The 69890-nt window shown below is 41.8% G+C and overlaps 5 protein-coding genes across 21 annotated transcripts in view; 2 read left to right on the forward strand and 3 right to left on the reverse strand.

Annotated features, from left to right (window-relative positions):
• Positions 1–220: 220 nt before the first annotated feature.
• cnbpa (CCHC-type zinc finger, nucleic acid binding protein a) lies at positions 221–4614 on the reverse strand. Of its 4 annotated transcripts, none has more exons than XM_030421959.1 (5): positions 4474–4614; positions 2306–2423; positions 1753–1818; positions 1392–1590; positions 221–1217 (listed from the first exon to the last, which is right to left on the reverse strand). In XM_030421959.1, the coding sequence occupies exons 2-5, from the start codon at positions 2418–2420 to the stop codon at positions 1100–1102; spliced, it is 498 nt and encodes a 165-aa protein (XP_030277819.1). In that variant the 5' UTR covers positions 2421–2423; positions 4474–4614; the 3' UTR covers positions 221–1099. The 4 variants fall into 4 exon arrangements, with proteins under 4 accessions (XP_030277819.1, XP_030277817.1, XP_030277818.1 ...); XM_030421957.1 differs by having other exon boundaries at positions 1744–1818; XM_030421958.1 differs by having other exon boundaries at positions 2300–2423.
• raf1a (Raf-1 proto-oncogene, serine/threonine kinase a) lies at positions 4037–20562 on the forward strand. Of its 6 annotated transcripts, none has more exons than XM_030421951.1 (19): positions 4037–4382; positions 6760–6853; positions 10096–10322; positions 10419–10531; positions 10650–10752; positions 10859–11016; positions 11494–11583; positions 13766–13919; positions 14378–14497; positions 14665–14689; positions 15312–15421; positions 15836–15953; positions 16176–16260; positions 16427–16603; positions 16697–16743; positions 16850–16968; positions 17081–17212; positions 19149–19283; positions 19373–20562. In XM_030421951.1, the coding sequence occupies exons 3-19, from the start codon at positions 10122–10124 to the stop codon at positions 19511–19513; spliced, it is 2028 nt and encodes a 675-aa protein (XP_030277811.1). In that variant the 5' UTR covers positions 4037–4382; positions 6760–6853; positions 10096–10121; the 3' UTR covers positions 19514–20562. The 6 variants fall into 6 exon arrangements, with proteins under 6 accessions (XP_030277811.1, XP_030277812.1, XP_030277810.1 ...); XM_030421952.1 differs by lacking the exon at positions 4037–4382 and adding an exon at positions 6633–6651; XM_030421950.1 differs by lacking the exons at positions 4037–4382; positions 6760–6853 and adding an exon at positions 7550–8067.
• Positions 20563–25841: 5279 nt separating this feature from the next.
• Positions 25842–37392, reverse strand: syn2a (synapsin IIa). Its single transcript, XM_030422355.1, has 11 exons — positions 37052–37392; positions 30991–31048; positions 30790–30881; positions 30430–30586; positions 30235–30324; positions 29756–29818; positions 29362–29504; positions 29196–29270; positions 28919–29021; positions 28594–28740; positions 25842–28124 (listed from the first exon to the last, which is right to left on the reverse strand). Exons 1-11 carry the CDS (start codon positions 37390–37392, stop codon positions 27990–27992), a joined length of 1404 nt encoding a protein of 467 aa, XP_030278215.1. The 3' UTR covers positions 25842–27989.
• Positions 37393–39995: 2603 nt separating this feature from the next.
• Positions 39996–46196, forward strand: LOC115584731 (transcription cofactor vestigial-like protein 4). Of its 3 annotated transcripts, none has more exons than XM_030422356.1 (6): positions 39996–40122; positions 40709–40862; positions 41476–41641; positions 42727–42952; positions 43431–43545; positions 43849–46196. In XM_030422356.1, exons 2-6 carry the CDS (start codon positions 40781–40783, stop codon positions 44046–44048), a joined length of 789 nt encoding a protein of 262 aa, XP_030278216.1. In that variant the 5' UTR covers positions 39996–40122; positions 40709–40780; the 3' UTR covers positions 44049–46196. The 3 variants fall into 3 exon arrangements, with proteins under 3 accessions (XP_030278216.1, XP_030278217.1, XP_030278218.1); XM_030422357.1 differs by having other exon boundaries at positions 40101–40203; XM_030422358.1 differs by lacking the exon at positions 39996–40122 and having other exon boundaries at positions 40609–40862.
• Positions 46197–61692: 15496 nt separating this feature from the next.
• LOC115585747 (sodium- and chloride-dependent GABA transporter 1-like) overlaps positions 61693–69890 on the reverse strand; it is a 19129-nt gene continuing 10931 nt past the window's right edge. For 6 of the 7 annotated variants that reach the window (XM_030424364.1, XM_030424363.1, XM_030424359.1 and 3 more), the window contains 14 exons: positions 69323–69714; positions 68863–68994; positions 68582–68682; positions 68318–68427; positions 67956–68088; positions 67112–67246; positions 66905–67008; positions 66159–66283; positions 65886–65998; positions 65060–65191; positions 64771–64873; positions 64346–64446; positions 64014–64181; positions 63457–63918 (listed from right to left, as the gene is read on the reverse strand). In XM_030424364.1, the coding sequence (XP_030280224.1) occupies positions 63457–63918; positions 64014–64181; positions 64346–64446; positions 64771–64873; positions 65060–65191; positions 65886–65998; positions 66159–66283; positions 66905–67008; positions 67112–67246; positions 67956–68088; positions 68318–68427; positions 68582–68682; positions 68863–68994; positions 69323–69554 (2151 nt within the window). In that variant the 5' untranslated portion in view covers positions 69555–69714. Of the gene's footprint in view, positions 63919–64013; positions 64182–64345; positions 64447–64770; positions 64874–65059; positions 65192–65885; positions 65999–66158; positions 66284–66904; positions 67009–67111; positions 67247–67955; positions 68089–68317; positions 68428–68581; positions 68683–68862; positions 68995–69322; positions 69715–69890 lie in introns of those variants that run through there. The other variant, XM_030424366.1, reaches the window with a different exon arrangement.

Raw genomic sequence — 69890 nt, forward strand, 5'->3', positions numbered from 1 at the left:
AAAATGCAGTAATACCAAAAATAAATGAAGCATAACAGTCTGAGGATCAAGATTTGCAGGCCGGTGCGTCTCTGCAGCACTACATTATAAACTAGTTTGCCACATTTTACTTTGCATCTTGGACTTACGTTTACATTTCGATTAAGTGTGCATACCTGCTGTAAAAGGAAAAAGGCATATCAAAAAGAACAAGCATTCAAACACAATGAGACAAAAGAAGTCCTCCCCGTGCTCCTCCAGCTTTATTGATAGTTTAAAATTACATTTCTATTTTCTAGGACTTCAGTTGCACTTTCCTTCCGACTTAAAAACTGAGTACAAGCAAATGGTATTTATACAGTAGTCTACTAAGTGATATTGTACAAAAATAACATTTTGATTTCTGTGAAAACATTTTTTCATTCCCAAATAACTCCTAATTCTGCTGTTCTGACAACTGTTCATGATGTTAAATTTTTGCCAAGGTAAGAAAAAAAAAATTCCAAAGCCATTTTAAAGGAAAAGTCTACCTTGGACTACCAAGTGATATTTAAATTGTAAACAGATTTCTATAAAAGAACGTGTTTCTTTTATACCTCCAAAATTTTTTATATCTTAGCAATATAACATGTAGTTTGTTACTGCCCGCTTAGCTGCTTGCAGGGCTGAAATGCATCATGTTATGACCTGTTTCCATGTCTCACTCTCTTGGACAACTCATATCCCACTAAAACAAACCAAAATAACCATACATGGAAGTTCGGTTTCCATTTACTCCCTTCTTCTATCTCATTTTACTGAGGCTCTCTTCCACAAGCTCAGAGGTCCTATAGATTCCCGTATGTTTCGTCCCATTTATTCATCTCTGATCACCAGTGGCTTGGAAAGGGGGGCTCTTTAACAAAGCATTATACATAAACACCGCTACCAAACTAAAACTTTTTGTATTGAATGCAGAAAGATATTTTTTTTCACCCCTTTCATTGTATAACATGTCAAGAGGCTCACTGGCCTGGGACTAGCCTCTGTTAGCCAAACGCTGGCCAGTGAAGAGGATTCAGAGAAAATAATACAACCAACCATCAATCTGAAAAAAGGAGGGGCAACAGAGGTTCACTGATTATGCGCTGGCTTCAATGGTGCATTCTTTTGCCAGGTGGCCTGGCTTTCCACAGTTGTAGCAGTTAGTCTCGTTGTTTTTACTGCATTGCACAGCAACGTGACCGATCTCGCCACACCTAGGGGGACAAAGATGTTGTCAGTTTCTTAAGTGACAGACAGGTTAACTTACTTGCACAATAAGCCAACTTTTAAAGAGAGGACAGGGATTTAAAAGAACAGCCACAGCGGCCTTTGAGCTCAATACAATGAGGGTCATCGTTTACAAACTGGACCAATCCGTCAAGACTCACCTGTAACATTTCACCTTATCGCAGAGTTTCTGGATGTGGCCAAACCCACCGCACGAGTAGCACTTCTGCTCGTTGGCGTGATCACAGTCGCGGGCCATGTGGCCGGCTTTGCCACAAGTGTAGCACAGATGCTCCCTCTCCTTTTTGGGCTCCTTGCAGTCCCGGGAAATGTGACCACTCCTGTGGCAGTTGTAGCACGCTGAACAGGACAAACAAAATAGACTGTTAAATGAAAGACTTAAAACAGGTTTTGGATAAATATTGAGCCACAGATGCTGTGACGTAATTATGTTCTTAGTGAATATCACTTCACAAAAAACTAACTAGAATTGAAATAAAAGGGTAAAATTGCCTTGCGCACCATCCTCAGTTTGGTCACAGTCCCTGGCCATGTGCCCTTGGTCTCCACACCGATAACAGAACAGCTCTGTAATGACACGGACAGATCAGTATTATAACAAGACGGAAAAGTAAAAAGAAAGCTGCAATGTTTAAATGAAAGGCCCTCCCCACGTGCTTCTCCTCAAATCAATGTGTTCCATGTGGAAATCTGTGCAGACACTAAGGTGCAGACAACTAATGATTAGTCTATAAAATGTATCACAAGAAAAAAATAAATATCGTTTCAAATTCCCACAACCCAAAGGGATTACTTCATACTGCTCCTCAGACTACCATAAATACATCCTTAGATTTAGGAAATGTTTGACATTTTTGCTTAAGAAAAAATGAACAAAACGATCAATCAATAGTCAATCAAAACAGTTGCCAATTAATTTTCTCCCCCAAACTATATTTCAAAGTGAATTATTTATGTAAAGTGTCATGAAAAAAAAATGTAAAAAATGTAACCCAGGTTATTGTGAGAACTATCTGATACTGGGTGTGGCCTGAAGAATATATAGTACCCTTGCCTCTTCCTCGGCCCCTGTTGCCACGTCCACGTGAACCACTGGCACTGGGGCAGTTCTTGATCCAGTGCCCCGAGCGGCCACATCCAAAGCACTCGCTGTTGCCGCCACACTCCATTATCTAAATAAAAGCATCACAGACAAACACATTAGTAAACAAGTAATTTCAGAATAAAAATCTCTTAATACACTTATGAAGACACACCCATCGACTACAACGGTTGCATTTAGCTTTATTTTTTGTATTTTGGGGATTTCATCTTACTGGGCTTTCATACCAAGCACACAAAAGGAAGATCATTATTTTCCAACGGTGGATTGGGGATATTATGTGTCATCTTGAGTTTGGTGGCAAAAACATCTAATTTTGTGGAACCTAATTAGGCACCCCAACAGAATAATCATACATATCACAGGTAAATATTGAGAAGATATGGATGACTTAAGGTTTTCATTTTCTAAATTCTGGCACATATTAGGCGCAGAAGGCTTCGTAGTATGACGTTAAGACAAAAGCATCAACATGGCACATTAATCTTGTAATCTGAGTCTGTTTGGACTTGGAAATGTTTTCATACTCTGTATGAAAGCCCAGTGATCAATAAATCTGACATTTTCATTGATTTAGCACCTTTACACTGGTGCACGACAGTATATGAACAGCTGTGGCTGATTTGATTGTGGTGCAGTCAGTGTACACAAGGTGTCTTGAGTCCCATGTTATTAAATCGTTGCCCAATCACTGACATTAATCAAAAACAAAAAAAAGGTATAAAAATATCTAATGTGTACTATTTTAGGTAATCATGGTTCAGTTTACATGTTTTTTTTTTAACATTTGTCAGAGTCAATTACCACAAATCTCACACACACCAGTACTGCAGGAGTAAGTCAGCATGACTAGTGAGGGGGGGATCTAATCTACGATCAAAGTAGGGGGGGTAGACTTTTTTTCTTTAGCTGTAGTCCATCATAATTGGCCACCACACTACAGCTACCTACTAAGCTAACTTACACGATTTCGTCAATGGGAACATGTTGTGAGGCCAAACTTCTGATTGCTGACGGCGCTAAAGACATCAAGTCAAGAAGAATGTGAGTTAATGAGTAATCAAGCTCCTCCTGATTGATACCTAAAAGACGACGCAGCAAGCCCGCAAAAAAGCAGGTAGTTTTATAAATAAAATTAAAAAAATTAAAAAAAAAAGACCTATGTAAAGATTTTAAAAGGCTAACGTGTTGCTCCTTGTTCTTATAACGGTAAAGAAAAATGCCACCTGGCCTCAAATTATAGCTTGGGTTACATAAGTGTTACACGAGCCAAATGCTTATTAAATATAACGGTCTATCCAGTAACGTTAGCTAGGTTTATTTCCATCAGAGAACAGGCAGCTGAGTTTAGGTTATTTTTTGGTAACTTGTGCTAGTTTACTGCTACACGCCACTCGCTACTACAGAAACGGCCATGAAAGCATGCTGTTGGCTGTATGCTAGCTGAAGCTAACTGCAGAGGGCAGTCTCATCCCATCGTGTTATTGTGATCTGCTAATATATCAAATCCGATGTCAAGCGAATACTAGGATGACTCGACTGTTTTCATAAGCACCTAAATGCCGCATATTTTCAAGAAACGGGCCCGCGCGACGTGTTTCGGCGAGGTTTCTGCGCCTGCAAAAACAGAATCAAATGCCAAAGGTTGAAGCTACGATAACGTCGGCCTAGTCACGTTGAAATCACTGCGCACTCGCGAGACACTGGTGCTGCTGGCTAGCACATGCTAGCAAGACCGCCTCACGATCACGACCAAGAAGCACGGTTCAGTCGACGACCACTCTCCTTTCTCCAGTAAGAGAGTATCGAGCCAACACTTATAGCGATAAAGGGTTACCGTAGATGGTTTCTGACGCGTATTCAAGCGAATATATGATAAAAACAGAATTTCCCGCGCAGGGCGCACACGGCAAAGTCGTTGTGACGAGCTCGATAACGGTAGCAGGCCGGACTGTGAACCCGTTAGTACGAGCAGGCCGGACCAGTGCGTTTTTTACAAAAGGAAACAAAGCAAACATCAAATTTTCCGGTAAAATCACTCTTAAAATGTCACATTTTAAAGTTCACAGATACATAAAATCTACTGATTACATGGATTGTGGTGCTGTTTTGTTGCTTACCTTGCTGGCTACCTAGCTATGTCAGTGTTTACGCCTCCTTCTTTGCGCTACATGCGGTGTGAGCAGGAGTTCCTGAATTGTCATTCACAGGATCCAGTGAAAATCTGCACGCTCATTGGCTACATAGTCTGCAAGCAGCCAATCAAACACGAGAAGGTCTGGACACCGCCTCTATTAATCAGCCAATCGTGAAAACGGAATGGTCCCTTTTCCATAAATCGACTGGCCCCATTTTAACTACTTCATTTTTAACATTAAAACGTCTTAAAATCACAAATAAAACATAGAATACAGGTCCTAGCGATAAACGTAGGCTTAAACTACAAATGGTACTACTTCTGCTTCTAAAGCCCAAATCATAATAATATGAAATATATAAATAATAATGATAGCTACTAATAACAATAGTCAATTTGCTTGACACAATTTTACAGGATTAGTTCAAGTATACAACAAAGGTTGTTGGCACTGTTTGTAAACTGCTATTTCCTGTAATCTGTTTATGAATTTAATAGCTCTCTCATAGTTTCTGTTTAATCTATTCTCATTTTGATGATTGCCTTTCTGATGTTTGCTTTTTCCCCCCTATTTCTATTTATGGTTTCTGTTCATACAGCACATGCACAACTGCTTTGTTTCTTTTCTGATATTTATACATCAATTTGCATTTGATTTAGATCATCAACAGTATTGGTTTATTCTTGCACTATTTCTTTTTAACCTAACTAATCACATTAATCGACAGTACATGCACTGTTAAACCCCTTGTACAGTTTAACTACCTCAGTTTGCACATACTGTGGCATGACAGTAAGTAGTTGAGGTGACGAGACTACTTGCTGTCACTGATCACTTCATTGCTGTTTTTTTTTTCTAATCTACTGTTCATACTCTTAAATTCATATCTATCTATCTATCTATCTATCTATCTATCTATCTATCTATCTATCTATCTATCTATCTATCTATCTTTTATTGTATTCCATATATTTATAACAATTCATGTTTTAGGTTTCTTTACTTGACTTACTTAATTTTTGGTGCTGTAAAATCAATCTCCGTGGGATCAATAAGGCATAGATTATCTTATCTAACCTCTTCTTTAACCCCTTTCAGCTTCAACTCCACCTTCCCTGACACATCTACACTTTTGATTAAATCAGTGGCTGTACCCACAGTGCCTACATGACTCACAAGCTTTGTTTACAATAGTCAGTGCAATAGACTGTGTAGAGATGTCTGGTTCTCAGGAAACGCTATCACTGCTGGTTAAAAACTAACCGGGCAGATGAAAATGTTTGTGTAAATATGTAGATGCGTAGAGTCAAAATGCAATTTAAAGCCTGTGAGAAACTGTGGCACTTCCATACATCTGGATTTTCTTTGACTATGAGAAATCAAGCGCCTTAAAAATGTTTTCAATAGAAGTCAAAATCACTAAAAAATGATGAATCGATGTTTGCACTTGAAAAATTACACATGAAATGACACTTTCTAGGCTACACTGTTTGTTTGTGAGTCCTCAAAGTCAAATTAATAACCCAAACCTTAAAGCACGGTCTCTGGAGTTAGAATAGGCTTCAACAATCTATGATCAAAATGAATTTGGATTTGTTGAAGACTGATCATGTCACAAACACATTATGACTGAAGCACTACCTCCATGTTTAACGAGTCCGGACTGCACCATATTGTGAATACAGGAGAACTGACAGAGACAACAATCCAAGCATCTCAGCTAACTGGCCTGAGTGCTCAGTCAGATCAATAAGTGGGAAAGATGCATTCATCTCAGTTTTAAGGTGGCTTTGCTCGGAGAGCTCTCGGATGGCAATTCTTATCTGCTTTACTCTTTATTCTGCAGAGCACAACCTTTAATGCAAAACAGAGGAAAATATCTCAACCTATGGTGGGTCATTTTAAAATGATTAAAATATGTATCAGCATATTATCGTACGTTGACTGAATTACAGTGGTACAGTTGCGTGTGGGGTGGAGTACCTTAAAACCCTCCACAATGACAAAGCCCTGCCCTCATCTTCCCAGGAACCGTATTTGGCATTTCTGTTCTGTTGTCATTTGTGAGCTGGGATATCTGTTAGAAAAAAAATATATACCAAATTGTAAAGTTAGATGGTGGAATGAAAGCAAAACTGCTAAAACTGGAAAATGAGATGGGTTTGTGATTTGGGTTTTCTAGCTCAAACTGTCTGCTGCTGCTGCTTTATTGAAGCAATGTCTGCTGAACAAGACGCGCTGATGTTGACGAGGCTGTTTTATTCTCAGATGGTGTCAACTTCAGCTCGCTGAAAGGACCTAACTGTGATTAGGGTGCCTCAGGGGACCCAGACTGGGATGCCACAGAGATGTTGAACACATGGTGAGTGTGGAGGGTAGAGGTCTCACAGTTGTACTGTTTCAGGGAGAAGAAATAAGATGTGTTCTTGGCCTAACTAAAGCTTACGTTTAAAGCCTGGTTTGAAATCATTTCAAATGCTTTGTACATTAAAACAATATTCACCTTTGAGTAGGTGCAACAGTTTTTGCACCTGCAGTCAAATGTAGCCTACATGCCATAGAAGTTGTGTTGTTTATTGTCTGTCTGTGCAAAATGTTAATTATGAATATCAGGAAGGCTTCAAAATAAATTTCCAAGGGCTGTGTTGCACTGTCTTCAAATCTCCAGATGATGGCGCACTGGGAGTTAGTAATGGATTACTCCTTTACTCCAAACAGTTAATTGGGGCGATTTTTTTTTTATTTTGATTTTATTTATCTTATTTGCTTTTCAAAAGATACGAACTTAACTTATATTTAAAGGAATGTGCATTTAAACTATTAACTATTAGTGTTTCATACGCATGAGTCTATGAGAATTTAAATGTCACTCTGCCAGGTTGAGCTGCAGAATAAGAGTTTAAAAATAGCATACGTGTAGATTATGCTCTTTATATAAAGAACACAATATTCAAAATGAATAAATAAACAAGTACTTGATGTTTTCTAAACAAAAACAACGGTTTCACTTAAGTGGGAGGGCTTAAATTTGTGCGGTAGCTGCGCAGTGTGAGTGATGCCTGCAACTCTTGTTATGACTGCAAGGTCCTGTTTCAATCACTGGCGTCAGACGGACGCACGACTCCCAACTCCAAACCTTTTTCACCTTTCTTCTCCCTCAACGACGTAAATATTGACTCGGAAGGCGACGCAAGAAGCGACGTGTGGAGTTTTAATTTGAAAGTGCTTCACGGGACTTTTTTTTTTTTTTTTAAAGAGTATCCCTCGTCGTGTCACTTTGTGGTTCCGACGGATTTTTCGCTTCTCACCGCGACCGGGAGATAAAAGTTTCCCTCTGTTTGTATCAAGCGGCTCGTAAAACAAACCCGCCTGTGACCTTCACGTTTTACAGTACTGCCACATTCACCGGATACAAGTTTTTGTTTGATACAATTTCAGCTTCTTTGCCAACTTCGACTTCTTTTTTTTTCTTTTTTTTCCTCCCCTTTTCTTTGAATGCGTTGCAAATATGATGATGTCACCGACGCCACTTTTTCCTGAAGTTATGGCGGAGCACAACTTTTCTAACTTCTCTTGGTAAGCACACACACACTCACATCAAGGCTACTGCCTCTCTTTAGCATCGCTGGCCTCTTTTTTACATTATTATTATGTTTTCGGAAACAAAATGCTAACTACAAGTGTTAAACTGCTTCTCCTCGAGGCACATGACCGAGGCATGCATTCGGACTGGTGAGATTTGAATGGAGGGGCGATCACGGAGCTGCGGAGAGAAGTTTGGCGATATAGTTCGCCTGTGAAGGGGCCTACGGGCAAAATTCACAGCAATAACTGGATCTGCCAGGCCTTTATGAAAACACACGTAGCTACTAATAGCTACTGTAGTTGTGCAAAACCGTGCACGCGTTTGGGTTGTAGGCGTATTTTAGTTTTTAGTTTTTTACTACTACGTTGGATTGAATTCGGCATTCAAAGCCAGTTTAAGAGTCCAACTTCTCCCCCAAAAATATGCCAACCTGCTGACATTGCTCTCACCTACAGCTGAAGACTTAAGTCGAGCCACAGAAACTTCGTATATGTGGCTGCAACTCTCGCCGTGTGTCCGTTTTTTAAAGCTGACTCTGTGTTATGCAGACTGACCTGTTGTGTAGAGAAACACATGCAAGCAGACGAGAGTAAAGTCCAATTATTCTGGTTACTCGTATTCCTCTTGTTGATATCCCCCCCTTTTTTTCCCATCTGGATGGATCACAGCACTTTGTTTTGAACACACTATCATGCAGCATGGTTGTGGAAGAAGGGTTTTGAAAAAGACCCACAATCATCCCAAATCCCTGCTTTTATTTTTATTTTTTTTCTCCCCCCCTCTCTCTGTCCCCTGCTATTGACATACTGGTATGTCTGCTGTGACAGCTAAACCACTAACTGCACTGAATCATCTCTGAAGCGTTGACAGGTCTTTGTGAAAGACAGACCAGAGATAATTGGGTGTTTTTTATTTGCAGGGTGAAAGTATACACACTGGAGATGAAGGCCAGGAATCAGTGAAACTCCTGTGTTTGTGTTTTGTTGCAGGCTCTAACTTTTTTTCCTCCCCCACATGATTTTATTTAGTTCACTAGAATTGTCCGCTTTATTCCGTCAGAATTCAGAATCTGAATTCTTTTACTTGTCCTTCCTGTGAATATTGTGATACTCCACGTACTTTCAGAAGCTACTGTGTTTGTGTGTGTTGCCCGACCGTGCAGAAGAATGAGTGACTTGAAAGCATATACTGTAAATAACACGGCTGACCTCTGTGGTGGCCTGAGATTCTCCTGGTCTGAGTGGATTAGTTTGTCTACATTGCTCTGGTGCTCCCTCTTAAACGTAAAAGGAGAGGACGATCGTCTCCAAAAATGCATGCGGTATTAAAACTACTACTGTAGTTTTGATACAATGCAGGGTTGAGCTCAGAGTTTATAATAAGCATGCAGGACCACTAAAAGAGGTCAGACGGCACATGCCCTCTTTACTTTTCCTGTCACACTTGTGAAAGGCTTGCCACTAAAACACCGACATGACACTTAAATGGCCCCGATCGTGCCAAGAGGGCTGGTGGTTGCGCTGGGTGAGATTATGTTTAGAGATTACACCATCTGAGTGTTTGACGGCTCAACCCAAACCTATTGTTATTTGGCTACGTTTTTCTTGACTGTGACTTGCTAAAATCAGTTTTGAGTGACGTGCATTCAAGCAAACCACAGCTGCTTTTTGTGTGTGTTTATAAAAGTGCCCACAGAAACTAGATTTTGGGTGGAGACGATCGGATTAATCTTTTCAAAACTTTTTTCACAATCTCAGAACCCATCGGCCAACATCCAACAACAGTTTAAATAAAGTTATCTAATAAAAGAGATCTGAGAAACATTTTACATTCTATTTCATTTTACAGAGTGTTTTAAACTTTGACTCTGTGCATTGCCAACATCCTTCAAGAGGAAGATCTTTACTTACAGAGAGAACTAATGTAATATTGATTAAGTAGTCAGTGTTTGATGTCAGCTTTTAAGCATTCGGACTTCTAATACTGTTTGTGTGTGCGTGTGTTTTCCCTTTTTCCAGACCACTGCAAGCACTTGGCGATACTAATGGAGCACCTCCAGGGAGCATGGAAGACCCTGAGCAACGGCTTTGGAATGAAGGACTCTTCTTACGAAGGCCCGTGCCTTTCCCCAACCATGGTCCAGAGTTTTACCTGCCAGCGTCGCTCCTCAGACGACAGCAAGATGCCCGACTCCAAGACGAGCAGCACTATCCGTGTCTACCTCCCAAACCAGCAGCGCACTGTGGTGAGTTGAATTGTTTGTGCAGGTAACTGAAGGCAAATGATGCTGCTTACGTCCTGGCTGACAAAAAAGGAACTAACACATTTCTTTGTCCCTTAGGTAAACGTGCGACCAGGTATGACTCTGTACAGTTGCCTGATTAAAGCGTTAAAGGTGAGAGGGCTGCAGCCTCAGTGCTGCGCTGTCTTCAGGCTGCATCCAGGACCGAGGAGGTGAGTTCAGGTCTCAAAAGATCAGAGATTGTACAAATCACGCTCTTATCTGCCGCAGTTTATATTTACTCGCTTTTAGATCCCTTCATGTAGAACCTGTTGTCCATTTTTGTAACAGTAAGAAGTTAAGGATGGACTGGAACACCGACTCCACCTCTCTTATTGGGGAAGAGCTGCTGGTGGAGGTTTTAGATCATGTTCCCTTGACAACGCATAATTTTGTGAGTAGCTGAAGCATTTACGATATCGGTGAATGCATACACAAAATGGCACCGCTTAAAAAAATTATAATGATAATTATATGTACTTTCTCTCTGTCATTTTCAGGTACGGAAAACATACCTGAAACTAGCGTTCTGTGATATTTGCCAGAAATTTCTTTTGAATGGTTTCCGCTGCCAAACGTGCGGCTACAAATTCCACGAGCATTGTAGCACCAAAGTGCCCACGATGTGTGTGGACTGGAGCAATATCAGACAACTCCTGTAAGTGTATGCACCTCCAAAAAATGAAAGCACATGTCAGCAATGCATCAGCACGTTCTCGAACAGTACATCAAGAATAATTTACTGCAGCTACACAACGGACAGACATGCTTGCAGTCTTAAACCAGTTCTCTGTATTAAAGTTTTAATCTAATCCAGTATGAGCATCCGTACTTCAAGCAGACAAGAGACACAAGTTCTGCTGATACAACAGGTCCTCTGATTAGGTCTAGGCACACATATTGTATATGGCTTTGCATACTCGAACTGAGAATAGAGGCTTATTAGCGTACATTTGCATGCAGGCTGTAGGACTGATGCTAATCATTAAAAGATCCATATCACCGTCAGCGAAGAGATGATTCCTTTTCACTTGCAGCCATTGTTGTCTTTAGCGGCCCGCTGTTATTTGATCAAGCACTCAGACCTTCACTGTACACTATGAGAGGTTCACTCTTAAACTCACTCTACCTTCAGATTGTGTCCAACACCGGGTGATAGTGGCGCCCCGTCCCTGCCCTCGCTGACGTCCCGGCGAATGAGGGAATCCTTAACAAGATTTCCAAGGTGATGTTTAGGTTTTCATGTTTGATATAATCCTCAATCCATCCTCGTTGTCTTTTTATCAGTGTAAGATGGATAATATATCTTCAGTGGCTGGGTGTTGACAAATACTTTTGCTACGTCGAGTTCTCCCTCACTACAACCAGATAAAAGAAGAATGAAATCTGCTAAAACATACTTGGATCACTTCCACTCTTACAGTTTAACCGTTGTGCCATCAGCCATGGTGACGGATTTAGGATTTTGGAATGACTGAACAGATGTGTGCTCCACCCTTGTAGCAATCTATATAAAGATTGTACGTCTGTAATTCTTGCTGGAGTGTCACCAAACTACCTGTAAATCAGTGTAATAATGTGAAATCATTGACAGGAAGGTGTACTACTTCACCCATGTGCAGGTCCATGTGCATCCTCACTAGAGGCTGCAGGATTAAGGGAAAAAAACAAGATATTAGCGATGTTGTGCTAATTTTTCCTGCCAAAAATAATTGCAATATTAAAATCACAGGAATTCTCACCAGCTACCTTGAAGAGCTCAGTAGAGGCCATGCACGTGATGTCACAGTCATAGGAGGTCACCATGGTTACAACCACTTAGTGGCATGAAGACAACAAACTTAGCTCCAGCATTCAGCTTGAATTCTGCATAAGCTCCCAAAACAAAGCTACACATCTAATATGTAGATATACTTTACTGTATGTTGCGCATCCTGAGATGTCACTATCCTGATTACTTGTCCTCACCTGTGTGCACAAGAATAAGAAAACAGAGACCCACTCGTAAATGAAAGACTCCATGGTGCAAGTCACGGTTTAAAATGCCATATGTAGAGTCTTTGATGGCAGCGCTGATGAATGCACATGTTGTGTCATTCAAAGCTGATTTTGTCCAGTGTTTCCTATGAACTGCTCAATGAGGTCACCCACTGAAGTATCTCTACACGGATCATTTGGTTTAGTTTATGTTTGGGTATTGTAAGGAGAGCTCATAACTCATCAGGGTGCTACGTGACTACTGGAAAAGCAGGCAAAACACATTTTTTTGGTTGTGTGTGTTTTTTTTTTTTTTTTTTTTTTTTTTTTTTTAGTCTTCATCACTGAAGAATCACATTTAAGTTTTCTGATCATTATATTGTAAATGGCGATGGAGCTACATTGGCAGGCTTTTGTAGCTGCAAATGTTGTCATTTTCCTTTTTTTTTTTGTCACATTTGACTGTAACACACTTGTGTAGCCATGTCCTCTTTTGTAAAGAACATTTAATCTGAATTGAAGTAAATCCTATTTTTTAATGAAGCCCTCAGCTTTATGGGGGCTTACCAGTCCAGGAGCTGATGTAACGAGAGGCGTGAAAAGAGCCTGTTGTTTCGGGGCTGCTTAAAATGGTTAAAAGCACTCTGAGCTGCCAAATTAGCACTCTCAAAGTATTAAGTTGTTCCATGCAGAGCAATCTCAAAATACTGTTTTGAAATGAAGTTTGTGTTGGCAAAAGGGGGTTTATTTTCAAGGGGGGTTTTCCACGGTCGTAAGAGTGATTTCATATGATCTCTGTTTATATACGTTACACAGCTGGAGTTCAACTGTCCCCATTTTAACCAGTGACGGGAGGTATACCAAGAACTTTGACTCCATTCAAAGCTTAAAGTTTTTGTTCATAAACATATAAACCATGTCGTGTTTTGGATATTTTAACATAACGTACTTTCTAAAGCAAACATCTCAAGTCAGACCAAAATTTGGATTGTTTGCAGATTATCATATTTGGCTGGTGAGCTTTGTACTCTCCATCTGAGCCAGAACTGATCTTGGCAAACACCAAGGGCAAAATACCTCTACAGTGTCAAGCATGCCAAAAAAGGGATAAGAGGAAGCCCATAACAACATTAACCAATAACTACTTCCTCACGGTGCCATTTTTCAGTTGTACTTTCTTGCTTCTCATTGATTTTGGATGCGTAGCAGCAGTTTGTTGAAGACACAGCATGATTAAACCACGCTTGAATGAGAAAGTGAGAGAAAATGACAGAAATGAAACCAGAAGGAGCCTGCACCGACCACCACCACACCCACGACGGTTAATTTTTAAAGAAGTCACTGAATTCTCTGTCAAATGTCAGCCGTGTTGTCAAACAGTAGCTGTTCCACCTCACTTTAATATTTGATCCTTTTTCGCACCTTCTCAGCTCGGCCCATCGATATTCCACCCCTCACGCCTTCAACTACACCACGCCCTACACACCCACAGGGGGCGGTCTCTCCCAGAGGCAGCGCTCCACTTCCACGCCCAACGTCCACATGGTTAGCACCACCCTGCCTGTAGACAGCAGCATGATTGAGGTAACTACACACCATATGTAGGCCCCTTGGGTGCTCTTGTAGGTTGAAGCCACTCCTAAAATATCTCCTGCCTGAGAGTGATCTTACCCTCCTACGTACATCTCAGGCATCCAAACTATCCTCGCCTTGCTTTTTATCTACCTCCTAATCTACCTCTGTCTCAAATAATCCACCTGGACAGGGTTGAGCCTGTTTGTTTCTCTTTTTTTAGTGTTTTTTAAAATGTGAGACACTTGACTTCCTCCTGTTCAGTTCCTGCTTTTCACTGCCACTATTCTTGCATAATCAGCCCACTAGTTTTGCATGCTTTGTAGAGTATTTTCATTTCACTGTGTCCAGGTAGAAACCTGCACATCACTCTTATCATCCATCCTTCCTCACTTTTCTTTACTGTGTCCCTTCCCCCCCCCCCCCCTTTTCCTCACTGGCTTGTTGTATTGTAACCTGCTGGGGAGTAGCTAGACTGCCTGAATACCTTCCCCAGCTCCTGGTGCCATAGATTCTGGCTGAAGAGGAAAGTAGGTATTGTGCACTTCTCCCAGTCTTATGTTGAGGCCTCATCAGAGAGTCCAGAGAAGGTCAGAAAGCAGAGTGTCTTGTGTGCGGTCTGAATGTCATGCATTGCAAACAGGCTATCTGCATTCACATCTTGGTGTTGAAGTCAAAACATGTGTGAAAGCACAGCATGTGGTTTACTGTTTGAAACACGCTGACAGAAATGTTCTGTGTGTTCTTGTCTCTCCAGGATGCAATGCGTGACAATGACTCGGGTGAGTCCTCAATCTGCTCTCAGTCAGTGACATGTCACCACACCTCCTCCAGCAACTATCGCCACAAATCTGCCTCTTTTGATTGTGCATTCATTTTAAAACAAATGAACAGCTCATTTCCAAACTGGAAATTGCTCATCACATCAGTTGATATTGCGTTCTACTCCAAGATATGAAATATACAAGCTAAGCAGTAGAGTGTGATATTACAAGACTTACATTCATGTGAAGGGCCAATGTCATCAAGCTTAAGACATTTTTTCGATTACATCGACAACTTCTGTTCATTTGCACATCATCCGATGTGACGTTTCCTGTTTATTTTAAAATTGTCTATCATAACTCTAATTTTAGAAGGTGAAGCTTACGCAAGGGGAAGCATGAGGGAGGAGATTTGGGATAAACTCGCTATTGCTCAATACTCATCACTTAGTGTAGTCCAAGTTTGCCTTACTTTAGTGTTGGCTTAATGTCAAGTCAGGCATTTCATATGCCATTTAGTGACATCCTAGAAATTTAAGTTTTCCCATCTGACACACAATATAGTCCACTGTTGTGATTTGATTTTGGACACAGCCAAAGTCTTTCATCCTGACATGTTTGCTTCTCTGTATTCCTGAAGCGGGGAGTTCCCCCAGCCAGAGTCCTACAGGCTGGTCCCAGTCCAAAGCCCCTGCACCTGCCCAGCGAGAGAGGGCCACGTCCTTCAACACTCAGGAGAAAAACAAAATTGTAAGTTGTACTTCTTGTCTTGTATGTATGGGTGGGAGTAACGCATAACTTTCACTGTTGTTTCTATAAAAAGCTGCGTTTCAAAATCAGTAATTTTGCTTTTGGCACAAAAGAAAAGGACTAAGTCAGCAGCTGCAGCAGAGCAGAAGCTTTTTTTTAATAACTAGATGACAATAACTTTTTTATTGTGGAGAATTTGTATTAGCAGAAGATTGTTAGCGGATATTTGTCGATAATACTTTTTACCTTTTATCTGATTATATTTTTACACAAATGGACTAAGTTTTGCCTGATTGAAATACTCTAGTCCCCGTTCCATTCCTGATTGTAATAGAGTAATGCTGGTTTATGATAACCGTTTGTTTAGTTTGTGTCTCACACTAGTTGAACCCTTTCTGATTTCTGTACACACAGAGGCCGAGGGACAAGCGAGACTCTAGTTACTACTGGGAGATCGAGGCCAGTGAGGTCTATCTGAACTCCCGCATCGGTTCTGGCTCCTTTGGAACTGTATACAAAGGGAAATGGCATGGTAGGAATGCATTATTACGGACAGGGCACGGCACATTTCAGGTGTAACCACTAGCACCTTTTCACATATTTTCACACTGCAGTTTGAAAAGAGTCACTTGACGTACATCAGAGATGGAAAAAAATCAGATCAGTGTGCATGTGGGACTCCTTTTTTTTTTTTTTTTGCATCTGAACTTGCAGTGAGTTTAGTGGGTAACTAAGCAGCGTTTATTTGTTGTAGGTGATGTAGCAGTGAAGATTTTAAAGGTGACCGATCCCACACCAGAGCAGTTCCAGGCATTCAGAAATGAAGTGGCAGTACTGAGGTAAGAAATTACGCAGATACAGTGTTATTTGAGCTTTTTATCAGCTCAGGTTTTCAGCTGTTTTGACAGTCGCAATGAAGATGATTTGCAAAGAATTCAACAATTTGCAACGTTTATCTTATCTTTGTTTGGGTGATTTCCTCTTCCCCTTTGCCTCTGGTCGCAGGAAAACACGACATGTCAACATCCTGTTGTTCATGGGCTATATGACGAAGGACAACCTGGCCATTGTGACCCAGTGGTGTGAGGGCAGCAGCCTCTACAAACATATTCACGTCCTGGAGACAAACTTCAAGATAATCCAGCTCATAGACATTGCCAGGCAGACAGCTCAGGGCATGGAGTAAGTCCAGAAGAACTGCATTTTTCTGACAAACCAAATTAATAATGACCAAGACGTCATCTAAATTTTTTTTTTCTTCTTCTTCTTTCTTAGCTATCTCCATGCGAAGAACATCATCCATCGGGACATGAAGTCCAACAGTATCCTTTTCTACCTGCAATTCCAGTGTGTGCATTTTGTGTGAAAGATAACGGCACTATAATCCTCACACTGCTCAGGATCTGTGTTTCCTTGACCGCAGCATAGACATCTTTTTGCATGAAGGTCTAACGGTCAAGATAGGGGACTTCGGGCTCGCTACAGTGAAGGCCAGATGGAGCGGCTCGCATCAGGTGGAGCAGCCCTCTGGATCCATTCTCTGGATGGTCAGTAGCACAGCTTTGATTTCACCAAAGCAATAAGACAACTAAAGTGAAATTAAAGAAAATTGAATCCATTTGTTTTTTTGTTTTTTTTTCCGTGTCTGGATGTCCACAGGCTCCTGAGGTTATCCGGATGCAGGATAACAACCCCTACAGCTTCCAGTCTGATGTCTATTCCTATGGAATTGTTCTCTTTGAACTCATGACGGGAGAGCTCCCATACTCCCAGACAGCAAACAGAGATCAGGTAAACACTTCATCTACACATATTTAATGTTATGTGTTACAGTGGTGCAATTTCGTGACAATGACCCCCACATCTGTATCGCATTCAGGCTGCGACGTAGCCACCAGAACTGATAGCAACCGTTCTAGACGATGCTCGTGGTTTTATCAGGTGCACCACAGCATGTTTCAGAAAGAAGCAGCATCAAGTTGCACAGGGAAGATCGAGTCTGGCAGGAAGGCAGACACGTGAACAAAATGGAACATTCAGTTAATTGTCAAAGTAAAACACCCTGTGCAGACTCTAGATCTACAGTATAACAATTAGACAATAATAACAAACACATAAAGAAACTATAAAACTACAAATATCAAGGAAAAAATGACAAAATAAACACAAACTAAGCATGTCAACAATGGCCTGCAGGCATAATGCTTCGCCTCTGAAACACTCTGGGTTGGGTATGAAGCCGCGTGGAAGGCGGAACAAATATGCGAAGATCATAGAGATGTGCTTGTGGGAACCGAGGCATTGGATGCACAAAGTTTCTGTGCTGTGTCGTGTGTCCTGAAAGATTTCACTGTACTGAACAAATGGACGAAATTCTGGTAAAATGTTTGTGTGTGTTGATTGAGCTTGAAAACTTTTCTAAAGCACTGGAATTTCACCAGACATGAGTGGAGGGACTGAAATATTTTACACTTCAACCTTAAATACTAGATAACACAAATCCCTGGTGATGCTTTAATCAGTTGTCCTCCAAACACTCTATTTGTTTTTGTTTAGAAAAATACATTTGCAAACCTTCAGGGTTGCTACCTTGTTTTGCTACATTGTTGGATTTGGTGTGTCTAAGCTCCTCGCCTAAGTGCCGGTGTCAGGCTGCGAGCCCAGGCCAGAAGGTGGTGGAAAGACACTGGGTCGCTGTCTGAAGGGGGTTGTGGTGCTGGCCTAAGGCCCACCGTGGATGAGACGCAGGCACCCTGGAGCCACTGGCCTAATTTTAGACCCTGTAACACAACCCTGTTCATGTGTGAGAAAAGGGGTGCCTTGGTGTGCATATGTGTGGTTTTTTTCTTTTCGTCATCCCGCAGGCCACAAGACCTGGTCTGGATCGAGTCTGGCTCCTTGTTCAGTGTAGTGTGGCTGTACTCAAATGTGGCTAAAGTTGCTGTACAAAACATACCCCTAGAATAAGACTGTATGACCAAAACCTCATGCTGATATAGCTGACTTTATATGTATATATGTTATTTGCATATAGTAAGGCATATTTCTCACTCTTGCAGCATCTGAATGTGGGGTTTGTTTTGAGCACTAGATTGTACTTTTGTGGCTCATATTCATAGACTCTCACTGTACTCTTGGACAAGATACTTGTATAAAAGGCCTAAAGGAGATCAGTGGTGGCTGAGTCTGTTGTGCGGCATCATTTGCAAAGTATGGTTTTCTGGTTTGTGTCAGACTTTTTTTTATTTTTTATTTTTTTATTTTTTATTTTTTTAAGGTAAGAGCTCCACATTTTGTTTCCTGTGTGGAATTACCCCGTTCTGTGTCACGTTTTAACCTCCTCCATGTTTGTTGGTGTTGTCATCATGCAACAAAGAATGTACAGTGAAACGAACGATAAAGCATCACATGAAATGATAGCTGGTTTTTGCATTGTCATATCCCATAGCGCTACTGTAGGATGACTTTGCACTCAGCTGAGCTGGCGAGTACATGGAGTGCTGCTATCATCTTTGCTATCTTCTGCTATCGCTGCAGCATCATGCACTCAGGTCTGCCTTCACTGTTGCTCCGGCGATCTGCTTTAGATGCCTTTCAACCCACTGGCCGTATGAGGATTGACAGGGCGTCTCTTACGGTCGCACTGCCTTTGATCGATAGTTGAACTCGATGTTCTACACACTGCCTCAGTCTCATCTGCTGTCTGTCTGTGACTCCCCCCTTTCAGATTATCTTCATGGTGGGAAGAGGCTATTTGTCCCCGGACCTCAGCAAGCTCTACAAGAACTGCCCCAAAGCCATGAAAAGGTTGGTGGCCGACTGCATCAAGAAATCCAAGGATGAGAGGCCGCTCTTCCCGCAGGTGAGCCACTCTCTCTGCAATTGCAGACTTCAAACTGTACTTCAATCTTGCTTAAGTATTCTGAACCTTTTTTTTTTTCTTTTTGTCAGATCCTGTCCTCCATTGAGCTTCTCCAGCATGCCCTCCCTAAGATAAACCGCAGTGCCTCAGAACCGTCCCTGCACAGAGCCTCGCACACTGAGGATATCAATGCCTGTACTCTGACCTCCACCAGACTGCCTGTTTTCTAGACACTCAGACAGCACTGCCCCTCCTCCTCCTCTTTCTCTTTGAAATATCCGAAATAGTCCAAATGCTCAGTACGTCCAAATTCTCTCTGCGTACAATATAAACCTAAAAAAAAATATACATGCAATCAATACATGAACCTTTTGCTAATCAATACGTGTGAGGAAAAGAGGAGAGAGGGAAGTGCGGAGAGAAGTGTGATTTACTATGGAAGGGAGTGAGTGATGATGGATTGCAGTGGGATGCACACATGAAGAGGTGGTGCCTTGCTTATCGCTGCACGTATTAAGAAGTATGCAGAGGCTCCACGGTGGTAAACATTTTTAAATACATGCACGCACACCTACCTAAGATGATGATAAATGGACACTGAAGGAAGCTCAAGAGGAAGACGGATGCGTCTCTCTTGATTCGGGTTTGGTGACGTGAAGCACAGCCCTTCTATCTGCTCACCGTGATGAAGAGGACCTTAAAAGCTTACCTGCCTTAACAGGAAAACGAAGCCTGGACAGAGATCCTGCACAATTCACCTCTTGTTATCACAAACAAAAGCCGTTGGATGTAGTCCATTTAGTTGCACAGTAGTAGTTGATTTTTCATTGTCTTAAATGATGTTGGAGTAGATATGGGAAATTGTTGTCTTCTTTTTTTTTTTTTTGATGTTGTTGTCTTTGACTTCTTTTAACTGTCTTTTATTTTTTTGGGTCATTTTGGAGGAATTGATGCCGGTCAGACAGCGAGTGTGAGGGTGACGATGGAAGAATTGAATTTGCACATTTTAGCAAAAGCAATGGTTATGTTTCAACAGTCGACAGATCAAGTTTCACAGCTCTGAGAAAACTGATCTGTAGATACACAAACACATTCTTGTCAGTCTTCACTGTGGGTAGGTTATCATGAGCTGGACATGTGGTGGTTGTCTTAAATATTTAAAATGATTTGGAAACTAATTTGTACTTGTTTATCATGTCTCTTTCAGGAGGTTAAACGTTTTATTGTGAACTTGGTGAGAAAGTTGTCTATTCAATATTTTAATAAAAATTAAGTTAAATTTCTTTGCCAAAGATGTTTTTTTTTTTCTGACTTCCTTTTGAACTTGCAGTATGTTGCGTTGATTGTTGTTGATGACGACAAAGATAGCTTCAACTTGATTTTAAATCCAGGTGATGTGGCCGGTTGACATCAGATTACACTGCCTTCTCTTCTTGTTCACAAACACCGTAAAATCCCACACATGTGTGAGACTTTGTGGCAGGGTGTAATGTTTGCTGTAGCAGTGGCAACGTGGTGTAACCTCACAGGGGGATCCAGTCCAGACACGCCACCAGGGGATTCCTCCATTGGCTGATGCCCCTGTGCACTGCACTGCCACTGGCAAGCTCAGTGGAACAACAGTCATTCGGTAAGCGAGGGACATGTGGTGGAAAGAGAGGACAGTTGTATTTTGTTTTAGTGTAAACATCCAGCGTGCAGTTCCTGCTGGGCAGGGCTGCTTGACTTGGTTGAGTCCCAGGTGCTTATTAATAGTAAATATGAACACTTGCTGTGAGCTAAATATGGGTATAAGTGTGTATTTTTAATGTTTTACCGCCCCAGAAAGAAACATGATGGTGTTTTTTTGAGATCTTCATCTCATTTGCATCACATCTCAAAAAGGCCGATCACAGGGTGAAATAAGCGTCACGTCAACAGCAGTGGAGCAACACAGAGGAAGCTACATGTAGTCTGATAAACTGTTTAGAAGAAAAGGAGTCTATTGTGTCCATTTTCTGGTTTGTTCTTTTTGGTAGCAGACGGATTTCCATGAAACTTGAATGGAGGATAGGCTTTAGTCTAGAATAGACTCCATTGGATCCAGATAGAGGGACAGATCCGGGTATTTTCTCTCACCTTTCTAAACATTGTGAGATACGACATTTTCTAGGTCATTATGTTGATCTCTCAGGGAATCGAGCATGGATCTCTTTGATAATTAAAAATCAGGTGTATTTAGGTGGCTGGTATCTATAAGTTAGTACAAAAGCGGACTGCTTTGGGCCTTGGCAGAGGTACGCACTCTACTGTGTGCTGTTCTAGTTGTCTCTGCAATGTAGTTGATAAGAAATATAGCAAGGACATGTAGCAGAACATGGAAATACTCAAGTAAAAGCACAACAATTGTAAATGTGTTTACAGGCAGAGGGTTTCTCTCACTGGACTGGACTGGACAAAACCCTGAAGGCAATGGAGTCTAAAAAGGAAGGACATATTTCTCTATAATAAACTAATGCATTATGACAAACACAACCTCCAGACGTGGTGCACTATTATATAATAAAAGCCCTTAGATCATTTTAATAGTCGCTGCCAAGACAGCCTCCCTCTATAATGGCCTCCAAGTCTATCTGGCAATAAAAACCCTTCAATTTGATATTCACGAGTGTTGTTTTCTAACGGGCCTGTAATGTAAGGCCTTCATCTTTATCCAGCAGCCTACACTTGCACGTGAGAAAAGTGTTTTGCTTAGAAAGAGTGTGTGTTGTTATTATTGTCATTTCAACGGTCGATTCAACCCTGGGACAAAGTGAAGGCTCACTCATGCAGCCACAGTGTCTCATTATGTAACCATCATAACACAGATTCTGTCTGTGTGCCTCAAAACCACCACCAGATGGCAACAGGCGGCTCTGAGTGTCTGCTGGGTTGACTACAGTACATATTTCACCATTAAAAACACAGAAGTTAATGTTTTTTTTTTTTTTTTTTCCATTTTAATGTATTCAGCGAGTATTAGGAGAAAAAAACATGTTGTGTGGTGTTTTAGATACTAATGAGGCACATTACATGATATTCAATAACGTCAATGCGTATCACACCACACTGTGACACTCTCCGTTATGGGATGGAAGCACTTCTCCTCCACTGTTCTGTTCTCCAGCAGATGGTCAGTGCAGTGTACGCCCACAGGGCACGAGTTGTTCTTGTTGTGCAGCAGCTTGGCAGACGGCCGGGAGGAGTCTAGACGGAAGCTCCTCAGCTGGAGCTCCAGGGCCCACGGTGTCACTCCTCCGGTGGCTTTTACCGCCACTGGGCCAGGTCAGCATGCTTGTTACGAGAGAGAAAAACACCAGTACCATCTGGAAGCCTTACAAATAACACAGTGAAGAGCATATTTTAATCTGTGGGAGATGTTTGCTTACGCAAACGAGATGAATCTGCTGTTCCAAGACAAACAGCAGATGTGACAGTTTGGATATGAGGCTTCTCACCAAGCTCAGAAGGGCCTCTGCAGCCATGTCATTAATATTGGGCTATTAGTAGGCAGACAGTGTACCAGTGCTGATGTCTGCTGGCAAACTTCTGACTAGTCTATACTGGAATGCATAACAAGAGGGTGAGCACAACAAGGGATCACATCAGGAAATCATGGAAATATTGAGGTTGTCAGATTATAACGGCTATTATATATATTATTATAACAGATTAACGGCTTTGTGCAGTATGGTTAAAAAGTTCAAGTTTTAAATAATACACAGTATCAAAGTGTGTTTTACTCACCTTAAAGCATCACTTGAATGTTTGTGCTTGCACTGCGGAGAATGAGGGATGTGCAACGTTTGTCACTAGAAGAAGTCACCTCAGGACTGAATGCAACTATTCTGCGTACGAGAACGACTTAATGACATCACAACAAACAAATTTGTTAGCCAATTATAGTCCAGTATGTGAGTTATGCCAGTGTGATGTGGGAGACATCTCGTGTCCAGCAGCTCAACTTTTTAAATGTGTAAGCAACAATAGATTTACTTAAAACACATCAGACACAAACTGAATGTCTTAAATTCATGTCTGGAGGATTAACAGACTAGAACAGATCATGCATGTGTTGCTTATAAAAAGAAAATAGGGTTCAAAAAAACCAAAACAGTGCAAGAACAGGGATTGTTTAAGTACCATGTATGATATTAATTAATAATGATATTGTAATAAATGCATGCAAGATGGTTTTCCAAGGTGTGTACCACAATAAATTAGGTAAATTAGCATAAAAGCAGAGAACAAGCAGAGAAGTGTGAAGTGTTTGGTTTCTGCACAGAGTCTCCAAGGTGAAGGCGAAGAAGAAGAAAGTTCCACTGGGACGGAGCAGTGTTGACACCAATTAGCTGTTAAGTAGAAAGGAAGAAAAATACAAAGCAATAAAACTGAACAAATAGTGTCATCACAGAGTCTCTGAGCACCTCTCCTAATTTTGTGAGATCACATTCAATATAGTGGAGTAGCAATCAGGAGAACAAACAAGATGAATGATTAATAAACGCTGATCAGTTCTGAATGTTCCCAATGACGTAGACTCGTCTTAATGTCAGGAAGGCAGGTATTATGAAATGTTAACTGGAAATGTAATATAAAGTGTGTCTATCAAACAGCTCGTGTTTGGAGGAAAAGTTAATCAAATTTGACTTCCTTCCAGGACATCATGTTCTGCTTAATCTCATCTGTGAACTTTGGCTTCAAATCACCAGAGAAGCCGTTCACAGTCACAGCTCCAACGCTCGCAGGCATCTGCAGCTCTTCGGTTTCAAGTGAGGACAACCTCATCTCGTAGTCGAGGTTCAGTGAATTCTCCCTCTGAGTCTTAAATAGACATCATTAGAAGCAAAGAATACTCACAACAACCACCGTTCAGTGCACAGAATTTACTCATTACGATCACTATAGCCACAGTTTAGGTCAGAAGGTGAAAATAACTTCACGTCTATGTTATTGATCACTCTTGGTGCTCACTGATATCAGAAAATGCACAACTAAAAAGGACATCTCTAGCAACGTAATACAATCATAAGCCAAAATACTCATAATAGACGGTTAAATCTGATTTCAAAGATGTTCACGTCGTTTCACTGACAGAACAGCTCATTTACAACACAACAGTCACTAAGCAAAAACACAGGGCGGACGTGTGGAATGCCACAGGTTGACAACAAAGCTTCTTTATTCAGTTAACAGACTTCTGAAGGACCTCCCCGAAGAGCTGACGGTCTCAGCGGTTCACGGTGTCGTCACTGGCTGTGTAGATGTGTCTCTCAGACCAAAGGCATTGATCGGGGACGAGGATCTGCTGTAAGACAAGGGAATCATGACTTTGTATGTTCAGAGTGAGTCAAGATCTATAGGACTCACTTTATTAGTTAACTGAATGTAATCCAATTCAACAGCTGACAAACAACACCGATTATAATTTCAGCTCAGTTTAATTTTCAACGTGTCCAAACACAATTGAATTTAGACTTTTGCACGGAAGCCCTGAGAGGCAAGTGAGAAAAGGAAACGATTTCCCAAGTCTGATGGGTTAATCTTTTTTATGTCTGATCTACATTGTTCTCTCTGCTGTGTTTATGACTTGAGAACTGGCGGAAAGAAGTTTGGTCAGGATAATCTTTGTAAGTTCCTTAACCTAGTTTTTCCATCTGTGAAAACATGTGGGAAAAAAATGTGTGAGACCGAGATTTCCTCCAGAAATTCAGAGAAAAAACAATTAACATCTGACTTAGAAAACTGAACTGAGGGCCTCCATAAGTGGAAACAGGTAGATGAAAGGTTTTGGCAAACGATCCAAACAAAACTTATTTCCCCCCACCTGTTGCACATTAAAAAAACTTAGATAGAGATTATCCTGGATGTTTTCTTTCACCTGCTCTTACGTCATAAAAACAGGAGAACACATTTTTGATCGGACTTAGAAAATGTGACTTGTGTCTCAGGGCTTCTGTACATTTCCAACAATTCCACCAGAAACTGACCATCGCAAGTGTCGTCAAGGTAGATTCATGGCAGAAGTGTTGCCTTGAATTGCATTAGATGACACAGGTGTACTGCATCGAGTGGCCTCCTGGTGTGAGAGTGAACATACTATTGATTCTTACATCAGCTGTGGATGTCTCTGTGCTTTTCCTTCACAGTCGATTTGAGGGTTAGAGTTACTTTAGAGCTGTATTCAAAGAAATCCTCTGCCGTCAGCTTATTATTATACAATTTATTTATAAAGGTTTCAAATGTGATATTCCCAGGTAGTCTTTCATGTTCTCACAGATGACTGGTTTGTTGATGAACTGATTTAAAACAAATACAGTAATCCCACACTGTCAACGCATAAGACAGACAGGCACAGTAAAGGCACACACAAAGCAGAGGGAATATTATCACAATACAGGCGTCACTTCATGCATTGGAAGCAAAGCCCAGCGCCTGAACTCCTCACTTCACTGCATATTTGATCAAACTTATAACGCTGTTGCTTGAAGAAATTTGTATTACCTACAGCGTAACAAATACGAGGACACAGACCAAACAAATATTGCAAAGGAAGCTTTATTGCCAGTGACAGAGGGGAAATATCCAGAAAGGCTTGTTTTTCCACAATATATTGTATTCTGATCTTGATTTAAACAGTCCAACACCGGTTTTTAAAAGTACATATATTCAGCAAGTTACCACCTTGGCCCTTACTAGTGACAGTCCTGCAGGTCTGAAGATATTAGTTTCAACTCAACACGATGGCCAAAAAACAGTTAGAACCTCTAAAATATTCTATCACGATCACTGAATCAAGGCCCGTCCATGCACTTGTTGTATCTCTGCATGTTCCTCCCTTGGAAATCAATGCCATGGCATATTTCCTATTAAACAGAACAACACATTCATAAAGCCTCAGGCATGGCTTTTAACAAGGATACGCTCACAGATACAATGGCACTTAATACAACTCGGAAAAAGAATTACACACAGAGCTTGCTAAACAGATTTTATACTACGGTAACAAACAAGATTGTTGGAAAACGGTACAGATTTCTTTTTACAGTTGATTTGGTTGCTTTTTAGCTGTTTCACCATTTAGGGTATTTAATATATATGAAATGGCCTCCACAAAAGCCGCTGGACAACAACCGAGTGATTGTGACATTTGTGTAAAAAAAATTCAACGTGTGGATGACTATAGCTTTTGGAATCAATTCGATGGAAGATCTGATTTCAAAATAAACACATTATTGAGTCAAAAGTGTATTGCACAGGCGGAGTGTGTGAAGGGCAGACGTGTTGGATCTTTGTCTGGCAGTAATACGGGCACACCAGCCCGCACTAAAACCTCAGAGCACTTGTATTGTCGTCATGGCAACACCGCCACGATAGCCGATATATCCAGCGTGAGGGCAACTGGGGAGACTTTTATATCTGGCGTTTTCGCGGCAGATCATACATTATGCACCTTTTTCCTTATCAGCGGTAACGCCTGCTTCAGCACAACCAAACGCGCAAGGAAAACAACGCTGTGAATGCAGCATCCGTTCACCGCCGTGTGATTTACAGCAGGCTATTTGAAAGCATAAGTGCGGCCTTGGAACACTGCTCTCTGATGAAATTACACCCTCCGTGTGACAAACTGCAGGATTAACAGTCCCCTTACTGATATTTACATTGTGGGTTACTGGAGTGCAAAGACTGATTCAAAGTAAATAATTTTTTCTTTGGTTCAAAATGATACAAATATATTTAAGTTGTGTATGTGCACAACATCCTACATAATAAAATCTTTAATATATCTTTGACTAATCCTAATATTTATCATGTGTTAGTCTATAAGTATCCTAAACTCACTCTATATAATCTCTTTAATAGTGATGCTATCAATGAAAAATAATAACTTTATAAAAGGCCACACACTGTTTGTTTCTATTGTACACGTTTGCAGGAGTGTGCGCTGTCACGCTCACTGTGTTAATGCATGTCTGGTAATGAACACATGTATCCTGTAGAACTTATATAATATGCATTTCTTATGACACATTCACAATGCATGACTCACAGGGAACACAGCTTGGGTAAAACAGCGATGTTGCGCGAACATCCCACTTGATCAGACATTAATAACTGACTTGCACCTGCCTTTGTATCAATCATGCAAAACAAAAATAAATATCTATTAGTATTGGTATGAAAATAATCACCACTACAGCCACACACACACTCACGTACTGTATACATATTGAGATATACACAAAACTTCAAACTGCACGATAGTCCACAGTTTGAACAATATCTAAAGGTACACACCAAGGTAGAAAACAGAAGAAGGGTTCAGGGGGGAATAAAAGAATCATTGCTGGGTCAAACAGGTAGCACACAGCAGCACTGAACTTTGTGTAGGCACAATCTGCTTTTAACATCATCAACAACAGCCCCAAAGAAAAAACCACAGCTACTGAAACATAGGTGACCTCTACAAGCACACAAATCAACAGGTCAACGAGTAGACAGTACATTTTGACACTGCATAGAGTTAAAAACACAGTCCAGGCCAGCGCTCGGCGGCACCGAGCTCACGTCACCAAGATCTGACTCCAGCTATCAGCATTCACACACACACACGTCTGCGCTTGTGTTTGGCTAAGGTACGTCATTGTTATCTGGACTCTGAGATTTCATCCCTTTCTCCTGAGTGACTCAGTTGGCCTGGACTGGTTTTGGACCCACTGCAACGCCATTACAGTCGAGGATGTACTGCAGACAACCTTGAGGCGGGCGCCCGGCACCGTTTTTAGTGGGTTCGCCAACAACCTCTCCCTTCTGGCCAGTTCCCTAAAAAGACAAATAAATCACTTACTCATACAGCAACAACTGTGTTTCTTGCACTGAGATCTAAAAAATAGCATACTGCAGATTACTTAAATACAACATAAATAGGGGCTACTTCTATAGAAGTTCTGTTATTGTGCTGCAAGCTGGTAGTTGGTTTATGTTTGCAGACTCCACTTTCTAAACTAAACTAGCTAATGTTGCAGAGGCACTGACATGAGGCACTCCAGAAAGTGGCTAAATTCACATCCTTTGTACTGTTGCAGAAAATCAAAAGCCCCACACAGAGTTCGTCAGGATTAAACAGGTTAAACAAATAATCGACAGGTTTGTATAGGCAACCGAGAAAGACAGCAATGGTCACTTTACAGTCCTCTCTAGCTACACATTGTTACACAGAGCCCCTTTAACGGTATTACTAAATTGACTCAAGCCACCTATTTCCAATCTCTGTGTTGGTTTGTTACCATACCTGGGATGGCTGAATGGTAGTGGGTCTCTGGGGAGCATTAGCTTCGTTTTCTGCTGCCTGGTTCATTTGTACCAGCACCATGTCAGCAATGAGCTGCCTGTCCTCGGCCTGGTGTTCCCCTACCAGGGGCATTGCAGACCCCACCACCTGCGCCACAGGGAGGATAGCAGAGATAAAGGATGTCACCACTGAGTAGTGCCTTATGAAAACCTTGTAGTTATAAAATACATGGAAATATTTGACCTGAAAGCGACATTTCTAAAGCTCAACATGTTCCAAGAGAGGTCTTTTTTTTTAGCGTTCAACCTAATTATATTCCTCCTACCTCTGTGATGTAATCTTTGCCATCTTTCCCATGGATAGCTTTGACTGCACAAATATCCAGACCCCCGAAAATCTCTGAGCAGGTGTTGACCCAAATCTTGTACCTAAAGAAGACAATCAACACGTCTCAGCGCAAATGACAGCAGATTGAAACGCCACAGTCCCGTTATCACTTCTACAAAGCATGTTACAATATATGACGCAGGTGGTTTAACACAGCTGCAGGTGCTTGCTAGCAATCCACATGACAGAATGAATGACACTTATTTAACACTCACCTGTCAGTCATGGCCACCTGTTCGAGCATAGCTGAGCCAGTATTGGTCTTCCAGTTCCCAGATATAGACGTTCTCCTGGAGTGTGTGAAGCACAAAAAATATATATTTCAGTTTTGTTTCTCGTTTACTTATAAAGATAAAGTAACAAAAGTGTGTTTATACATACATGTACGCTTTGTAGTCAGTGCCAATCTTCTGGATCCTGATGTCGTACTTGGAGTCGATGAGAGGTTCGGTGGTGGTGTATGTCTGGGTGAGAGCCACGACACTGGCTATGTCCTGGAACTTACTGTGATTGTCCACCTTCACCTGTACGCAAAAAAAATAATAACCAGATGTGAGACAGATCGAGGAAACTCCCAGGATTAAAAAAAAGCCATCAAAGCAACAACATAGATGCGGACAAATACCTGGTGATTTTTGACAATATCCCAATTGCGTAAATGATCAACATATATTGTATAATTAACATGTCTAAAGCGCAACAAAAGCCAGAAATACAGCAAAGCAAAATCAATCTTCAATCTTTAAAATGACTGCAAGAAGTGAAACCTCTTTACCTTTCCGATTCCAGAGTGGGCATGTCCAATCTTCACAACAACAGGGAATGATGGCATGCTGACCTAAAGTAAAAAAAAAAAATAGAGAATTAATGAGAGGGAATTGAGTGCAATCAAGGCTCCCCTTTTTCACAGCCTTTTAAGTTGTTATTTATATTGGTGTCTGTTTTCTGTTTGCTGTGCACAGGTACACTTTAGTGTCATCTCAACTCTTATTATTATTTGTTCAATTGTTTACTGTTTCAGCTGGTGAGATACTGAGTGTTAGATTGAGGCTACTGTAATAATTGGCCTGGTAATGATTTAACCAAAGGCTTTCTAATAAATTATTTCCTGTTCGATACATTTTCCTATATTTGGATTGCCTGTATTGCCTCTGGTTTTTCGAAGCATCCATTGCCTTTCGTTTGCCAACGCTTTTGATCAATTCCGTAGTTATCTGAGGATGCAGCTGAAAGTGGAGCATGACAGGTTCTCACCATCTCCTTGTAGTTTGGGTAAAAGGTTTGCTCGATAAGAGGGAACTTCTCAGCACCCAGCTTCCTGTGGGTGTTGATAAGTTGGGCAAACTGGAAACGAAAAAAAAAAGTAAGAAAAAATAAATAGATCAGATTCAATGCAGACAGAGAATAGGTCATTATTATTGTCCCTCTCCCTTGCTGCTGAGTGCTTACCGCCCATGGCTTGTCACACAGGTTGTAGATGGAAGAAAGCGAGTTGATGCTTGGGACGCCTCCGTACTGCAGCCCAATGATCAGGTTGCGAAAATCTTCATTCTGGGTCATACTGAAGGCGTGCTGACGAATCAGGACAAAGTCTGGCTTGAATGACCTAGAAGATAAAATTATGGCCGAGATGTCAAACTGCAGTACGTGTCGACAGCGATGTGGATGAATCAGGCAGTCGGCGCTGGAGGTAGATACCCAAAGTCCCTATTGATTAACACAGTGTTGAGGATAAATCTTCCCCTTCTTTTCTAGCTTCCTGCGTCTGCCTACGTGTGTGTGTGTAGGTGTGTGTTTGTGTGTCCTCACCTCATAACCTTGGTACCATTCCTGAGAACTTGCATGTTAACGTTGCAGGTCCCATTGGCATGAGCCACAACGTTGATCTCGCTGAATTCAGCCTGTGGGGTAAATGATTAGATAAGCATATGAGGACAGAGTACTAAAACTTTGTCTATGCTGTTTTACATAAGCACTTAAAATGGGGATCAGTGGCTCGGTGAAACGTACCTGCTCCACTTTGATGTCATAATCCCCGTGTACTTTCTTTCCCCGGAACAATTTCGCCCTGGTTCAAACAGAAACATTGAGACTGTGTTAACTTTAAATGTGACAAAAGAGAGATTTCCAGTTAATTACCAATTCCAGTGTTGAATACATACAACTTGGTTGAGTGTGTGAACAGCGCAGAGTAGACAAATGCAGCCTCTTAAGGTCTTTCCAAATGCTGACACACAGTATTTCTAACCCTTTAAGCTGGCAAAGAAGGATAGTGACAAAGCATTACAACACAGAATGGGTTCACTTAAAAAAATGAGAATTTCTGCCGATGGAAGCTTGGGTGAAGATCCTCAGTTCACATAACATTTCTGGAGCTTCACAGTAAAATGGTGTCTCAGCATTCTCCCAAACAACTGAAGAAGATGGGGACAGCTTTTAAAACGTATTTAAAAAACTGAAAAAAGCATGAAATGGCTCCAAGTCTCCCTAAGCACAGAGACCCCAACATGATGAGAAAAGTCATTTTTAACACCGTTTTTTAAGTCCACATCTACTTCAGTTGAGAATCCTGCTATGTTGTTTTGCTGCAAGGCTCCAAAGAAGTTTTGTGGACTACCCGGCTTTCCATCAACTCATAAAGGAAGTGTGTGAAGGGCAGACGTGTTGAATCTTTGAATGGCAGTAATACGGGCACACCAGCCAGCACTAAAACCTCAAAACCATCACCACTCTCAGCGGTTAAGATCTAACTTATCATTTCTGGGTTATCTAATCCTTTAAAAGGCCAGTCTTCGAACGGCTTACTCGACACACAAAGTGAGCACTCCCTACTGCCTTCACCGGCAGCACCACACACTGGGGCATGATGCAATGAGGTAACATTGACCCGCTGAATTCACAATTTCAGGAAATGGCTGCACCTTTTCTGAGTGGAGTGACTGTGTGATTCAGCAGTTTTTACAACAGCGTCTCTGCTTTTTTTTCTGGCTTGACTAAAAATGAACACCTGTGGGTCTATAAGCCTAATTCCCTTGGATCACTGTTGCATGGGGAAATCTTTCTCGTGGGATTTCAAGATTAAGATGGATTAGAGTCGATATACTGACACCACAGAGAGTCGAGAACTGTAGAATCCACACAGTAACTGTCAGTGTCGGCAATGTGTTCGATTTCTTCCCTAAACTGGTGTGCAGGGGCTAAACTCGACAACACGAGCTTTGACAGCCACTGGTGTGGTCCCCAGAAAATCGATACTAATGGGGGCCTGATTTCTATTTCCACAGCTTCGAGTTCAGACTTTTAAAACTCCGAACATCTACTGCAGTGCAACAGTGGTGCACTGGCGTGCTGCAAAACACTACAAAATCACCTTTTTATCCACGAGAGATAAGTTGAGAGGCTGTGTTGATATATCTTGACAGCAAGTTTTGGAGTTCCTCTTCACCTGCTGTCATGTACCCTGCACTCGCTGCATATTTATTGAGGAGGTAAGGCTGAATAATTCATCCCCAATCTAATTAGAGCATGGGGATGTATTTGGCTGTGGAGGAAAACAAGTATTAAAATATGAATCACCGCTCCTATATCTGGGGAAATGAAAAGCTACTTTGCACTGTGGTAAATGCTCTTTGCCAATAAATGCTGTAGACCCGAGACAGTGTTTCCAGAACATGACAACGAGGTATGAAAATGACAAGCCTGTGATTTCATTTTGCTGCTTAAATTTTTAATCTCTCGCTCTCCGCAGCCCCAGCTGAGCATACTGATCATAGAGGCCTGAGAGGATACCATCCTACATGTTTAACGTGATCTTTCAGCACAGTAACGTCACAGAAAGCCAGCTCCTCTGGTTAAAATCCAGGCCGCTTTCTGTGCTGTCCTTCAGTGAGCTTTCATCCAGAAACAAAGGGCATTATTGTTATAGCGTGGGCCTGAATTAGCAATACTTCTGTTGTTGCCCTTGACAAAAAGTACTGGCCTAAAACTGCAGTTAGTCACCGGGCGCTGTGCCTTCAGCTGCTCACTGAGAGAGAAAAAGGAGCACAATAATAGATGTTTACTTGGATCATTCAAGTGTGAGAATCAATAAGGGTATTCTAGACTTGAATTGAAGATGAGATGAGAAACTACATAAGACAACAACTTTTTTTCCTCTTTCATAATTTCAGAAGTACAACGATATATCGGAGACTTAATTTGAAAGTTGCAGGCTGCAATGTTTGAGTATCGGCAAATTACACATTGCTGTGAGAAAATTTCCATTTGGATGATTCACCCCAGAGCGGGTAAGCAGGGAGTCCTTGATGAATTTTAATGTCTCGTCACTTCGCTTGCTTAACATTCACCCTCACATGTGGGTAATGTTTGAATAAGGTACAAAATATTCCTGTCCTGCTTCCAGTTAAACAGTCCCCTATGTATTTTCTTAATGAGGAACATTAAGCGACTAAATAAAAGGAACCTACGGCTCTCTACTTTAAATCTACTTCTCAGAGAGAGTAGAGACGCAGTACATGTCGGCCATTAGTCTGATAAGTAAGGCATCGACTGCTCCTCCTGTCCAACCCAGGCTTGGCGTGATACCGGAGCCTGTCATAAGAGCAATTTATGGCACAGTGTTCCTGGCACAAAGGAATCTCTCTGGACAACTTGCAGCTTCATCTAACAAGTTAAGACACTGGCTGCATGACAGAAGGCTTCTGTTGCTAAATGTGCCCTGACCCTGGCAATCACAGATTTTTATCAGCACACAGATTTATCCTACACAGCTATCATTCTGCTTAACACAACCTGTTGCACAACAAAGTCTCCTGTTCTCTTTTTGTGGCTGATTCTATAATTGAAGGACATTTTACATTTGGAAGCCTCCTTGAACGTTTGCATTTATATACCCTACTTGCCGATCTCTCAACGACTCAGTATGTTACAAACAAAGTCTGTGCTGGTGTTTGTCAGAAACACACACATTTGATATGGTTTCAATTCTCAGTTTTCAAAGTATCGATACACGAGTGCTAGCTCAGTTTTTTTTCGCTTCCCTTTTCCGACAGCATTGACACATGCACCACTGTAGTTTCTATTTACGTACAATGTCTAACAACATTGGGGGTGTCATAATCCGAAAATACAGTATTTTAACACAGTGACCTTGTACTGTGTCATTACTTGGGCCACAAATATACATAGTAGACAGTATAATATTTGTGATTTTGAGTCATTTGATGTGATGAATAGATGTTGACGGCTGCACCTTCTGCCAGATGCAATTAGTCTGGAGGACTCTTCCCTGATTTTATTCCGTGTGTCTCGGGGCCACCAGGACTCGTTGCATATTAACAATGGGTGGAAAAAAATGAAAAACAGCCCGTCACACAAAGAGATACAGCCGATAAACATTCCCCTAAGACTCAAGGAGAGACGAAATTACAGAGGTTATTAGGTACTATTAGGTAGGCAAATCCTGCATGAAAATAAAGAGACATTTCATCTTCTCGCCGACAGCTATCCTTTTTTTTTGTTGTACAGTCTTAGTCCTGCTACTGTGAGAGCAGAATACAAAACAGGTAGTAAATCTAACACATCAGGACTTTTTCTGAAACAGTTGATGCACCCTCTGCCAGATAGTCCCCATCGTAACTTCTCGGTGTGACATTTAAATTTCTTATATTATATTTAATTGTCCAAACAGTGCCATTTCAAACAGCAACACTACATACATAACTTCAAGCCACAGAACACTGAACGTTACATGAAGCAGACCTACACTACTGTGAGTGGACCGAGACTGATTTGTACTGCCATAGTGACTTACAACTACTGGGTGAAAGGTCCTCCCAAACCTAGTGAGCGAAACACGTACAACTCCACGTACAACTCCCAGCTCATGTGTTATCGAGCAGCCATGAAAAATAGATGCAGCACTCAGACAGAGGAAGCCTTTTGAATGAAGTATTTTAGCCTATCTCCCTGGTGGATGTGTACTAGATAGACCAAGCAAGAAAACAGGAGCGATACTAGTCTGCAGAGCTCGTGAAGGGAGATAAATAACATGATATTGACTACATGGCATTAGTCATAAATAATGTGAGAGGAGGAAAATACTTTTTTTAAATCTAGAGAACTACTTCCTGTCAGATCTTGCTAAATATCGACACACAGAACAATGACGTGTGAAACATTACCTCACTCCCAGCCCAACCTTCTCGATGTTCTCTATCAGAATGACCTTTGATGAATGGGATGGTCTTAGTTTAATGTCTAATATTGTGTTCCTATGCCAGCGTATTGGCACGTCACACTGTAATCCTTATTCCACAACAAGCAGTTTTCCTTTCCACTAATAACAAATGTGGAACAAGTGACTGCATACGGCTGGCAGCTGTCCCGCAGACGATGGGCTGATCTCATTAACATTGATCAAGCTTTCTATTAGATAAATGGCCGGCTTTGCACACATAAACAGGATGAGAGTTCACCTGAATTAGGAGAACTGATCTCCTAATGTTGGTGTGATTTTGGTGTGTTTTGTTTCTCAATCGGTGTAAAATAAAAACCTGTGCCACCGTGGCCATCTTGTTATAGTCTCTACATGATACAGAAGACATATTAACCTTGATCTGACGCACATGTATACAACATGACATCCAGCAATGACAGATCCCAAACTTCTTGTCTTTTTGCCACCTGCACGTTGCACAAATACATCTGAGCATACTCTGTTTTTCCTTACAAGTACAGTGAGTCATTTTAGGAAATGAATCAGTTAATTTTAATTAGTTATACTCAGATTACACTACCACATTGTGTGTTGTCCAATGCTTTAAGAAGTGATTTAATACTAATGTGATTCCCAGGCTGTAGTCCAAAGACTCCAAAGAGTCAGCACATAATCCTGTATATATGATTAAGGGATCACAGTGTTTGATTTAATGATTTTCATCCTTACATAGCAACTGATAATGTCCATAAAGACTATACAATAGGAGGAAATAGATAGATCATATATATGGATTGTGCAAATGTGTAGGGACATCAATTGCACTATCCAGCTGAACAGCTCTAGCAAACACACACTGCTGTGGAAAATATGTCAGCTGTGTAAACAAGTGTTGATCATGTGGTGATGATAATGATCTTATTCTTTTACTTTCTGACAAGATATCAGCCTCTGAGTTAAATAAGCTTCCTCTAAATCCATGTGCATTCTCATTTAGAGGTGCTTTAATTCCTTACCACAGCGGACAAAGATGCAAGTTACTCGGGGTCCCTAAGGACACTGGCTGTCAGTGTATTGGCTTAAATGCCTTAAAGTAAATCAGCTCTTCATGTTAATGACATGACGGTCCTTTTTCCCAGCAGACATGCCGACGATATTATTCAATTTTTTTGTTTTTACATACCCGTCTACGGTAGGTCACTTTTATGATCAGCTTATGGAGCCCTATGCATCGTGGGCTGCAGCAGCTAGTTACATTAATTATTCCCCCATGTTAGCGCAGGGCATGTCATGTGATCTGCCGTCTGTGAGCAGGGGGAAACCCCATTGATGGAGGGAAAGCACTGCAGCATTCACACTAATTCATATCTCCCAATCGTGCACAACCTGTGGAGCATCCATCTTCAAGAATGGTAAAATACATCACCAATTATTTCAGCTATTCCACTGATTTTTTTTTTTTTAGCCGACCTTCTATTGCTCCAGTATGTAACAAATACAAATACATATAACAAATACATACACAACACAGACAAAATAGAGGACATTAGTATCCTCCATCTTGGTGTAATGTCATTACTGCTGGGAGGCAATGGACCATGTTCCCTTCAGTATGGCCTGTCTTTATGTGTTATCGACACACCGGCATACTGTACCATCAGACCACAGCAGCAGTTGCCTGTTCTACTCTGCAGGGTGCTTCATGTTGTTTCAGTGTTTTTTAACCCTTAACTGCCTACTACATTCAAATGAATCGTGAGGAGTAAAATCAGCATTAAGGATGAGAAAACAAACCACAGTCCATAAATGATCTGAGATAAACTACTACTGAGAAAAAGCAACATATCATCTTACCACTCCTGCTGTGGCTCATCAATTACCAGAAGAATCTTGAACTTCTTAGGTGTCGTGACTTGGGTCTGCTCCACTAGCCCTGCTGAGGCAGCTGTCTGCTTGACAACGTTGGTGATGGAGCTGAAGAAGCCTGCTCCGGTGGTCTGAGCTGGCTGAGGTTTCTTCTCTGGTGCAGGGGAAGTGGCTGGAGGTGTGGGCCCGGTTGTAGGAGACTTGGCAGGGGTGGGAGAGGCAGGTGGAGGAGGCTGAGGTTGGTCAGGCCTCTGGAGGTCTGTCATGTAGCCATTGGGCAGGTTGGAGATGAACGTGCTGTCCGAGAGACGCCGACGCAGATAATTCATGGCTGCGGCTGAGAGAGCAGAAGAGTCAATAAGCGCTGGGTGTGGAAAACGATTCTGCCAAGGAGTCCCTGTTCTCAGTGTACAGCTGGTAATGGCTGAGCTCTCAATGCAAACTCCCAGTGAATGTACTCCCTCCCAGTTCAGTGGAGCATCCTCAGAGCTCCCCCTCACTGGCAGTGACGCTGCACTCTCCCTCAGCCAATCCCCTCACACTGTGCTTTGCTCAACCATCGCAAATGATGCTCAGGCTCTGCCTCTCCTTCCTCCTCTCGTCCTCTCCTCACTCCACTCTCACTCACTGGCGTTGCCTGCTTTCCCTACCCCTCCCCCATTTTCTACTGCCTCACAGGCGTCATGCTTTCTTGAACCACGGCATTTACAATAGAGGGGTTTCCAGTGTAAGTGCAAGAGGGTATGCTGAGCCCCTACATCACAGTCGCCTTGCCTCTGCTCCTGCTGTTCCTCGTGCTTTGCCCGCGCTCTACACATGCACAGCATCTCTGTGTGTGTACAATGCAGCCATGAAATCTAAAATGGCTGTTAGGACTGGTGGGCAGTGTTGAATGAGAGGACAAGCGTCAGCAGCAGTCCCTTTAGACACAGATGCATGCAGTGAATCCTCTCCCTTAATTGGTTTATCGATCCCTATATAAATATTTATTTTGCTTAATACAATGCCCTGCAAGACATGCTTTACATCACTGCTTTATCTGACTTAATTAGATAGCGCATGTCTACTATAGGTTATCATTACATGCAACTACACTTTCATAAACACATTCACTTCTGCACATAAACTATTGAAATGTTTATGATAGCACAAAAACACAGCTTACAATATTTTACTACACTAAAATACCTGTTTATTAATATAATTATGCTGAAAAGCAGATACAAAGAAAACCTTATTACTAATTTTGGCCAAAAAAAAAAAAAAAAAAAGAAATCCACTGGTTCTCCTTGTAATACATTAATAGGCTGATCTAACATATTTTCATTGGTCTATACATGAGGAATATAGCTGGAATGGAAACTGTGTGATGAAAACATTGCAGACCACCATGTCTCCAATACAGGCAACTAAAGAGAATTAGCTCAGGAAACAGATCAATAATAATCAATCACTTGGGGTACTCAGAGGTCACCACAGATCCAGTCACAGTTTGAATCTACATCACAATAATCCAAGGATTTGTACAGATTATTGCTGAGGCGATGAAATACTTTTTACCAGCTTGAATAATGTTAATAACCATAAAAGTAAAAGTTGATTGTCGTGCCACTGAACTGCTGATCTTTGAGCAAACTTCCTCATCCATCAGTAGATTGACATTGCACTGACAGGCACAGAGATTCCAGCGCCACACTTGGATTATAGGTGATTAGATCAAATGCTGTAGATATAAAAGGCACTGAAATACTCGCATTTTATAGTACAAGCTGTATTACACTATAAAATAATTAGTTTTATATACAATGGGGGATACTTTTCTGAATTTTTTGTCCGCAGTTTGGACAAACCGAGTTGACCCATGATGATGTTTTATGCGTTTAAAAGTAAATGTTTTCTCTACAAGTCCCAAATGGGCTTTGCATTATTCTACTGCTGCTATATCCAAACATAATGTTGCATTTTTTTTTTCAGAGAATTTTTGTATGTATATCCATTAAACATCCATCAACTGGAGATGAATACAAACTTCCAGTCAAATAATGTGTGATGGCCGAGCTTCACATGAAAACTGGGGTCAACACATACGTAATTATAGCTGGTATGTTTGTATTACGTTTAATATCTTGCTGTTTCTCTAAATTGAAATTTCACTGTCGCCTGGTCTGAATACTTTTTATACTCTTCATAATGTGTTACATAACTATTGAACTAATAAGCTGGCTCTGTTAAAGGGCAAGGAGTGTCCCTCCCTTGATTCAATCAAGGATCTCATGATAAGTCCTCTTAACTAAATATCCTTTAAAACTGGACATGGACAGTCCACAAACGTACTTTGTCTACCTACTGACTTGAGAATAGCTGCACTGTGCAGTAGATCTCATACAAGAATACGAGGGTGACATCATCTGGTAGCAGTGGAGTAGTGAACATGTAGGGTCCAGATTTTACATCAGCCTCCAATTTCTTAAAATTATATGTTTTTCAATCAGATGTCTAAAGATGACGAGATTAAATAAATACATTGCACTATGCTCCCTGCCAAATTACCACATTTTGAATGTTGCTGTGGCTGCTCGGACAAAGGTTTTGGAGGCCTATTTGCAATTCCTAACACGTCATTTAAATGTTTAAATTGGCTTAAACAATAAATGTTTTCCTGGCCGATAGGGAGTCCGTGTCCAACTTTAACATAAAATATATTTTGTATTATGTTTTACTTTTTGTGTTACCTCCTGCAGCGTTGTGTCGCTAAATCAGGTGTTTTGTACACGTAATACGTTATGTTGTTCATACGCGAAACTCCACATCGCACCGTGGTTCACAGCAACTGACTGTTCATACTAAATAAATACTTCTGTTAGCTGAATGTTTTAACACGTTTTTGTGTCGGGCTGATCCCAAAACGCTGTAATTTTAGCCCCCAGTTCGCCTCGTCTCCGCTAGGGCCGCTCACCACTCTTTTGTGTCGGTGCAGAAGGAAAGTGCGTAAATGCAGTGAAGGCACGCTGGGCCAGCCATGGTCGTGTTATGGCTGTGAAGCTAATTTTGTCGATGAAGTGAGTAACATCAATTGTCATCACGTTACTTAACTAGGATTTCTGTTGTTGGACAGTAACCCAAATGATTATAACACAGCCGTAAGTTGTCACTCACTAGGCGTAATTCAACGTTTATTCTGTATGGCGAGTTGAATCGGGAACCTTAAAACTAGCTTAACTATAAAGTTGGGGCATAACAGCTAGCAGTTCATGCTAACTTTGGTTTGTGCCATAGACAAATAGCTAAAGTTAGCTAGCGAGTATGCTAACATTAGCTCGTGTAACTAAGATAAGTTAACTAGGCAAAGCTAACTACTGTAACCATATTTGTAAAACTGTTAGTTGTAATAATAACAATTGACTTACCTTTCTCGGCAAGTGTAACTTTCTCATCCTACACACGTAGCCGTAAGAGCTAGCCGAGAAAGGCTAGCAGTTAGCGAAGCCTACGTGTTTAGCTAGCTGTACTGCTAGCCTTGGTATCGTCACCGTCAGTTAACCTCAATATAGCTCTTGCCATTTGCACTAAATTGCTTCACACGTAAGCAAACTTCACATTCCCGTTCACCCTTTGATTTGTCCATGTTTTTTAAACTTCCTACAGGATTAAAGACTGTGTTGGCTTCGCTGGTATATCTTGCTAACATCGATGTTAGCAACTAGCCTGTTCGTGTAAATGCTCTTCACTAGAATGGACCTGTTGAACTCTCAGTTCCTGGACAAGATGAACAATAACATCGGGAGACTGCACTACGACGGTAAGTTTCAAAGTGTTCACTTGCTGTAAGTGTCATGTGGAACCAACACTTTAATGCGTCTCTTACTAGCAACAATTATTTTGTTTTGGTTTGCGTTGACGTTACATGTTAAATACCGGAAATACGACATACTGGTGTCCTGTCCTTTATAACACAGGTACAAACCCTAATTTTTAAGCATGTTAGAAAACACACACCGCACCGGGCTCAGAAGTAGCCACAAGGACTGGTATATATGGTCCAAAGCAAATCCCAGCCATCACCACAAATCTAGCCTCTTTTCTTTGATGCAGCAGGTTCAAACTTAAGACTATTAACACCATGTGTGCTTATGTGAAGTCTGTAACTCCCAAGAAATGTTTTGAATGATGTAAACATAAGCTTATAATGGTGCATATAGATGATTTATTATCTTTTAGGAAGAGATTTTCCCTTGTTCTTGCCCAATCGAAACAAATCAAACTTCTCACTAGAAATCTATTCCATCTCTGAAGACGGAACAAATTGTACTTTGGTGACTTTCTCCTGATGATTTTTTAGTGTGACATGACTGAGAAAGATGTATGTATCCAAACAGTTTTCTAAGCCGTTACTGTTGATTCTTTTACCACAGATGAGTCCAGGACACCCTCCCTGCCCATTGCTATGGCCAACATAACCGGGCCTCCTCCTCCACACTGCCCGAGCAAACGGAAGTATGGCGAAGAACAAATGGACGACCGAATCAACTGTGATAATGACCACATGACCAAAATGAGCAGATTGTTTGCCACTGAGCTGTAAGTCTCTTTTAAAAATCTAAAGCACAGATTATAATCATCTGTCAAATCTGTCATTGTCTACACATCAGCTCCTTTAATTTCATTTGTCAAATGATGTGCAAAATATCTCGTAAGTAAGTTATATTATTTATATAACACCTTCCAAGAACAGAGATGTCACAAAGTGCTTAACAGAGGCAATGACGTATTAATAGACATGTAGACATAAAAAACAATAAAAGCAAGGACGAAACAGAAAATGTAAAGTCTAAACAAATGGGTCTTGAGCTGCCTTTTAAAGGTGTCCACACTGCAGTGTCTACAGATCTTAAGTCAAATGGAAGAGACTTTAAAATTTTAGGAGCCACAAGTTCAAAAGCACGGTCTCCTTTAATTGTAGTTGATCAGTTTTCATAGATGTAGGAAATGCATGCAAGCCCTGATCGGAGGACCTTCAAGACCTACGAGTGACATAACCTGATCATGCAGAGCTTTGTAAGGGATCACAAGAACTATAAATTAGATTTTGTATTTGATGGGGAGCCAGTGGAGAGCGATCAGTATCTTGTCTTCTAAATGTATTCATTTTTCATCCATGCGTGGGGCTCAAACGCACCAGCCAGTAGCCAAATGCTAATAAATGTACATATGGCTGGTAGAATTGCATCACTCACAGCTAAATAAATAAATATATAAATATATGAATATATAAATATAAATATAAATATATATATTCATTCATTCATTCATTCATTCATATTCAGATATAACTGGGAAAAAAGAGGAATCCTCAACAAGTGTATGTATAGAGCAAGAATCCAAACATTCAGCTTGCAATAACTCAGTATGAGATTAAGAAATGAAAGTCTGAACATACGCACCTTAGAGGATTAACCACCTCTGGGCTGTAAAGTGCTGGGATTCTAAGGGACACCAAAACAAATGACTATTAAGAAGAAAAGACTGCACACTAAACTAGACCACAACCACAGTCTACGCTGTGTGCTGTCATCTTTTTATAGACGGGTGATGCCACAGCCGGCTCATAAATCACTCATGAAAAGGTGGTGGTATGCGTTTTTAATTTAACTCTCTTCATCAAGGGCCCGTCCCTCTGCTGGAGACAACCGTAACGAGCACTGGAGCCACAGCCGAACTCCCGCCGAGCAGATTTCTTCCTCCCCAAATGGTCTCCATGGGAACCACCTGTATGCTTCCATTTCTGGCTATGCTGTAGACCAGCCTCTGGCTCTGACCAAAAGTAGCCAGGACATCGGAGTAAGTGGCAGGGAGAGGTCTGTCATGAGCGGGACTGCAGAGCGGCAGCAGGTACGTGAACCCATTAAACTGGTACGGGGGGGTTACATCTGTTGTTCACAGTGATGAGAGTTAAAGCGCAGCAGTAAATATGTGATTTTATGTTGAATCATTTAGATAAATCAAAGAAAATTGTATCCACACAGCTGCAAAAGATCTCGTCTAAGATCCAAGTCCGACAGGATACTTTTGTAGATCACTACCTATAATTTTGATTGTGTGTGTTGAGGGCACTACAAGCGTGCCATCCTTTCAGTCAGTAGAAGAGACATTCATCTTTTCACTTATATGGTCATAAACTCTAGTGTTCTCTGTTAAGATGAAACAGTAGATATGCTTTTGGGGCCTTTCTGTCTTGAAATCTGACACAATCCAAAACAGTCTGGATTATCTTTATGTATCAAATTTCTCTGCAGCAGCTCTACAAGAGGCATATCAACCTCTATGTGTAACATATCTGTAGGATGATTGTGTTTTCTTCTCTCTATAGAATCGTCCCTCTGTTATTATCTGTGCCCCTGCAAGCAACCGCAATTGTAATCTCTCACACTGCCACATGAACGGCTGCTCACCCAGCCCCCCTTCTGATCAGAGGAAGACCAATGGTAAGTCTTAAAATGTCATTAAGATACACAACATGCAGTCCAATATTTAACCAAGTAGACTTGTTTTTAAAACCGGTTACAGACTGGACACATGCACTAGGGGATCTGAATTATCTCTAAGATGCATAATGGTTGAAACATACCCGACTTAAATGTGTTCTGCCGTGGAGACTTTTTTTTCACAAACAAAATAATTTGTATTCACTTGTTGGAGTAATGACAGAAGTGTTCTCTAAATTGCATGTGTGGTAATAACCAGGGTTTGTTTTTTTTCTCCTTCCTTCACTCATAATGTCATTATAGCGAACACAGTCAGTGATCCTGTGATTGAGGAGCACTTCCGTCGCAGCCTTGGAGAAAACTACAAAGAAGCAGAGCCTGTGTCCAACTCGGTGTCCATCACTGGTTCAGTGGATGACCACTTTGCCAAGGCGCTGGGAGATGCCTGGCTCCAGATCAAGGCCAAGGGTGGTGGTCATCAATCCCCAGAGGCAGATCCATGAAGTAGAAGGGAGTAAACAATAATCCCTTCCTTCGTGTTTGCATGTGAGAGTGGAGATTGGCCACTTGTCATTTCTCCCCAAGCATCGACTTCCCTTAGCAAAGAACAATGTAAGACACATGGTGCCCTCAGACGCTGTTCCCTTGTGGACATCAAGGTCAAATTTCTACTCTTAAATTGGTTAAGTCTCTCTATTGACATAGAGAATATAAATGGTTGGGTTGAAAGCGTTAGCTGTACAATCATAGATTTTATTTTGTGTTCATAATGAGATTCACAAAGTGATCAGTTGTTCTGAGCGCATGTTCTGTTTTACCTGCCTTGATAGCCAAAGAAATTCTCTGCCTTTTCTCCATCAACATATAAGCCATAGATCTGGTCTTTTACTGTTTTCATTCTAAAATCACACTGCTTTTCAATCTATATTACTTGAAAAGGACAGCCAGGTCTCACTGCGCGATTGCATTTCTGACTGCTTAGGTAGCAGGTTACCAGTTTCATTTGGAACTACAATGCGCCTTGTGTTTTGAAATTGTGATGATGCATTTAAGGATCTGGTCGCCCCTGCTTTCTGCAGACACTAGTCTGACTTCTTGATGATCCTGAACTGGACTTAATCCACTGTTAACTAAAATAATATTAGTTTCCTGTCTATATGCTCACTGTGGCTGATTATTTAGTGAACTAATATCATTCATAGTAGATGTGTCTAGCTAGAACGCATGTTTCAAATAGCTGGTTTCTATTACAAACCTTTATTCTATACTATATATTTACTCAGAATTTATTTTTTATCTGTAACAATTTAGAAATACTCACTGCTGGTACAGTCGTACTCAATATATTTTTTGTATCTGGTTTTCATTACTATATGTAGGTGTACATTGTAGCATCCATCTACAAATCACAGCCTCTGGCAAGGTTGTCTGAATGCAGTTTAAAGGGCTATGTTGCTTTGTTGTTCTTTGGAGCTAGCTTTATACATGACTGAATACAGCTAAATCGGACCTTCTGTAGCACAGTCTATTAGCAGTGGTGTTATTTATTCTGAACATGTAGATGGTTTCATGTTGACATTTGGCTCAAACATAGTGACAACAGAATTTTAACGTTTCTCTCTAACAAGAACAGCGGATGTTTCCATTCCTGTCATGACAAGCAGTTGATTTCCCTTAACGCACGTACAATAAGGATGTCCTTAATTCGCTAGTAGGTGATGACATTCCACCATGATTTGCTTGACACACTTATCATTTCACTTTTATTGTGTCTAGAAAGCACAACTAAAGTGAAAAGTATGTTTATCTTTTTGTTTTTATTCAAGGTGACGTCATGGTGTGAGCTGCAAAAATCTTCCTTCTTTATTGAGTAAAGGTGTAAGTGAGTCGTTTAGTTGAGTTTTGCTTCAAATTAATTTCTCACCCTTCTTAAATTCTCTACTTTAAATATCGTAACCTATTTGTCAACACTGATTTTAAAATGTGTTATTGCAAATTCAGATTGTTTTTTTGGTTATGTCAGTTAACTGTCTGTGAAAGAACATACACGTTTGTATTAATATTATACCGTTCTTGAATTGTTACACTATCCTGTCTTTATATTTTATTTTACTCATTCAAGACTATCATTGCGCCGCGCGGAATGATCATAGATATTTTGTTTCTATTCAGAGTTGGTGTACTCATATGTAGCATGGATGCTCATTATCTTCTAACCATGCATTGTTTAAGAATAATATTTCTAAAAAGTTGATTATTTTCCCACAATTGTAATAAAGTGCAGGAACACAAACGGTCTTCTGTTCAAAGACTTTTCTTGGTGCAGTGTCAGAAAAACTTCTGTGCTAAAAGTTTAACGAGTTTATTTAGCTTTCTGTGTTCTTTAGTGGATTTTAGGGATTCAGGAATCTGCTTGTTTGACACAAGTTGATAATCAGTAATATGTTTGGGGTATTAGTCTGTTGTTATTTAATTGCTACATTTAGACTACCTGTATCTGAAAGACTGTTTGCAGAATGGACCTGCTCCAGATGTCATCCGTGTAGAAAAAAACAACAACAAAACACTTGTTCACTTTTGTCCTTATTTCTCTGGAAGAAAATGCCACTGTTTTGTACTTCATTTCTTCCAAATAAACATACAAATGCCTACCTTGTGGATATTTGTCATCCTTTCTGCTAAATACAAAAATGCAAACAAGTTACTGCACATTGTTTTAATTGCAACGTTTCAAGTTCTCATGTTTTTGCTCAGATTGCCTGACTTAAGGCAGAACGTCTGTTTCCAGTTAAAGAATAGCTTGTGGCCTTTGTTTAGTTGAAGTGATGCTACAATGGAAGGGTTTGTATAGGTGAAGTCGGAAAGTAATGGGTGGGGTGATAGTGAAACCTTTCTGTGTAAAAAGTAAATGAAGCTCCTTATTTCCCTAATAAAGGAAACGTTAACATACCAGGAGTTAAAGCATCATGTTATTTGTGACTTGTGCAGGTTAGGCTGCTGCTTTTATTCCTCAGATTGACTAATCATCTATAATGTTGCAGCTCTTATGTTGACACTCGAGTCTTTAATGACATGGTAACACTGATTAAGGCACTCCTATCTGAGATAGGCAATCAGGCATCATAGATCATTCTCTGTTTGCATTAGGCGACTGCTGCCACAGCTCCACATTTAATTGATTTACCAGGTAAAAAAACCTACCAAATGTCACATTGGAGGTGCAGGTGCAATGTATACACTTTATACTAGGGTGTATGTATTAAAGGACAAGTTCACCTCAAAAATAAAAATGCAGTCAACATCTACTCACCCCCAATGCCGATGGAAAGCAGGCAAAGTTTTGTAGTCCACGAAACATTTAATGGAGCGTCACAGCAGAACAGAGCTGCAGCATCCTCCCGAACAACTGAAGTAGTTGGGGTAATGTAAAAAAACAAACAAAAAATTTTAAATGGCTCCGGAAGCCCAGAGAGATGTCTCGAATGGATTTGAAAAGACGTTATTGACAACATCATTGTGCTCCCACTTCACAGGGGTGCATGCTAATGCTTTTAGCTTAGCGGCTACAGGGACGTTTTTGGCTAAAAAAAAGGTGTCAAAAAACATCTTTTTAAATCAATCTGGGATTCCCTTAGACTTAAATCATGAGCTGTACAGGGCCATTTTAAGTTTCTTTTAAAAAATGTTTTAAACAAGTCCCCCATCCACTTCAGTTGTTATGCTGCTCACTGTTTTGTTGACCACGAACATTTCTCGGGGCTCTCCATCGTCATGGGTTCGATTAGATGATGACTGAGTCTATCCTTTAACCATGAACTAGTTTCCATTAGCATGCGTAGTTGTAGCAGTTTGGCTCTTTGTTAGTAATTCAAAAGCACTTATAAATCCTGTTTCTTCTACGTGATAATCCACAATTACTAGGCCATTTGGAGTTTTCCTTTTTTCTTTTAATAATCTCCTAATTACTGGTCATTGAGAGAAATGAAGCAAAACTGATATTCTCAGGATGGGAGAATGACTATACCTTATATTGTCATTCTCCCTTAGCAACATGGCATAAAAATGGCCCACTCTTGTGTGAACAGATCACAAAATAAGTCCAAAATAACCTGAAATTAAGCCTTTTTTTAAAAAACTCAAAATATTTAATACAACATTGGCATGGTGAGTCACTGTCTCGTCCCACTGCCTCTGTTCTGAGGCCTTTGTCCAACATGCAAACAGCTGTATGTTTAATGTCTTTCTAATTCTACTAAGTGGCTGTGTGTGTGTGTGCGTGCGTGTGTGTGATAAATTGTGCGGTTGTGTCATCGTGTTCTCGACAAGCAGCTGATGTCTTTGGCCCTGGATGTTGTTTGGTTGATGTGATGTCATGGTAACAAATTGCTGCTGGAAAAATCCATCACTTTTAAGCGAGAAAGGGGGCAGATTATGATTAATGACTCAGTGCTGAGGATTGCTCGATTCAGACTTAAGCATTGACCTAGAAAGCGTGTCTCCACATTATTATGATATAATGGAAATGGGATAATGTGACTGGTAATAATTCTTGTGAGACCAGGCTTTAGTTGGATCAGAGATTAGCTGATTTTCTACTTTTCCCCCGACCACCAGATGGCAGTGTTACACCACCTTACGGGCACCGCTTTTAAATTTTCAAGTCCCTGGAGATCAAACAAAGACACGAGCATCATCATTTGCTGAAGATTGATGTGGCTGCAGCATGAATTCGGTGTGTCTGTTGGTAATGTGAAAATGTACTTTGCATGTAAAACAGGCCCGCAGGTAACAGGACTTTCAATTGCCGAGAGCGGAAATGCGCTGTAGATGTTGGCTCCATCGTGGCTCCAGATCCCAGACTCCTGCTTCAAAGGATCTTTTTTAGAAATTTCACTGTAGATGTATTTCTGTATTATAAACATGGTGCAGGATTAGCATATCCGTAGTTAGATGTTTATGCTATAAATAGAATCTTAAAAGGCTGAATGAAAATGTAAATGAGTATACCTCCACTTCAGTTTGGTCAATTTTTTATTTGTTGAGCGCCAATCATAACGCAAATCTTTAAACTAGGAGAGAAAGGTCCTTCTCTCTCTCTCTCTCTCTCTCTCTCTCTCTCTCTCTCTCTCTCTCTCCGTTTTGGTTGTTGTTGCTCTCACCCCTCGGGCTCAAATCTGCTCAAAAGCCCCTCCAACAGACCACTGCCTCCACGAGATTAGACCAAGGCATTCACCAACCACAATGCCCCTGCTTCTGCTGCCCCATGCCTTCCAAGGCAGCCTGCTCTTGTGGGATTATGGAGAGGAGATCCACATTTTCCTTCTTGGTCAAAAAAACCAAACAATCTACACACACACACACACACACACACACACTCAGAGGCACGCACGCAGATATCGGGCCACATTGGTAGCCGACGTGGAACCAGTGTCTAAATCAAGATGACACATCAGGGTCACGCCAAATTCGGCTTGGCCCTTTCAGTGTGTGAAGGCCACAAGGAGCATGACATCTGTGCTCGCGACGGAGGACCAGTCTCTCAGTCGCTGCCTCCTGTTATTGCCGTAACAGGATGGACTCTGCTGCGTTCAGACACGGTCAAGACACACATATGTTAAACACTGTCCTCTCCATTTTTGCTCTTGCTCGGTTGCATGAAAGAAATGAACCAATGAAAATGGAGGTTTTTTTTGGGGGGGGGGGCGTTATGATTAATCCAATTGGGTAAATGAATAATTTGACCACAGACTAAATTGGAGAACCGGTCGTTGCAGTGTCACGCGTGTTGGCACACATAACGCATACATTTGAGCCTGTACAAACGTCTGATACAGATCTCATTCTTCGTTTGCATAATTCCAAATTTGTTGTGCCTGAACAGAACACGAGGCTGCACCCCTATCCACAACATCCCCGAGTGCACAACGTCTGGGGAATTTGCATGATTGCCTGTAGATTATTTGAACATTATCCATTCCCCCTCCTCTTCTTCTTATTTCTGTGGCTCTCTGCTGTGAGGATGCACACACATCCTTGGGCAAAAGAATCTAAAATAGATCATACAAGCAACTGGAGTAGATGCACAGGCACAGGAAGCAGCTCACGGGCAGACTTGAGTCATGCTGGCAAGATCATGCACCCTGAGCTGACAGCCCAACACACCCGATTACCAAGCACGTCATTTCTAAAATGCAGCCGCAACCTTACTATAGGTCGCAAACAAGGGGGGGAATATTGAGATCCAACCCTGGTTTTACCCATAAATGACTCCTGAACGTGGTATGGATCGAGCGCAGGGTTTGTACGTGCTTTAAGAAATGACCTGATGAGCATTCACTGGCTTCAGCGGCTGTGGCTCATTCATTGTGTCATGTGGACTGCTGGCAATGGCATAACCTTTGTGGAGGGAAGGGAAGACAACACGGTCACTCTGGATAACGGTCTCGCAATGAACAGAAACAGACCCTGTCAGGCCGTCTCAGCATCAGTTTTTCAGCTGCACACCACCACAGACACACTCTACCAATCGCTCTTTGCCTTTTCCCCTCACTTCCTCCCTCCGTCAGCTAAGACAGCTCCGTTCCTGATTCGGCCCTCTTGTGTGTGGCGCGCTTGATTACATTGATTTTGGCAGGTTCCTATTAATACATCCCTCCTTTATGTTGCATCCATCTTTGACCTGTTTTTCCTTTTTTTTTTTGCGGGTGAACATTTGGCCCCGTGTGTGGCCGTATGGCGCTTGACACAGCCAGTGATTTCCTCTTTATACAGTTGGCTTATATTTGACAGTTATATATATTATTGATTGATTTGTAAATGATTGATTCAAAAGGACCATCTGCTTGCACAGTAGCGCGACTGTGCCGCCTCGTGAGGTTTTTGGTTGTTCCTTCAAGATAATGAATTGCTTCCAATTAGGACATACAAACGACGGGCTAATAATTCTTGTTAGCCAGAGACCATGTTTTTTTTTTTCTTACGAGATCAGGACCCATGTAATTACCCAAATTTCCTCTCTTTACAGCAGACAGAAAAAAGGATGTGTATTGAGACAGTGGGGTTTCGGGCACTGAGCAGCAGATAAATGCTTGAACCATCACTAAAGGGCATTCTCATGTCTCATTATGAGGCTTGTTAGGGGCCCACATTACAGCTGCTTGACTGAGCAGCCTTAATAAGGAAAATGACCCAACACCAATATGAGCAGCGATGTTTCTCCTCTCACGTCCATCTACTGCCGACTTCCATGGCCCTATCTCTTTCCTCTTGTCTGTCTGCCTCCACCCCTTTGCCACAGCACCCCACTGCCACCACCCCCACCACCTCCACCACCACCACCACCATCACTACCACTCCCCCCCTGTGTGTTTGGCAGTCACACAGTCGGCCATGTGTGTGCTGAAGACGTTACATAATGCCCTCCTTTCACTGCACTCCAGATCAAAGAGAACAATCCGGCACAGAAAAATTGCTCCTTGCTGATTTTTTTATTTTTTTTTTCTCCTTTCCTTCTTTTTCCACCATCACATTGTTTTATCAGACTTCAGTAACCGGGGACCGTACAGTAGACCGCGTCATTATCCGCTCCAGCATTCCTCTTCATGTTGAAAACCAAACAGAGCAAATGGAAGAGGGGTAAATGATCAGAGGTTTCAATGTTTAAAAAAAAAAAAGGAAGGTTAGAGGAGATCGGCGAGATGTGACAAAGATACTTCAGGCGTAGAGATCTTACACCTCATTCATTTGCTTTGCATCGCTGTACGCACATGCAGGAAAGTCAACAGCGGGGGGGAAAGAAGAAATCAGAAAGGTGACGGCAGAGATTGATTTAAATGAAGGAAAACTGCGTCGTCTCGCGGGAAAGCTACCAAAAGATTTAAGATTAAATTCAGTGTAGCTTTAACTTCAAATCCACAGAGGGGGCTGCCTCTTTTTTACCTCATGAAAAACACTCCTTTTTTAAAAGACTGACGCAATAATGATGAAATGATTATTGTGGTTTCCTCTCAACATGATGCAGAATTCTCTTTTTACCTCTGCTACATGTGAACAAACCAGAACAATTCCCAGCAACCAGTAAAGAACACCTAACGCGACTAAATGTTTCCACCACCCGATCTCGCACAAAGCCCAGGTAGCCTTAGTACAAAATTTAATTCAAAGCAAAAAAAAAAAGAAAAAAACAGCGAAAGAATAAAGAATGAAACCGTCTCACTGTCGAGTGGAAGAAGAAATTGTGACACAGAGAAAAAGAGCAAGAGAGCATCAAACGCTGTCAGAGTGGCCGGGCCTGTCCACAGCCATGTGAGGATTGAAATAATGAGTGTGTGCTGGGGGAACATTTACCTCCGATGCCAAATGTAGGCAGCACAAATTTTTTTGGACCGAGGGGTAGGAATGACAAAATAAAGAACAGGGAGAAAGCTGAGCCTTTAGTGTGCAATTATGAGAGGATGGATCCTTTAAAGGAGGGGAAAACCTTAGCTGTTGTACGGTGGTGCACAATATAAATGATATTTGGTGCATGTAGGTTGTATGTGGTATGTGTAGGATCCCACTTTTGTCTCTCACTGTCTGAGTATCCCCACAGTGCACCTCAGCTGGTGTTTGATCCCCTCTACAGAGCTGGGATCAGCAGCAGCCCTTATCTCTGCAAACCCCCCCGGTGATGGAGACTGGTTCACTGGTCTGAGGGAGCAGAGTGACGGGGTTATCTCTGGCCGTCAGCCTGGTGGGAATGTGCAGGTGGACCAGGAATAAAAGCTTCTTTAGGGCACAGCACATGCTTGCAGTAGTGCATAGCAAGATCGTGAGCTGTGTGCGGCTGCGGCATCAAATGAATTGTGGGGGAATGGGAGAGGGCAAGGCTTCAATGTGGGTTTGGCACTCAAACTGTTATCACACCTGACAGTGTCTGGTTTGGGATCCAGTAGTGCACGCGGCATACGTAAGCGGCTGGTCATCTGTGAGGCAGAGTGATAGGGTGTGACGTGTCACACGCCACATTAGGCCCTGCCAGAGGATGTGTTTGACAGAGCACAGGAACTTCACTCCAGCACAATGCTTCGTCTCCACTCATATTGTCAGAGCTACTTGATAGTTACAAGTTCCCGTTTGGGGTCTTGTTTTTCGAATATTAGCGTGAATTCTCTCCCTGATTCGCCAGTATTTATGGAAATGTGATGGAGGGGGGAAAGTGTCGATTTAAAGGGCAGCAGAAGTTTAATACAAGACACTGAAGAAGAAGCTAAAACCTTTCTTCAGTTAGACTATTATTCCTAAAATATGATTATAGAGTCACATTTTCAGTGCCTTTTTTTTTTTACCCCAGTGAGATTTGGATACTAGAAAGCAAACTCCTCTGTTTTAATTGAAAACAGTACACAGGCGCAGGGAGGATTAGTGATTATTCAAGAAAGAACCACAGAGACTCAGCCCAAAGAAACAGCAGTAAACGATGTTTAGTGTATGAATAACTACAGGTATGTTAAAGGTTTGACACAGAGACCCATTTAAACTGATACTTTTCTTAACTATCCCTCATTGAGTGACTCATCAGTGAGTGAAGTGTTGCATGTAATGCATCCGTGTCATTTGAATCTGAGATATGAAGTATTTGAAATGATATGTTGCCTTTTCACAACTGCGCTCTAAGTGATGTGTGAGCTTTCAGTGCACCATATAAACGTGACTAACTTGAATGTTAAACATACCCACAATACTTATTGTCATCCAACTGTCAGGAAACAAGCTCGAACACTGTTAACTTTTTAAAGATTTGTTGTGGAAGAAGTGAAAATTGTGTGTTACGAACTTTCCATTTCTTTATTTTACAAACTTGTTTTGCTAGGATTGAATTAGATTTAGGCACACAGACTACTCCTGCTTCTGTCGCCATAAACAGGGCTGTAGAACGTCCTGATGTCTCAGCAAAAGTATCTCTTTGTTGTACTACTTGGCTGGAAAACATCCAGACTAAGATTTCATATTTTTCAGGACACAATATTTTGGGAAATTATAGTATTTATTCAGCCCCAAATACTTTTTTTTCATTGTATTTTAAGTAATTGTAACTCATGATAATAATGATAGATGTTAGATCATTAGATGTTTATTGTACCATGAACTGTCGCAACCTTCATTTGAAATATCCATTGATTTCACGCTTAAGAATGGTGAAACGAACAGCAGTCATTGGCTTAGCAGTTGTCGGCTGTCATGGCACCTCCATCCCCTCCACGAAAAACAGCTCACATGTAACGTGAACACGATACGACACTAAATGTCAACATGGTACTGTGACACGTACAGATCTGAACATGTCAGTGGTTTGCTGAAACCTAAAACGCCAATATTTTATTCTGGAAGGAACCGATCCAAAATATAAGGCTGAGCTTTGGATTGATTTGAGATGCGTCATTTTGTTCTCTGACATATAAAAATGTATTATGAAACAAGATTTTGCTGGATCTACGAATGTTATTTCGTTATGTGATTTTTTCCTGATATATGATACAAATGTTATACCTCCCTGTAAATGCCTCAATAAAGGAGAGGGTGTGATATATTTTAAATCAAAATACATTTATCTGGAATAATTTGATATGAAAAATAAGAACAGACTTATAGCTCCTGTTTGTAAGATGGTAAAACTGACGCTTTGGGTTTCCCAACTCGTCAGATACTGACGCTTTAGGTTTGTAGGTTGGGTCGGCCACCATCTGAAAGCGTCAGTATCTGACGAGTTGGGAAACCCAAAGCGTCAGTTTTACCATCTTACAAACAGGAGCTTTAACATTTTTAAAGACTTCTCTGCAAATGTCGACATATATCTCTTGTGCTGCTGAATAAAAGTTGGTTTCTGTGGTGGACGTGTGACTTTGTGAAGTAACACAGGTGTCTCCAGACTGTCTGCTCCTCTGCTCAGCACTGTCTTGGCCTCATTGACCCCTGCTGTGTGTCTCAGCCCTGCAGTGTGCAGGCTGTTCTCGGGGCATCTTACTTGTCACTGTTTAGCTCTGAGGAGCGAGGGAGGCAGGCAGGCAGCAGAGCCGAGGTGCCCGAGGAGGAGGAGGACGGACAGACCGGGCAGGCGGCTGTGGCCCTGCCTGGTCCGGCTCACTCATCACTGAGCACAGTTCCCAAACCTCTCTGACAGATCAGAATAGAAAGCATGCACCACATCATAGCTATGATTCACTGCAGTCCCAAGTCCAAGTGTGGCCCGAAGGCCCTCAGACCTCTTAATCATCATGTGTGCCTGAGTGTGTTGTTTGAGGAAGCGAGCGAGACAGACAGGGAGTGAATGAGCTTGTTTGCATACGACAGTGCTTCTATTAAAGTTCCCCGTGTGTTTTTTATGTGTCAGAAAGAGTAAACGGCATCCTCACATGCCTCCAAAATGTCTCCCAGAGCGCCGACTCGATTTTTGTCTCGTATTTGACGGAGGGCTGTATTTACGTATGCATGTGGGTCAGCTTAAGTATTTGTGTCTTATTCTGCGCAGTCATACTGTGCAGTCAAGGGCGTAACTACGTGAGTGAAAATGTTGTGCAACAGGAGGGATAGAGCATGCGAAGCACGTGTGGAGGTCACTTGGTCACATTTGCATACAACGATGTGCCAAAATGAATCAAATCAACCTTTTGTTTGCACACACAAACACATAGACAGCGAAACTGTGATTCTCGCCTGCACTGTGTACATATCATTTATCATGTGACAGACTAACAGAATCCGCCATTCAATCTATTACCAGGAGCATTTGCTCGTCTCCGATACATTTATTTTAGATAAAATGAGATTTGTTGAGGGTCGTGAACTCTTTTAATCACCGGCTCCTCACCTTCCACCTCGATTTCACTCCCCAGCCATAATAAACCGAGTAGACTCAGCCAATATCGTGCAGAGTGAAGTGCTAAGTGTGTGCCAGGGTAATCTGACAGAACTTATTTAGAATGCAGGTCTTTACTAAAGCTGTGCCTGGAGCAGCTGCCTGGTCCTGTCTTTTTACAGTCAACAGGAGCATTTGTACACATTCGAATACAGTAAATCCGTGCACACACACAGGCTCGCGGCAACACAAATGCGCACGCTCATGCAAACCCAGGTGTGCATGCGAACGTGCAACATGCGTGTACACACAGGTGCCCGGCGGTGCAGCGTTGCCTGTTGCTGAGGGGTGTGAGAAGATTAGCTGCAGAATAATGAAATTCAGTGGAACACGGAGTCTTCTGTTGTCATTTCTGTGCAAGAGCAGCGAAACAAATAACTCCATTTGATGTTGGCAGAGTTTTTTTTTCATTTGTCAGCTATTATCAAAGTCCCACAGCCTAAAGAGGCCCTGGGTAGAGCGCAGGGCCCGAAACCCTTTGGGCAGGGAATACAGGAGGAAGCCATTAGAGGAGCTTCAGTGGAGAGCTAGCCCTTCCTCCCACTAGCTTCACATCAGGGCACAAGATCATCCAGAGCACCCACTGTGCGTGACATCCCGGCAGGAGTAACATGTCTTGTTCACCATGTCGAATTTTCTCCCCTTGGCTTACGTTTGGCGTGAGCGATTCAGTCCTGTGAATTAGCGGATTAATTTGAGAATACGTCGGTTCAAATGTGACTTTTTTTGAGGCCACTACACACACACACACACACACACACACACAGAGGCACAAACACACTTGACATTTAGAGTATGAGACAAATTTATAGAATAAGGAAATATGTTTCTTCTCTCCTGCACCCTGATTCCTTCTTTCAGCGTTTCACTTCGCCTGTTCCTCGGCCTGATTTGCATTCAGTGTTTGACCCAGGCAGTAATCTACAATGACTCCCCCATAAGCCTCTGGCACATTGGGGAGATGTTATAAGCTGTGACAAAAGACAAGAAGCGCTACAGCAGAACTGAAAGTAGCAGGGGACAGTTTTCTGATTAGCTAAAATTGTCCCTTTTAATGTGACTTTAAATTCACTCTCAATTACACAGATTCAGTTTTGCTTTTCTGCAATATTCCTTGATTAAAAAAGGCTACCCCCCCTTTTTTTTCTTTTTTAAATACACAGGGGAGAATGCATCGTTGTTATTGTGCAGAAATACAGAAGAGAAATTCAAACAGTAAAATATTTACATTGGACAGCAGATGGGACAGACAGGAGCAGGTTCCTCCATATGATATTGTAGGTTTATGAGCTGCCAGAAGAGGCGACCTGGGGGGGGGGGGGGGGGGGGGGTAATGTAATGTAAATTGAAGGGTCTGTATAATTTCCAGAAGAGGGGGATTTATTAATGCAAACCCACAGATATCCTTACAGTGAGTGTGATAAGCCCTTATGATTTGTGGCAGGGGTAACCTCTTTGGCGTATGCTTCGGAATCTGATATTTGCATCTGTGCAGAAATCGTACGCTCTGCTCGCCTGTGTGATCTTGGCTGCCTGGCAATATTTGCTGTGTCACGGGAACACATCATCAAACTGCAAAAAAAAAAAGAAATCGTCGGGTATCCACATTTTCACATGTCCCGGCGTGCACCCATTTATCTCCGATCTCACCCAGCTGCACCGCAGAAATGCGTGCCATGTGAGCAGCAGTGCAGTTTGTGTGCATGTGCATAAAACAAACAAAAAAGGCACTTTGGGCCCCTTAAAAGCGAACTGGTAAACAAGTTCATTTCAGCAAGGTTCATATTCAGATTGGAAAATGGAGCCCAATTAGCATATATGCAGAGAGGCTTTGCATGCTTGACATCCTCTCAGCCCCTCTGCTGGAAATAGCCATGCACACAACATCCCTCTGATTACATTGATATGTAGATTCATGCATCTGCAAAGATTAGTTATTCATTAATGTATTTGCTTTGAATTCTCGGGTGAGCGTACCTCAGACAGAAGTCTGGGGCAAAGCGAACGCATCAGAGGAAAAATGTCACAAGCGATCACACAAAATCCACATCAAAAATATGCAGGTTCGCTGACCCACAACTGCGTACCCAATAGGGCGTTACGATTAAGAAAATCCTTTGGCACTGGGGTTAAAAACAGAGAAAGTATAAACATAATTATCAGCCTTTTCATCTTCACAGCAGAGTTTCTCTTGCTCTAAGTGGGCTACGAGGATTAATCATTGCAGCCTGTGTGAGTTTATAAGCTGTAGCGTTCTGTCATCCTTTCATAAAGGCATCATGGATCACCAGTTTGCTTCTTCAGTGTCCTCTCTCGCGGCCACACTGCGAGCACTTTTTTAACTTTAAAAATAGGCTCGCGACGGCGAGTGCCAAGAAATGCTAAACACCAAACAATGTCCCCTTGCTCAGATCCATGGCCACAAAATGGAGCTGAGAAGCCCAGAGACTCTGCAGGGAGAAAGTAGTGTTGCAATAATGAATGCTATCTATATCAACTAATGTGTGCAGCGTATGGTCAGGTTTATTCATATGCCCCTTAAAGAAATGAGCCGATCAGCTTCATATCAGCAACATTAAGGGACAGGAAATGAAAATGACACTCCCCAGACTCCCCAGGAGGAGTTTCCTTTATTCCCTTGTTAAGGCAAAAAAAGAGAAAACTGTCTAATAAACATGGGAGAGAATAATAAAAAAAGCTAGTGACAGTGAGTCACGCTGGTTGAAAATGAAAATTGACACCAACCTAGACCACCACTGCTGTCATTAAGGTCATCATCGGAACAGGTGTTACGCTAAAATCTGTGACCCTTTAGATTCAGTGATGCTGGAGGGTCAGCTTTAGGAGAAAGGCTGAAGGGCTGATTGACAGGTGAAGTGCTGGTGCTCTATAGACGCTCCTGCACACAACTGGCCGTCAGTTCAGCTAGCACGGTATCGAAATCTGTGAGCCAATCCAGATATTATGGGGTTACTTGTTTTTAAAGTGATAGTTGGGGTCTTTTGATGCAACTCAGAAGTAGGAATTTCCAAGTCGGAATTTCTGACTTCTAATCTAAAAGCGCTCCAGTGCATTTGCTCAGAGAAGCATGGATGCTCGTTACAAACAGGTGTTTGAATGGCGGGTGCGAATTTCAAATCAACTACAGCAGCTGGTTTAACAGTTGAGGGCACTTAAAAAAAAGTTGGGTTTGGCCCCATAACACGTGATCTCAAAGACTTTTATTTTATTGAGTACAGATGAACTGAATGAAAGTGAGAAGGACAACTACAAATTGTATTTAGGTCCCTTTGTACAAACACTACTGATGTTCAAAGTGTGCACCGCCATACTGCTTGTGATGTCAGCTGTCAGCAAATTCGGGCCAAGCGGATCTTGCCCGAGTTTCCAACTTGGACTTGGATGGTCGTTCCATGGCACCTTTCTGTGTTGGAAGTCTTTTTTTCACCAAGTTCTGAGTACAATGGAACGCACCAAAGTTCCAACCCAAACAGCTGATCTGCGGCATAATGCGGTGCGCAGCAGGCACAGCTGCACTTGTCCGTAGGAATACGTTGTACAATTAAGAGAATGTATTCCCAAAAACAAAGGGCTGTCCGGTGGCAATGTAAAGCACCAGAAAGGTTCAAAATATTACGTACACTTAAACAGATATATATCATTTTATAGGTGTGAGTTCTTTTAGGTGACTAAAATACATCTTCCTTCTTGTCGGTTACGTTTAGCAGTAGAATGCTCTGAATCTCTGTAGGCGCTGCGAACTGCTTCTCCACACAGGGGGAGAGCTGACGGTCATCTGCTGCAGGTAAAACACTGACAAGGGATCAAGCGTGCATCTCAAGCCTCCAAAAATTTGACATTGGGAGATTCACGGTGTAGAACATCTACTCGTGGATGATGGGCTAGCTGACTAAGCTAGCTAATGTTGCAGCTAAGCCTCTCATCTGTGAGCTGATCCACAGTTCGTAACAAAGCGTGATCACGGTTTTGCTATCAACGCCCCCGATGGAAGCTTTGGAAATACGTTGTTAAATACTGATGCTTTGGGTTGTTGGCCGACACGACCGCCAACCCAAAGTGAAAATCAACTATCTTTCTCCAGAAAAGCTTTTTGCACGACGAGTATATGTTTTTTTATGCATTGTTTTTTTATTTCTATTCAATCGATCGTATTCATTTAATCTTATTTTATCTTCCAAGTCTGGTTTTATTTCTTTTCCGGAAGCACTCTTTTATAATCATTTGTACTTATTATAGTTATATTTTTCACGGTAATACGATTGGTTAGTGTAGTTCAGTAGAGGGAAATAGTTCCCACTGGAAACTTCATACAACAAGGTCTGTGGATTATCAAGAGTAACCACGTCCGGATTTCTGAAGAGACACGTTGCTGTTGAGTTTATCAAATGAATAATTCATTTATGTATTTAGTTATTGGCATCTTGTTCCAGTAGACTAGGGAGAAGGCAGACATCTCTGAAAACTTGGCAACTCCCACCAACGATGGATAAATAGCACAACAGGTTAGAGGAAAATTATGTATTTTGGATTTTTTTGGATGAACTTTAACAGCTATCAACACTTTCAATCTTAATAATATGGAGGCACCATTTTATATAATATGTATCTGAAGTGAGCACTGTAGCTGGTATTCCTAATCAGGTCACACAATCGATCGCAGATTCCTGGGATGTGCGCAATAAATAAAGACTGAAGATCATAAAAAGGTCAAATTTTGGTCGTCCAAAAAGCACACATTTCGCAACCAGAAAACATGGATATCTTTCTGTATAATACTGTAAGTGATAATATTTTCTTTTTAAAAGTTCAATCAATCACTGCTGACGCTACTGAAAATTGCTGGCCCTCTAATGGAAGACTAATTGTGTTCTGCTAGATCGCCCCCAACTAATCAAGAGCTTCCTCCTCCTGTCCTCCCCGGCCGAAAATGATGATCCATGGCTCTTGTGGACGTAAGACATCAGTTGGGGTTGTCTCGGTGGCGACTGGTTTTCATAGGTAATGATGCTAAATTACACAACTGGGAATAAAGGAGGGCTAGTAAGTCATCCATCAGGGGCTAGTTTATACACGGTGCTGCCGTCAGGGGCATTATTCAAACCCCCCGGTCCACTCAAACACACATCTTTCTGTCCCCGACCTCTCTCTCTCTCTCTCTCTCTCTCTCTCTCTCTCTCTCTCTCTCTCTCTCTGTCTCACACACACACACACACACACACACACAATTTGCCACAAGCTACTAGAGGGGACATCTCATTCTTTTATCCATGGTGAGTCATTGTGCTGGTGTCAGCTGGTGCCGTCTCTTTTATCACACTGGAAGCTAATGGAAGCAGCAACTGCAGGAGGTGGGGGGAGAAGATGCAGAAACACACACACACACACACACACACACACACACACACACACACACACACACAGATACACACAGAACCATAAGAGGTTGGGGAGATGGGGCGGGTGGGCACGCCAGGCCCCGGGGCAAGAGCTGTTCCGTGGTGATGTTTTTTGTTGCCGCGGCCTCTCTATCAGCTTGTGTTTCTGACACTCAATAAGACCAGAAGGAAAGCCTTCAGACGCTTTCTTCCTCTCCCTCGCTCTCTTTTGATGTTTCCCTTTTATTTTTAACTGTAATGTTTAGTTCTTTTTTCTTTCTTTTTTTTTTTTACCCCCATGGTAGAGATGGCGCCCAGAACTACCGAGGAAGAAGGTTTTGTTGTTGGATTTTCTACCTCCCACCATTTGAACCAAACAAACAAACACACACACAGGAAAAAAAAAGAAGAAGAATCCAGCTTCACAACACTTTTGTTTTTTTTCCCATTCCTTATCCCTGCTTGTGTGTTTATTGGTTTCACATTTTTCCTTTTACCTATTGACTGGAAATACTCCACAGGGATTATCCACAAGAGAAAGGGGAACAATAGCCAATTACTACAGGAGGATTCAGCAGCAGCGGCGTACATCTTTTGAGGGGATAGTGGGGTTGACCTAATTTCCCGGTAACAGCGTTGAAAAGCATGGGGCCCGCTGCGCCGAACACACATGCTATAAGGGACATATGCCAGGCTTATGTTGTATTTATATTTTCTATAATTCTTTATTTTTTCAGTCTTTTTTCGGTTTGTATAACATAACAATCGTGCTTTATCATGTGACACCATAGATACATATCATGTTTATATTATGTTTTACATTAGGCAGCGAGACAGTTAAAAATATACAAAACAATATTGTTTTACTAGACATAGTTTCTATTTTTTAATATAGTCGTCATGTAATCTTCATTGTCATCGTCATCTTTCGTATATTTCTGTAAGATATGTGCTTTAGCTTCTGTGATCAAAATATTATTGCAGAAAACAGCAACTCCATTTTTTCAACATTTAGACAATAACTTCCAATGTAGTACAGACATTCACAGTTACATGTTTTACAACGGTACAGTTTTACAACAAAGTTCCAGAGAAAACTGTGGTAGAGTAACTTTATACAAAATTCACAGGACATGAACTGTAGCCATTTCACATTTTCGCTCAGTTGTTTTGCTTTTCAAAGTAAACATGTTTCTGTTTCGACCAGATGCCTTTTTTCACAGTAGCTGCCGTAGAAAGCAAACTAGCATTGTCCTAACACGCCATGGCAAGAGTCTGGGGAAATTAAAGCTTTGTGCTTTTCACTAGTAAAGCAAAGACAACATAAACCAAAAAAGAGAAACAGACCACTTGCTTACTGGCCTTTAAACATCTACATATGTATTGCTGAATACATATTGATCAAACTATGATTGATCATTACACATAAAAGAAAAAGAAAATGACTTTACTTTAACACAGAGTTGGTCCAGGTTTTTTTTGTGCTCACATACAAAGTTGTATTTTGTACTTCTGCCCAGTCGTGTAAACAGACAATGGCTTCATTTTGAAAAATTGGTGTACTGGCTTAAGGCCGTCTCTGTTCTGCTTCTTCTTCTACTTCTTCTTCTTCCCTTTTTTATTTTTTTGTTTGTCAGGAGACATGTCAGAAATTTGTCACTGATGTTCCTGAGGAAAGCATGCAAAACGTAAACAGGATTGACTGTCAGCATTAAGGGATAGTCGATGTTTGTAAATCACTTTTTCTAACCCTGTGCTTTTTTTTTTTATCTTCTTCTTCTTTTTTTTTTCCTCTCTTAACTCGTACTTCTTTGTACCCTGTGCTTTTGCCAACCGAACACTAAAATGGCATAGTTTTTGCTTTTGTCTGCCTTATTGATTTTGGTCCTCCATCACAACACATATAGTATAAAACATCCTAAAAATAATTCTAAAAATGTTTTTCGATCACATAAAAGTTTTCCCTTTTTTTTTTTTTTACTGAAAAAAAAGGAAGGAAAAAAATAACAGTCTCTCTCACACACACAGAAAAAAAAAATACTGGTTTGCTCCAGAGCTCCTAAACATGAACTTCTTATTGGCATTGTGCTTACTCAGAGCTCCTCGCTTCGACCTTGTGGCCCCGAAGTTTTACCTCACAGAGTGCAACGTTTGGAAAAGAGACAACTGCGTGAGGTTTAGTAAACATCCACAATTAAAACTGACGCCATCCCTCGCACCTCGTCAATGATGTCAATTTTTGTTCACTACTTCATCTACTATATTCACACGGTATTTACTTGATTCATGAAGATATTCAACAAATCTCTAATCTATATCTCTGTTTTTTTTTCTTTTCTCACAGTATTACACAGTATGTTTACATTTTTTTTTTTTTTTTTAATTCAGATTTATGGTTTGTATTTGCGAACACTAACAGTCTTTGATATTGTTTTTCAGAATGCAAACCAACAATAAGACATCATTGGCTTGGGTTTTACAAATGCAGAAAAATTAAACATGGTTTGAAAATCTATTTTGATCACATATTGCCCCTGGAGGTAGGTGAATCAATTAAAATCTTGGAAGTCCTTTGTAATGTTCTCTTTTTGTCTACATGCTCCATGAGGGTTTCTTTGTTGTCTACACGTTGGCCTCGGCGTTGGTCAGGTTAGGGGTCGGGCTTGTCGGGTTTGGGGGGTTAACGGACTCCGTCGGGCTGACGGGGTTGGGTGGAGGGCTGGTAGGGCTAAGAGTTGTGGTGGCGGGGTTAGCTGGACTGGCTGCTGTGGTGGTGGTGGTGGTAGTGGTGACGGTGATGGCAGCGGTGGGACTAGTTGCCGGGTTCACCGGGCTAATGGCGGCGGGGGTTGGATTTGCTGGCGGAGGGGCCGGGTTAGCGGGGCTCACGGGGCTGGTTGAGTTGACGGGAGCCGGACTGGTCGGGCTCGCGAGGTTCGCCGGGGCTGGGTTGGCGGGGCTGGCTGGATTGGCAGGATTGGCGGGGCTGGATAAGTTAGCGGTGTTGGTTTCTGCCTGCTGCTCGGGTCCGTTCTCCTGAGGTCGCCTGACAACTGCGGGAGGCTGGAGCATTATCCGAAGCCGCTGCGACAGAAAAGTGACACAAGAGAAGTAGTCAGAATAGATCTTACACTAAAAACCTAACAACAAAATCAAGTAAAACCCAACGGACTCCTCACCTCTTTGTAAGTGCCCTTGAGTCCGAGAAACATGTAGACCATGTATCCTGGTATGAGAACCATGGAGGAGAGCGCCATGAGCCAGCCCACTCCTTGACCCCAGCCCGGGAACACATAGTCTCCCATTGTGAGAGGAACCATTTGTACGGCGCTGAACAGGAACACCCCCTGTGGGAGACAAGAGACATTTTATGCATCCTGACACCGTTGACTGGAGGCAGCGCTGTCTCAGCCTGACACGGCCGCAGGCAGGTAATATTGACTTTATTTATTGTTTCATTTTTTTATGTCATGACTTTAGATGTAGGGTTGTATTAGCGCCGAGCACTCACGCCGACAATGAGAGGGGTGAACACGACCCAGCACATCTTCCACCATATACAGGGCTTGTAGCCAATCATCTCCTGGATGTTGTCGTAGAACTTGTTCACACCTGCGAGACAAATGAATCCATGATCAAAATATTCATATCCAATTTATTTCAATTTGCCGCCGGTCTGCCGCGCATGTTGATGAGCACGGTGAGGTGGAACACGCGAGTGCTCCTGACCTTGAGGCTGAACGGCGTCTGAAGCCGCGCAGGTATTCTCTGGACAGGTGTGATGCTTCTCTAACCTTCACATTTACCCCCCGATTTTTGAAATATGTGTTATTTTTCCATTTCTTCTTTTTGTTAAATTGTAAAGAAAAATACACATTTTGACTGATCGTTTCAAATGTGTTGTGCTGCCCTGCATGAAATACTGATGATACGCACCGTAGCACCAGGATATGGAGATGCATTCGAAGAAGACCAAGAACAGCAGACACATTCCGCTGGCAGAGTAGTAGTCAAACAGTTTGAACACATAGATTCCGCCCTGGTCACGGAAAAATAGACATAAAAAGCACCAAGTCAGAAATTTTAAATAGCTTCTTGCCCGTTAAAATAGATGCATCAATCTCTACTTATTTCTTAATTGCATCTTCCAATGCCGTTAGTCATGTGTTTAATCTCGTACCATTAACAGTCAGTGGTAACATCAGAGATCGGCCCTTGCTCGTACCTGTGTGATGTTTGAAAGTCCGATCACATAGGACACCAGACAGACGACCGCGATGAAGAGCTCTCGTCTACCCCTCAGAGCTCGGGGAAACTCATCCACCAGAGCGGTGATGAAGCCTTCGACGGTGCAGAACTGAAGGACACAATCACAGAAGCAGCATTAAGCACGAGAGGTAAATTTCTGCACAATTTGCATCCGCTGCTTTTCTGTCATTTGGCAGAAATATTCATTCATTTTTTGTTTTGGTAGCCTCTGTGAATGTTTTGCTGAATGTATTCTCCTGCAAAGAAGTTTGAATTTTTTCGCAGTTAGGCTGACTGCTGATGAGAGATGACAAAGAATTGCAGTGTGCACCAAAGCATGGGACAAAAACGCTAACGTAATCTTCTGAATGACCAAGCATCCACTTCTTGGAGGCCATTTTGGTAATAGCTCTGTTATGCAAAGGCTCAGTTGCTGTGACATTCAGAATGGAGTTTAAAAAGAATGTTTGTTTTTTTTTTCTTCTAACTTTGAAGCGCTGTTGCTCATAGCCAAGCGTATAGCTGCATGTACGCATTTTTTTTTTTCTCCAGTCGCTGTGGCCTCATTCGAACCCAAATGTGTGCAAAAGAAAGAAACCCAGACAGCTAAACCTGCAGGCACACGGAGGTGAGAAAGTTGCATTAAAAAGACTTGACAGCTGATGTCAGAGCTCAGCTATATCTGTCCACAAGGAGCAAATTGCATGCTTATCATGCGAGGAGCAGGGGTGAGCGGCATGATATGTACCTGCATTTTGAATATTTAGGTCAGCCCATGAGCAGATCATCTCCAAGCCCCTTACCTGGCTGTCTATCCCCAGCATGAGCAGCATGGAGAAGAACAGAATGGCCCAGAGAGGAGACACAGGCAACTGGGTTACAGCCTGTGGGTAGGCCAGAAAAGCTAAGCCAGGACCTGGATGGTAGAATAGGAAAATAATATCTCATCAGGGTCTGCAGACATGTATTTGCATGGAGGCGAATGACAAAAGCAATGTTTAGCAGTCAGTCTCAATGACCGTGCATGTTTTTCATGCAGAGAAACAGATGGGGGCATTTATGCAATCTGTGGTTACCTGAAGCTGCTACGTCGGCGATGGGTCTCTTTGTCACGTTCGCCATGAAGCCGACAATAGAGAAGATTACAAAGCCCGCAAACATGCTGGTACACGAGTTGATGCAGCACACGATGATAGAGTCTCTGGGGAGAGGAAACATAAAATAGTCCTGTTGTCAAAGATTTAAGTTGACTTTGTTTTTCTTCACGACGGGGAAAACACTGAGATCTGAACGAGCGGGCTGAGAGAATGAATCACTGCTATTAATTCCTTTTTCATCGTACACGTTTGGCAAAAAAACCCCCAAAAAACACTATTCTCATCGTTCGTGACGGACGTGAATAGATTTAATTTAAAAACGCTCCTGACAAATAATAAAAAATGTAATAAAAGATGGACGCAATTTGAAACAAGGGCGCAGTATGAAGGCACCTATTTTTTATGTAACTGATTGTTTATGTGACCCAGAACTATGAGGCTGCTGCAGAAAACACTCAGGGTTTGCAATCATAGTTGGTTTTTTTTCTTCCTCGCACACCGACTGTAAGAAACAGCCTCCTCTTTATGCTTGTTATTATATTCATGCCAGCAACTCACATTATCAAGACCCTTTAATGGCTCTTACCAAGTATCCTTGACCGAGGTCTTTAATGTGGGTGAATGTGCAGCAACATAGCAGAAATTGAATTGCCATTTTTACAGTTTTCTCTCATCTCTGAAATTCATATTACCTCTAATCAGGATTTTTTTCCCACTGGTCTTACCTGTAAACATTATTATTGAAAGGGTTATAGCTGCCCAGAGCTATAAGTGACCCCAGTCCTAATCCATAGGAGAAAAAGATCTGGGTGGCTGCGTCCAGCCATACCTGGAAAAAAAGGAAACACAAGCATTTAGCTGCGTGAGGCCGAAACTCTGCTCACTCAGGCGTGCAGGAAGTACGTATGAATCACGGGATAATGTGCCATTACCTCCGACTCTTTGAGTTTTTCAAAGTTAGGGGTGATGTAGAACAAAATTCCCTCTCTAGCTCCAGGTAGAGTCACCCCGCGGATGAAGAGAATGAACAGCATGATGTAGGGGTACGTAGCGGAGAAGTAAACGACCTAAAAAAAAAGAGGGAAAATGAGAGGCAGTTACCAGCAGGATGGATGAACCCGGTTGCATCTCCAGTAAATTTATGATGCATACAAAATGTGTAAATCTGGAATTCGCCCACTATTCAGACATTCTTACGAGGCTCGTAATGGTTTTTCTAGATTCATTTCCCAACAAAAACCAAAGAGACCAAATATTCAGCAGAAGAAAATCACTGCAGCTTTTTCACTGCGAGTGTCTACGTGCAGTCATGACACTGTGCAAGCGATTTGTGAGTGCTGTGGGGTGGGAGGGGCGGGGGTGGGGGGGGATTTTGTGAGCAAAACAAATTTTATTTGCCATGGTCACGTGACGCACCAGACTTTTTTTTTTTTTCCGAAATGTGGCACCGCAAGGGAGGGAGAGGACAAAACCAGATTGTAGCGTATGGCTGTTTGTTGCTCCTCCTATCATGAATCCACAGTCAGTGTAGACACTGTGTCAGGAGGATTGGAATTAGAGGAGCCACCATGAGGCAGAGTGGGATTAGTGAGCATGAGTGTTTGATGTCTCCTCTCTTACTTCTCAAATCTGGACAATGCCGACTGCAATCTGAATGATTGATGAGGTGATATTAGACGGATGAATAATGCATTCGCTGTCGCACACCGCTCCTGATTGGGAATCGGTGTCGCACAGGAGGTCTTGGATACCCCCCAAATCTGGCAAACGTCTTACCTTTCCCGTCCAGCTAACCCCTTTCCAGATGCAGAAGTACACGAGGACCCACGCGATGGCCAGCGTTATCGCCAGTGGCACTCGAATCTGGCCTGGTTTTTCCAAGCCATCGGTCATGTTATGCATGTTGCGCCTGTAAGTCAGAGCGAGCGACGACAAGACTATTATACACACACAGACAAATACACGCACGCACGCACGCACGCACGCACGCACGCACACACACACACACACACACACACACACACAGGCAAATAATCATGCAGCAGAGGAGGCTGTCTTTTTCGTGGATCTCGGGGATGCATGCAGGATACTTTTTAAAAGCTCTGAAAAGCGAGAGAAAAAAGCGGTCAATAGCTTACTCCCAGAACTCCAACACCGAGCTGGTGAGATTGGTGGTATCTGCAATGGAGTGGTTTGTGTAACATTTCTCTGTGTTCCAGTCATTGTTACACGTGCTCCACGGAAGGTCCTGCAAAACAACACAATTTACTGCATTTTTTTCTTTTTCTTTTTCTCTTCTCACCCTCTTTTAAAAAAATAAAAATAAAAATGTTGTCAAAGGCTACAAATCCTCGTGAACTGAATGAAACAACCGTGACCCTGCGCTGGGGGTTGATACTTACAGTGGTGAAGGAGTTGTACAGGTAGTAAATGGCCCAAGATATGATTACAATGTAGTAAATGTTAAGCCAGAAGGACAGGACGGCTGCTGCAAGGCCCACACCTATCACACAGACATGAATTAGGCAGCGTAGTAAAAAAAATATATAAATAAAAATAAATCAACAAAAAATTGGACATGTGTGTTATGCGGCCTCCATAAATCCTGATGATCATTTCTACGAACACTCATTTCACACAGGCCTTGGTATAGGAAGTATTGAAGTTGCAGTGAGGTATGTACCTTTAAACATAGGAGCCAGCTTCCACACACCAAGCCCTCCAATTGAGGTGTACTGACCGAGGGAGCATTCCAGTAGAAACAAGGGGACTCCAGCAAATATGAGAGTCAAAAAATAGGGGATCAAGAAGGCTCCTGGGTGGACAAAAAGTACATCAAGTCATACATTTGAAAAAGAAAATGAAGGAAAAGGAAAAAAAAATAAAATAAAGACCAATCTTTGGCTCAAACTGCACTGACGCATTACTTCAGAATCCACACAGCAACACAACGTCAATTAATTAGGGTTTGCAAATGTGGCTGATGTTCTCATTCTACTCTCTGTCATGTCAGTCGACACGGCCAATTAGATAAGCTCGACTATGTGCACCGTGGAGCCGACTGGTCGTTCGTGCAGTTTTTTTTTTTCTTTTTCTTTTTTTTTTCTTTTGCTTAAATTTAGCAGTGAGAAAAGAGTGTTTACCTCCACCGTTCTTTCCACAGAGATAGGGAAATCTCCACACGTTCCCCAGTCCAATTGCATAACCCACACACGACAGGAGGAAGTCAAATTTGCCCCCCCATGTTTCCCTGTCAGGCAAATCCTTTTTCAGCTTCTCGGGCTTCACGTCCAGCGACTTGGGCTTGTCATTGTTAGTGGCCACCTCGTTCAGTTCTGTCACTTGTCCATCCGTTTTGGTGCCGTTCGTCGCCATGTCTCTGGGTTTGGCAAAGGTCCTGGCAGTCGGACGGGAGGCTTCAGCACCAGTCCACGTAGACAGCAGCTTCGCGGTTTATTCAGACCTAACCTTTGGACCAAATTGTCTGCTGGAGATGAAAGCCTGTGCACACACGGCTCCGTCAGTCGCCGTTAACCTGGAATCGTGAATAGAGCAATTTTTTTTTTTTTTTTTTTTTTTTTTGGTCGATGTTTTTTTAAAAAAAAAATATATTTTTTTTCTTTCAGGAGGTGCTGAAAATGTGATAACATATGAAGAAAATGTATGCACTGCATGCATTCACTCGTCAGCAGGTGCAGTAAAATCAATATC

Source organism: Sparus aurata, chromosome 7 (assembly GCF_900880675.1).
Source record: "Sparus aurata chromosome 7, fSpaAur1.1, whole genome shotgun sequence".
Classification (NCBI taxonomy): Eukaryota; Metazoa; Chordata; class Actinopteri; order Spariformes; family Sparidae; genus Sparus; species Sparus aurata.

Excerpts from the sequence above, each read along its gene's own strand:
- raf1a (XM_030421951.1), top strand. The coding sequence starts at position 10,122 with ATGGAGCACCTCCAGGGAGCATGGAAGACCCTGAGCAACGGCTTTGGA. Across the intron at positions 15,422-15,835 it reads CTCAGGAGAAAAACAAAATT|AGGCCGAGGGACAAGCGAGA; the intron begins GTAAGTTGTACT and ends CTGTACACACAG. Across the intron at positions 16,604-16,696 it reads CAGACAGCTCAGGGCATGGA|CTATCTCCATGCGAAGAACA; the intron begins GTAAGTCCAGAA and ends CTTCTTTCTTAG.
- LOC115584731 (XM_030422356.1), top strand. The coding sequence starts at position 40,781 with ATGCTCTTCACTAGAATGGACCTGTTGAACTCTCAGTTCCTGGACAAG. Across the intron at positions 40,863-41,475 it reads CGGGAGACTGCACTACGACG|ATGAGTCCAGGACACCCTCC; the intron begins GTAAGTTTCAAA and ends CTTTTACCACAG. Across the intron at positions 41,642-42,726 it reads AGATTGTTTGCCACTGAGCT|GGCCCGTCCCTCTGCTGGAG; the intron begins GTAAGTCTCTTT and ends CTCTTCATCAAG.
- syn2a (XM_030422355.1), bottom strand. The coding sequence starts at position 37,392 with ATGAATTATCTGCGTCGGCGTCTCTCGGACAGCACGTTCATCTCCAAC. Across the intron at positions 29,271-29,361 it reads ACTGACTACAAAGCGTACAT|GAGAACGTCTATATCTGGGA; the intron begins GTATGTATAAAC and ends CACACACTCCAG. Across the intron at positions 28,741-28,918 it reads GCAAAGATTACATCACAGAG|GTGGTGGGGTCTGCAATGCC; the intron begins GTAGGAGGAATA and ends CCTGTGGCGCAG.
- cnbpa (XM_030421956.1), bottom strand. The coding sequence starts at position 2,420 with ATGGAGTGTGGCGGCAACAGCGAGTGCTTTGGATGTGGCCGCTCGGGG. Across the intron at positions 1,819-2,299 it reads GGGCCGAGGAAGAGGCAAGG|AGCTGTTCTGTTATCGGTGT; the intron begins GTACTATATATT and ends GTGTCATTACAG. Across the intron at positions 1,591-1,743 it reads AACTGAGGATGGTGCGCAAG|CGTGCTACAACTGCCACAGG; the intron begins GCAATTTTACCC and ends TGTCCTGTTCAG.